At 36.0% G+C, this 69944-nt stretch overlaps 8 protein-coding genes and 1 pseudogene across 24 annotated transcripts; 5 read left to right on the forward strand and 4 right to left on the reverse strand.

The window, feature by feature from the left end:
- Positions 1-10156: 10156 nt before the first annotated feature.
- LOC103956429 lies at positions 10157-11680 on the forward strand. The gene has a single exon (XM_009368410.3). It carries the CDS (start codon positions 10284-10286, stop codon positions 11472-11474), a length of 1191 nt encoding a protein of 396 aa, XP_009366685.1. The 5' UTR covers positions 10157-10283; the 3' UTR covers positions 11475-11680.
- A 2024-nt stretch (positions 11681-13704) lies between these two features.
- Positions 13705-16692, forward strand: LOC103929575 (F-box/kelch-repeat protein At1g57790-like). Its single transcript, XM_009338797.3, has 2 exons — positions 13705-13835; positions 15381-16692. Exons 1-2 carry the CDS (start codon positions 13807-13809, stop codon positions 16480-16482), a joined length of 1131 nt encoding a protein of 376 aa, XP_009337072.1. The 5' UTR covers positions 13705-13806; the 3' UTR covers positions 16483-16692.
- Positions 16693-16886: 194 nt separating this feature from the next.
- On the reverse strand, positions 16887-21375 carry LOC103956431 (heterogeneous nuclear ribonucleoprotein Q-like). 2 transcript variants are annotated; one of them, XM_009368413.3, is made up of 9 exons: positions 21225-21375; positions 19689-20157; positions 19498-19614; positions 19144-19284; positions 18877-19050; positions 18174-18381; positions 17904-18085; positions 17504-17589; positions 16887-17303 (listed from the first exon to the last, which is right to left on the reverse strand). In XM_009368413.3, the coding sequence occupies exons 2-9, from the start codon at positions 20121-20123 to the stop codon at positions 17168-17170; spliced, it is 1479 nt and encodes a 492-aa protein (XP_009366688.1). In that variant the 5' UTR covers positions 20124-20157; positions 21225-21375; the 3' UTR covers positions 16887-17167. The 2 variants fall into 2 exon arrangements, with proteins under 2 accessions (XP_009366688.1, XP_009366689.1); XM_009368414.3 differs by having other exon boundaries at positions 19689-20503; positions 21225-21366.
- A 907-nt stretch (positions 21376-22282) lies between these two features.
- On the reverse strand, positions 22283-24665 carry LOC103956432 (replication protein A 14 kDa subunit B). Of its 3 annotated transcripts, none has more exons than XM_048576683.1 (4): positions 24300-24665; positions 23833-23898; positions 23153-23411; positions 22283-22572 (listed from the first exon to the last, which is right to left on the reverse strand). In XM_048576683.1, exons 2-4 carry the CDS (start codon positions 23866-23868, stop codon positions 22508-22510), a joined length of 360 nt encoding a protein of 119 aa, XP_048432640.1. In that variant the 5' UTR covers positions 23869-23898; positions 24300-24665; the 3' UTR covers positions 22283-22507. The 3 variants fall into 3 exon arrangements, with proteins under 3 accessions (XP_048432640.1, XP_048432641.1, XP_009366691.1); XM_048576684.1 differs by having other exon boundaries at positions 23833-23930; XM_009368416.3 differs by lacking the exon at positions 23833-23898 and having other exon boundaries at positions 24300-24638.
- A 3824-nt stretch (positions 24666-28489) lies between these two features.
- On the forward strand, positions 28490-31096 carry LOC103956485. Its single transcript, XM_009368483.2, has 3 exons — positions 28490-29527; positions 29610-29633; positions 30875-31096. Exons 1-3 carry the CDS (start codon positions 28490-28492, stop codon positions 31094-31096), a joined length of 1284 nt encoding a protein of 427 aa, XP_009366758.2.
- Positions 31097-32787: 1691 nt separating this feature from the next.
- On the forward strand, positions 32788-35896 carry LOC103956433 (putative F-box/LRR-repeat protein At3g59170). 2 transcript variants are annotated; one of them, XM_048576635.1, is made up of 5 exons: positions 32796-32943; positions 33309-33380; positions 33633-34693; positions 35072-35251; positions 35490-35896. In XM_048576635.1, exons 3-5 carry the CDS (start codon positions 33674-33676, stop codon positions 35784-35786), a joined length of 1497 nt encoding a protein of 498 aa, XP_048432592.1. In that variant the 5' UTR covers positions 32796-32943; positions 33309-33380; positions 33633-33673; the 3' UTR covers positions 35787-35896. The 2 variants fall into 2 exon arrangements, with proteins under 2 accessions (XP_009366692.1, XP_048432592.1); XM_009368417.3 differs by lacking the exon at positions 33309-33380 and having other exon boundaries at positions 32788-32943.
- A 5965-nt stretch (positions 35897-41861) lies between these two features.
- On the forward strand, positions 41862-49744 carry LOC103956434 (E3 ubiquitin-protein ligase RGLG1). 13 transcript variants are annotated; one of them, XM_048576333.1, is made up of 16 exons: positions 41862-41979; positions 42569-42690; positions 42801-42896; positions 43006-43082; positions 46499-46694; positions 46814-46898; positions 46982-47122; positions 47214-47327; positions 47427-47524; positions 47678-47724; positions 47805-47910; positions 48014-48141; positions 48357-48411; positions 49006-49080; positions 49160-49269; positions 49445-49744. In XM_048576333.1, exons 4-15 carry the CDS (start codon positions 43045-43047, stop codon positions 49250-49252), a joined length of 1176 nt encoding a protein of 391 aa, XP_048432290.1. In that variant the 5' UTR covers positions 41862-41979; positions 42569-42690; positions 42801-42896; positions 43006-43044; the 3' UTR covers positions 49253-49269; positions 49445-49744. The 13 variants fall into 13 exon arrangements, 11 of the variants coding, with proteins under 11 accessions (XP_048432290.1, XP_048432287.1, XP_048432285.1 ...); XM_048576330.1 differs by having other exon boundaries at positions 43006-43078; XM_048576328.1 differs by having other exon boundaries at positions 42806-42896; positions 43006-43078.
- Positions 49745-52506: 2762 nt separating this feature from the next.
- LOC103956486 (UPF0481 protein At3g47200-like) lies at positions 52507-53964 on the reverse strand. Its single transcript, XM_009368485.1, has one exon. It carries the CDS (start codon positions 53962-53964, stop codon positions 52507-52509), a length of 1458 nt encoding a protein of 485 aa, XP_009366760.1.
- Positions 53965-55513: 1549 nt separating this feature from the next.
- Positions 55514-57527, reverse strand: LOC103956487 (annotated as a pseudogene).
- Positions 57528-69944: the final 12417 nt, after the last annotated feature.

Raw genomic sequence — 69944 nt, forward strand, 5'->3', positions numbered from 1 at the left:
GTTACAGACAATGACTTTCTTATAACTGTGTTGTCTAGATTACCACCTGAGTTTGAAATGATAAAGACTATGATATTGGCTCGGGACTCTCCTATTTCATATAAAGATCTAAGGGGCTCAACTCCTTGGTGCAGAAGCAAGTATTGAGTCAAGAGTGAAATCATTAAGTGCATCCATGTTAGCAATGTATGTTCAAGGACAAGATATGGTTTTAATGGGTTCGCAAGTGCTTATAATGGTTTTGAGGTTGGTGAAAGTTCAAACTTTCAGAGATATCAAAGAGGATATGAAGGAGAACAGTCTAATGATGCTCAATCTGGTATCTCACCTGAGTGTCAAATATGTTCTAGGAGGGGACACGCTGCAGCTAATTGCTATCATAGGGCTGATACTGGTAATCCAGGTTTCATTGTTTGTCAGATTTGTGGAAAGAGATGACACATTGCACTGGAGTGTTATCATCGAAACAATTTTGCCTATCAAGGTAATCCACCACCCTCTTCACTAACTGCAATGACTGCACAAGCCAATATTGGACAGAATGCACCACATAACAATGGACATGGGTTTTCAAATGAAGATAATTGGATCATTGACACATGGGCTACTTATCATATGACTGCTAATCTAGACCAAGGGGCTGCGTAGTCCTTCGTTTCTCAAGCATTGTTACAATCTAAAGCTTGGAAACCCCAGCTTAGATTGAGGGGGGATGTTGAATGAAATGCCATGTCAGCATAAGTAGATAGTGACTGGAGTGCCATGTCAGCAAGGTTGTTAGACTGATTTGTTAGAAGTTAGTTATATGGTTAGATTAGGAGCTTAGCTGCTAAGTCTTGAGAGAGTATATATAACAATCTTAGCTATGCAATTGTATTCATTCAGAATCATCAATACAAAAGATTTCATTTCTCTCTCTTGTTTTCTCTCAATTGTTTCTTAGCTTTTCTCTGTTCTTCTGGGTTCTTCTGCATTCTTGCAGAACTGTTATCAATTTTTACTCAATTATAGATGAATATGTGTTCAATTTGTTTTTATAATTTTAATTATTTAAACATGTATTCATCTATCGTTAAATAAAAGCAGGATTTACTATTGAAATTGCAAAAGTCACGTAGTGTTCTTTATAAATGAAGACGAATGGTGGATTAATTATTACATATTATATATATATATATATGTATGTATAGCTCCCCATCCAAATTCCAAAGTAATTAAGCAAAGAAGCCGCCAAAAAGGACCTAATAAGTTATATGCGTGAGCCACGATGAACCTTCATCTTTAGTACACTTCTCAAAGACAAAGCTTTCTAACACTGATCGACTAGTAATACCTTTCTTTTCTCTGCTTACCATATAATATTCTTCACGCGTTAGAAGTAGGAATACATGGACCACAAGTTTTAATTGTCTCATGTGGCATTATAAAACATTAAAATTATATTGTGTATACAATCTAAGTGACTGTATGATAATTTACTAAATTGATGATTGTAAATATTTGTACCGTATTGATAAAAAAACTCTTGAATCCAATGGATTAATAGACATTTAAAGAGACAAAAAATTGTATATTAATACAATTTCAAGACCTGAAAATTAAAATGTTGCTAGCCCAAAATTTTTTTACCCTAATACACAAGAAAGTGTCCAACATCTTTTTGTTTGTTTTGTTTTTCTTTAAGAATCGACATTGTTGGGTCGCGTTCATTTTGTCAACCCTTGGGAAAGTAACTTAATGCATTGAAAAACCACAATATTTAGACCCTAGAAAGTATCAAACTATGACCCTATGATTTGACTATGCCTAAGATTTGGTAGATTTTTTTTACTTTTTCCTTTTAATGAGAAAATAGAGCATTTTCAAAATAGATGTCAATTTTTAAACATTAAATTTCAATTTAATGGTTGATTTTGGCAATTTGACATATTATCAAAGTTGACATGGAAACGAAAGCAAAATTGACATGGACAAAGAGATATCAAAATTGACGTTGCCTTCAAATATGATTTTTGATATTTCCAAGGACATTCCACTTGCCTTATCTTAAATGGTAGCATTTTAAGTATTGTTTTCTTATTTTTAAACCAACGAAACTGCAACTTTTATTATTTTTGTTTAAAAAAAAATGAAGCAACAAATTTTCGAATGTCAAGTGGAAGGAAAATATTGACAAATTTATTAAAATGTCAAGTCAGCCATCAAATTAAAATTTAATGTTTTGAATTTGACGCCTCTTCTATAGATGCTCTAAGAGGGAAAGGGATCATCTTCGGATAATTTTCTTGTAGATCCTAGAGATCCTGCAATCGTGTCCGTTCATCGTTCATCGTGCGGTCAAAAATCATTTAAAATTCAAATATAAATAGTATCTAACGAAAATTGATCGCACGATGTATGATGAACAAACACAATTACGGGATCCCTAGGAAATGGATCCTCGCCGGATCATATTCCCTCTAAGAGCATCTTCAAAAGAGATGTCAAAATCCTAGGTGGAATGTCAATGTGCATATTTGACATAAAAAATCTCTCCAACTGAAGTGTTATTTGTTATCTGGATTTGAAAACTTTGTGATTTGGGGTCAAATTTAACATTAATGTCAAATTAATTTTAATAGTAGGTCCCTTATTCCACTAAAATTTTGTTTTAACATTTTTTTTAATAACTACAAGCATTTAAAGCTCTTTTTAAATAATAATAAAACAACATTTGATATTTGGGTTGGAGAAGTACAAAATTTGAGACAAGATTTCAAATTATCATATCAATCATCAATTGTATTTTAACTCTTATAATTTGACATATCTTTCGATGATGATCTAATGTCTCATTTAAAAAAAATAAAAAATAAAAATCTTAGGCATAGTCAAAACTCAAAAGTAAAGCACTAAACTGCAGTTTTAAGGTAGTGGCCATAAAAAGGCTTCTGAATGATCACATTGAAATTTGAAGATATGAATGTCATACTTTTCAAAAAGGACGGGAGAAAGAAGAAATAGAGAGCTTTAACGAAAAGCTTTCAGTACTGTTTATTTTAAAGAAAAGTTACATTTTTATACTAAAAAATCAATCTTGGTACTATTCATTTTACCCTTTATTTTGTCCTTATCGTTAAAACTCAAAGTTTTCAAATCATTTTCATTAGTTTTCCTAAAGAATTAAGGAAAGGAACATGCAAGCGAGCTGGAGCCTGGGACCTGCATGCAGTGGGAAAAACGATTGTGACCTCGATTGCTCAAATTCAATCATGCATGTTTCAAATTCCCACCTTGATTATGGTTGATGCACAAATGTGAACAAACTTAGATCTGATAGTAAAATCACACAAACGTACAAAAACAAATATACATTGTGGGTCGCTCAAAGGTGCCTACGTCCACATTGGTCCAGTTTCCGTTTCCACTACATAATTGGGTTCATTGCAGAAATGGTACATGGAGGCTTGAGCCTTTGAGAGGGTAAAATAGCTGGAATTTAGGCTACAATGAGAGGATCTCCCAAAATTGACGGTAAGGGAATCCTTTTCTAGGACAATGGTTTCATGCTATTTTACATAGTTGATGGGCTAAATAAATAGTGAGAGCCTATTATATGGCACAACAATTATTAAAGTTTTTTATTTTGATTTTTGGGACATCTCCAATACGCACCAAAAAAATTTGGATCAAGTCTTAAAAATTAAAACATTCTAATTGTCTAAAATTTTGAGTCTTTGCATTGGTGAAGAAATCCAAACACCTTAATATTCCGACCTGACTTGTTTAATAGTTTGAGTTCGATAATTTTTACATGGTATTAAGATTTAAGAGTGCAGGGAATCCATCCATTTGTTAGGCAACACCTGAAACTGCATTTGCATTATGCTCAACATCTCTGAATTCTGGTGATTAATGAAGTTTAATTAATGGATAAACTTGGTTGAAAATTTTCACTTCTACACAAATTCCCTTTTTGTTTGGTGAACTGGAAGTGCATTACCAGGGAAAACGGCAAGGGTTAGAAACTTGTTAAATACTTAGCTAACTAAACACACACTACATGCTTGTTTCCTATTTTTTCATTATATTTCAATACTTTATAATCTATACGTCATTATGTTTTGCAGTTTATATATCTCATTGAAATTATGTATTTTTCAAGTATATGCAGACACACTTATTTATATAATACATAATAAATTTACTTAAATCAACATAGTTCGCCTAGGCCCTTGCCTATGACCTGTCTAGCCCGTCACTCAACTAGCCCCTAACGTCTGTTTAAACCATGACCGTATTGACAAAGAAACTCTTTAATCTAATGGGTTAGTAGACATTTAAAGAGACAAAAAGTTGTAAATTGATATAATTCTAAAACCTCATTGTGTGTTATTTGAGAAAATTGAAACCTCATAATGTGTTCCGAAAATTACTTTTATAACCTGAGTGTAAAATGTAGTTAGCCCTATAAATTTATACCGTAATACATAAGAGAGTGGATATTGTCCAACATTTTGTTTTGTTATGAGTTTTTTTAAGCATTGACTGTATTCATTTTGTCAACCATAGAGAAAGTAACTTAATACATAGAAAACCAAAAGTAAAGCACTGGACAGCACTTTTAAGGGCAATGGTTATACAATCGCATCAAGCTTTATTTTAGTTGCCTTACCATAAAAAGGTTTCTAGATGATCAATTTGGAATTTGAAGATGTATATTTCATACCTTTTCAAAAAGGAGGGGAGAAAGAATTAAGGAAATGAACAAGAAGCTAGCAGCTGGAGCCTGGGACCAGCATGCAGTGAGAAACTTAAGCTAAGACTCGTGTGACATTTCGTTTCTCCTTTGCCCTCTTTAAACAATTAAAGTTAAAGTGTACTTAATCAACACAAGAAAATATATCATATAGCATCATTCTGCCTTAAACAAAATAATGGACAAACCAAAAGGGAAAACGATTGATTGTGACCTCGATTGCTCAAATTCAATCATGCATGTTTCAAATTCACCACCTTGACTATGGTTGATGCACAAATGTGAACTCCCTTAGAACTTATCGTAAAATTACACAAGCGTACAAAAACACAATATACATCGTGGTTCACTCGAAGTTGGGCTACGTCTATATTAGTTTAGTTATCATTTCCACTACATAATCGGGTTCATTACATACGGTACATGGAGGCTAGAGCATTTGACAGGGTAATAGTTACGGTTTAGGCTACAATGAGAGGATCTCCCTAAATTGGGGATAAGGGCCTCCACTCACCCTTTGTTTTTGCGCCTCCTTAAGGATTTAGAAACGAGTTGTATGATTCCGGCATTGAGGCATTCCTGTATCGGTAGCTTTGAGTCTTCTCTCTTATATAGGATCTCTTCCTTTGTAATTGCACTTTTAAATAATATTCGTTCCGCCGTATTCTTGATTAGTGGTATGTCTGAACATGTCCCTGCATTCTCATATTTTTAATGTTTAAAGTTACGTATTTTATTTAGGTTTGATCTTTTCGGCATAAATTTGCATGCATGTTTTCAGTGACGAAGCAAGGAATTGTCAGGGGGAGCGAGGGGCGAAATTTAAAAGGTTTAAAGTCCCGAAAATATGTGGACATCCATTCAAGGTCTAAGTCCAAGGTTTGCAAGGAAATTATGTGAACTACCCAGAATATTTGTAGGAGAATTTGCATTAACTGAAATACTCGAAGGAGGATTTGGACATGGCCTAACGCTTAGGCGAGGACTTAGGCGGACTAGGTGGATTTGAATAAATTTATTATGTATCGTATAAATAAATGTCTATTTATTAGATAACATATAATATCTAAAAACATTGACTATAAAACATATAATATATAAAAATATTGACAAATTTTCTTTATTACTTTGTTCTATTTGATGATTGGAGATAAAAATTCAAAATGATTACAAGTTCATAATACTTTACAAAATATTCTTAAGTTTGTATGAATTTGTAGTGAATTTGAAGATAAATAATAGTGTCAATAAAGTGGCTACAAAAATATTGAAAAAGTGGACAAATTAATCAAACAATAATTAAAAAACAAAACAAATCTCAAATATAAACCAGCACATTAAATAGCTAGCTATGTGGACCATACTGATTGGTTACAATAGTTTAAAAAACAAATCAAAGTAGGTAATTTTGAAAGGAAAACTAATGAAAATGACTTGAAAACTTTGAGTTTTAATCAAAATGACAAAAAGGTGTTGTAAGTGAATAGTACTTGTGACATCCCATATCGCCTAGGGGAGTGATCCTTATATGTATATTCTCATCCCTACCTAGGACAAGGCCTTTTGGGAGCTTACTGGTTTCGGGTTCCATAGGAACTCCGAAGTTAAGCGAGAAGGGGGCTAGAGCAATCTCATGATGGGTGTCCCACTGGGAAGTTGCTCGTGAGTTCCCAAAAACAAAACCATGAGGGAATGGTAAGCCCAAAGCGGACAATATCGTGCTACAGTGGTGGAGAGCCCGGGAAGTGATCCGCCCCGGGTCAGGATGTGACAATTTGGTATCAAAGCCTAACCCTGGTCGCGTGTGTGCCAACGAGGACGTCAGGCCCTTAAGGGGGGGTGGATTGTGACATCCCACATCGCCCAGGGAAGTGATCCTTATATGTATATTCTCATCCCTACCTAGCACGAGGCCTTTTGGGAGCTCACTGGCTTCGAGTTCCGTAGGAACTTCGAAGTTAAGCAAGAAGGGAGGCTAGAGCAATCCCATGATGGGTGACCCACTGGGAAGTTGCTCATGAGTTCCCAAAAATAAAACTGTGAGGGAATGGTAAGCCCAAAGTGGACAATATCGTGCTATGGTGGTGGAGCGGGCCCGGGAAGTGATCCGCCCTAGGCCGGGATGTGACAGTACTAGGAGTGACTTTTTAGAGTAAAAGTGTCATTAACGTTAAAAGTGAATAGTACCAGGAATGTTTCATTAAAGCTTCCGATTTTGAAATGGCACGTGGGGTGAGGTGGGGTGAGATGGGTGAGAGAGAAAGTCTCTCTTCTTCCTCTCTCTTCTTCTTCGTTACTTTTCAGAAGTTGCAAAATGCAAGGCCTGGGTATTTTGAAAAAAAAAAGTGTCTGCATGCACGGAAACCTAGAACACCAGAAAATCATAGGGGCGGAACCACGGTGCTGGTCTTGATTTCCGGCGAGGGTAGGGGTGGCCGTCCCTCCTTGCCCCTACGTAGCTTCGCCCATGCATGTTTTGCATGCTGTTTGCATATGCATGTTAGGATGGCTTTCGTCACCCTCAGGTGTCGGCTAGCAAGTGCCAATTCTGATGTCCAGATGACATTAGGACCGGGACGTGTTATCCTTTTAAGACAATGGTTTTATGCTATTTTACATCGTTGATGGGCTAAAGAGTGAGACCCATTTATATGGTACAACAATTATTAAAGTTTTAATTTTTAATTTTTAGGACATCTTCAATATGCACAAAAAGACTTTAGACTCAAGTCTTAAAAATTAAAATACTATAATTGTTTAAGATTGTAAGTCTTTGCATTGGTGAAGAAATCCTAAAAAAAAAAAAAAACTCAACCTCACCACCATAACTTTTTAAACTTAAGCACAAGAATATAAGTCCTGCATTAACTGGAGCTGGACCTTACTTTTTTTTTCTTAGCTATTTTGTTAGTATAGATAGTATAGAATTCCAGATAGAGAATTTCTAAGCGTTACATTGCAGTACATAATATTCCGAATTTGTTTAATAGTTTGTGTTCGAGAATTTTGACCTGGTGTTAAGAGAGCAGACAATCCATCCATGTGTTAGGCAACACCTTGCATGATGCTCAAACTCTATGAATTCTGGTGATTTATGACATTTAATTAATGGCTAAAACTGGTTGAAAATTTAAACGAACTCCACACAGATTCTCCCCTTTTTTATTTTTTATTTTATTTTAGTGAGCTGGATGTGCAATACCGGGACAAACGCCAAAGGTTACAAAGAAAGTCCGTACAAAGGAGTAACCAATGAGAAAAACCGACAATTCCTACAAAGAAAAAACTGTAAAGGGAATACCAGGCTCGTCTCTGAGATTTTAGGGGTTCTGTGCGAAATTTGTAAAAGGGGTCCTTCTTAAGATAGTTTTAAGTTTCAAAAAAGTATAACAATATATTGATACTAGAAAACATTCAGTTGAATTAAAACAAAGTCACTTAGTACTATGGTCTAGTGATATTATTCTTCACTTGTAAATGAGACGCCTTATGTTAAATTCTCTCCAAAGGCGAATTTGAACCACATTATTGTTAGCTCATTATCAAGCTTAGCCCACTTCATCACTCTCTTAGCGTAGATAATATCGTTTGTTCAAAAAAAAAAAAAAATCAAAACAAACTTTAGCACTCATTGATTGCATATTTACAAATGTCTTTAATGATAAGTAAAAAGAGCTACAAACATAACATTCACTAAATTAGCAAAAGCAGTTTTATCTTAAACAGCCAAACATGAAAAAAGAAAACATCAAACCTCTAACTTTAAAGTTTCACTTGAATGTATAACGTTGTTATATAATAAAATTAAGAAACTGCCGCTTTTCACGGTGTTATTATTGACACTCAAAATATCTCATTGTACTCCAAGTTTTTATATTTAGAAAGGAAAAAAAAAAACTTTTATAAGGAGTGCACAATGCAATTTAAAGTGCTAATAAAAACAATTTTTTTAAACATAAAACATTATTACATGATGCTAGATGGCAAAAATTTAAAGGTCCCTTCAAATTTAAGGCCCTGTGCGACCGCACATTTCGCTCTCCCTCAACACCCCCTCTGAGGTATACAAGGAGATAGACGCCGCAGCTGCAACGTAGGTTGTCTCCCTCATAGATACCCTAAAAAACCTTAAATAATAAGAAAGCAAAGCAAGCCGTCCTTGTTGACGAGAGATTTTTCAGTGTAACCGGTACAAGGGGTGGTACACTACGTGTTATTATACAAATGGTGGGATATGTGTGCTAAAAAGTTAATAACTTAAAAAGTAAAATTTCTCATCACTCCTATTAAAACACGTGGTGTACCACTTGTGTTCTCGTCATAACTAAAAATTATATGCATAAGCAAAGATGGGGTCTGTTCACCAAGATATTTTTGTAAAATCTACTTTACACTCCACTCCAGCTCCTAACTATGAATTCACCTCAGTAGCATTTTATCCAAATCTTTCAATTCCTAGACAATCTTACTAACTCTTTTTTTTTCTTTTGGTAGGAAATCAATGCAACAACCCTCTAGGGAACAGTTTTGGCTCATCACTCGTGTTAGTGGCTGTTTTTAATACAAACGATATGTGGGAAGGGAAATCGAACACAACATGTTGATTCGCAAGTTATGCTACTTTTCTAGGGTAATATATGTTTGTCTTCTTTGTATTCAAGTTCAAATCACTCCCTTGTTTATTTCTAAAAAATTACTTTCTCGTTAAATTAGTATATTTCTAAAGAAAATATTATATTTCAAAGTAAAAAACTATGAAAATGTTGTGAAACTAATTTTAAAAGTGGGTAAGAGAGGGAGGAGACAACAGAGCTAAAGAAGGACTTAGGTGTATGAAGATAAACTTTCAAGGGCAAAATTAAGCGAAGCACACCCCACTAAATTTGAACTTTTTCTATTTACTCTCTAAACTTTCAATTTGGTTTTGAGGATAAACATTTTGTTAGTTCCAATATTTAATCACAACTGTTGATTTTTTGTGACAATATTTTCGTTAATTCCATCACATGTAATGCATATGGTTAACTTTTAGGGTGTATATGTGAACATAATGTTAGTACATACTTGAACTTCTTAAGACGAATCGAAACTTAACATGCATGCAACAAATTTAAGGGTTTTACGTGTACAAAATGAAGAAAAATAACTTTTAATTTGACAAAATATTTGATAAAGCTAACATGCGGTGAGACATTGGCATGAAATTAAAAGTTTAGAAGAAAAAGGTGCAGCAAACAAAAACGTTGTGGGTCAAAGACATAATTACATGAAATATAAGATAAAAATTAGCGAATAACAAAAGATGACAAGGACTTACCTACAAAATTTCTCGATATCATTCGAATTTTCGGACCGTTGTGGCCCGTTGGCCGACAAGGTAACCGTTGAGATTCAAAAACAACATCAAAAGAAAAACTCCCACTTCGCCTTGCCCAATCCTCAATCCAATACCCCACAAACATCTTTTGCTTCAAATCAGAAAACAGAGAGACAGAGAAATTGCAGAGAGAGAGAGAGAGGGGGAGAGAGAGAGCCCCACTCGTCAATGGGCTGCGCTTCATCGAAACTGTTCAAGAAAGAAGATAACAATGGCGGCGGTGAATACGTCATCAACCACGTCGTCTCTCTCACTTCCAGCACTTACGGCGTTCTGAACCTCGAAAACGGCCAACAACCCATCAAAGACGGCGTTGCGGAGAGCAAGAGGGCCGCGATGAAATCTTCGCCGCCCCGGGAAGATCCGGAGGTTATCAACGCCTGGGAACTCATGGAGGGGCTCGAAGAAGGAATACCCATCTCGAATCCGACGAAGAAGAGCCCGAAATCGGGTGCGCTACTTCGGGGGTTTGCAGATTTCGGTTCGAGGACCCCGTTCAAGTTGTTGAGTCAGATCGGGTCGCCGATGAAATCGAAGCGATTTGGAGGGAAGGAGAATAATAAAGAGAGAGTGGTGAATGTTAATGTGTTGGGTTATAGCCCGAAACAGGTTCTGAAACCGAACAATGGCGGCGAAAATTCGTGTAAGAAGATGTTGAATTGGAGCCCTGGAGTAAAAGGGTCGCCCGTTGCGGCGAAAAGGCAGAGCTTTGGCAGTGATTTATCGCGACGGAGGAGTTTAAGTCCCCTGTTTGATCCGGAACTCGTTGCATCTTACGAGAAGGAAATGTCTGAGGAGGAAGAGCACATCAAGAGGATGGTTCCACCGTCACCAAGGCCCCGTAAATTAAGAAATTCTTCGAAGGATTCGGAGTCTATGCTGCAATTATTTGAGAAAAAATGCCCACCGGGCGGCGAGAATGCAGTTGTTGTGTACACCACTACACTGAGAGGAATTAGGAAGACTTTTGAGGATTGCAACAATTTGAGGTCCATCGTGGAGTCACACCTAGTTCATGTTCTCGAGCGTGATATATCGATGGATTCTGGTTTTAAGGAGGAGATAAGGAGGCTAATGGGGACCAAGGAGGTTAAAGTTCCACTTGTATTTGTGAAGGGGAGGCTGATTGGCGGCGCCGACGAGGTGGTGAAGTTGGAGGAGGAAGGTAAGCTTGGGATTCTGTTTGATGGGATTCCGAGGGCGGTCATCGGATGCCAAGGCTGTGCCGGAATGAGATTTGTGATGTGCATGGTTTGCAATGGGAGCTGCAAAGTTTTGGATAAGGTGCAAAAGAAGATGGTGAAATGCGGCGAGTGCAATGAGAACGGTTTGATTCACTGTCCACTTTGTTGCAGCTAATTGTAATTCCACTGACAGATTTTGGTTTTTGGGTTTTCGGGTTTATGAAATCTTTGGTATTCTGCCGGCAGAACGAAGATTTTTGTTTTGAGTAGTGGGATTCTAAAGTGTGTTTTAGGCCCCTTTTGCTGCTGGGTTTGTACTTAAAGATTTTTTTTAACTTAAAAGACTGATGTGATTTTTCACACGCTCGTTTTAGAAGTTGATATCCTGCTTTGTAAGTTTACTTCTTCTTTTTGTTAATTTATGATAAATTGCATGAATTATGTATAGCTTCCAGTTTTGCAAGTTGAAATCCTGCGGTGTTGGATTTTTCGGGTTGAAATCCTGCGGTCTTGGAGTGATGAATTCAGTCGTCATGGAGTCCAATTCTCCTAAAAAATATATGAATTCGTTAATCCTTATTCCATAACAAGGTTTAGGAGAATTGGACTCTTGACATGATTGAATCCATCCTTCAAGTTATGCTGCCATAGACGAGAACCGAAAATCTACTTGGATAGAAATTAACCCTGTAACTTGCCTTTTTTCACACCACTAGAAAAATCCGACACCTCAGGCTCCTCTACTACATCAACATTCGGAGGAGAATCCACGGAAACTTTGAATATCTGTAGGTCCTTTCGTCTGCCCTTGAAGGTCACCGTTAGATAAAATGACAAATGTCCGCTCATAGCTCCAATGCCGATGAACGGGTAGTTAAGAAAGTATGGAGGAACAGGTACATGACTGCAAGGTATAGGCTTCCCAGTAAGTGCTTCGAGTTGGGGCTTAGAATGGTAATGGGAGCACAAAAAATGCACGCAGCTAGGTCGTCCAGGTCAAAATCGTACACTAAGCCGGGATTGAATGCGTGATCAGGATTTCAAGTGCTCAATCCCATGTCATAGGGTGCTGATTCAGTTTTACCAGACCGAACGCGAATGGTATTTCCGTTGTTGTCCTTGGTGTTTGCTGCATAAGAATCGAAAATTGATAACTTGTTAGACAACCGCTAGACAAGTAGACCGCAAACGTTTGATTTGTTTGGAAATTGGCCAATAACTTTATCAAGGGAACGAACTTAAACTGTTTGTCATTAAGACCGACATTATTTCTGCAGGACTCGAATGCACACGCCATTGAAGCTCCTGTTGAGCTTTGAGAACTGCTGCAACCCCCGCGACATGAGAAAATGCCATTGAAGCACCTGTTGAGCTTTTAGAACTGCTGCAACCCCCGCGACATGAGAACACGCCATTGAAGTACCCGAGTGCACAATGTACGAAAGGTGCATCGACCGCTTGATTTTTACATATGAACCTAAGAAACGTGAAAAATAATTAAATTGCGGACCTTATGATTAAATTCAGATCCATGAACTGCATGTGACCCTTTACCACAACAGTAGTGGAAATGTGTTGAGCCCTTGCATGACGACGTGGGTTCAAACTCCGTCAGTAGTTAATTTAACAAAATCTATCGTTTGACTCAAAAAAAAGAAAAAAAAAATTCAGATCCATGAACTGAAGAAGCTAAGTGGTAGATCCATTAGGCAGCGGTACTACGTGATAAAAAAAAAATGATTTTTGACTTTCATGAATTATGATTTTATAGTGTGGAGTGAGAAAAATAAAACAAGCGGCATTCAACGTCATTAATCACACGTCATTATCAGTCTAGTGACGTAAATTAGAAGTGATTTATTATCTAGCTTAATTAAAATTTTCGAAGTACGATTTTCTTCCTTCCAAATCCTCTCGCTTTCCTTCCCCTTCTCTTTCACTTTTCTCTTCGTCTTTCTCTCTATAAACAACAGTTAACATAAAATATCGACATAATTTAATCATGACTGTTCAAATAGAAGTTAAAAATTTAGGAAAAGAATCCTGCTCCCAAATTTTTACTTCCCATCGGTTATATTTCTGCATGAAAAACGGTTGTAGTCAGTTTGTTGTGTAGTAAACTAATTCTGACAGTCAACAGCACCCGGACAAAAATGAACCGCACACGCACGCAAACAGTAACACGGCGTCCGGTTCCAGTGATTACACTGCAGTTTCATTCACCTACAAACCCCTCCAAGTTAACTCACGAGCTATAACCATTAGAAAACTGCCACATAATATATTTTTTAAAAAAATTTCATCTTTTCACCTGCTTATTCGCTGTATTCTCTGTAAAGTTGTGGAGACGCATGCACTTGATTTGGTTTGACCGACCAGCTCACACGTGTTGTTTTCTTTGCAAGTAGTGACGGGAGTGATAATATAACACCTCCGTCTCTCCTCCCTCAAACTCTCTCTCTCTCTCTCTCTCTCTCTCTCTAAACAGCAGTGCAATTGGGTTCGCCATGGCCGGAAGAAAGAGGAAGCTGAAATCGTAAGATTTGTTTTCTCAATTCTCTTTTACTCACTGAAAGCATTTCGTAATTTGCATGTTTCATTTCATTGTTTTTTCACCCTGGATTTGGGGAATGGGTGTGAGGACTTTAGGAATTTGGATCAATTTAGGGGTTATGATTGAAAAGCAATTATTTTTAAGTCAAGGATTAGGTTTAATTGTCGAGAATTGAAGTCAATTGTGAGAATTTTGATGGGGTTTTGGGGGAAGGGTTTTTGTGTGTGGCTAAAGTTTGTGAATTTAGGGTTTTGGAGAAATTTGGGTTTTATAGTAGAAAGTCAATAAGCTCTTTGGATAGGAATTGGTTTGAATTTGTTTAAAATTGGATTCAAGCATCAAAATTGAAAATTTCGACCGGGTTGTTAAATGGGTTAAAAGTTAGAACCCTAGCCATTGCTAGATCATAGTGTCTTTTAGGAATGTAGTACTATCAAGAAATAAAGGGTAGGCTTTAGTTGTGGAAAAATGTTAAATTGGATGAATTCGGAGCAATCTCATGGTTTTCGGTTTCATGTTGTGCTCATTTTAAATTTTTGATAACTTTGGGCATCCAAGGTAAGGGTTTTTAATGGTTCTTGTGTGATCATAGTTTCCTTTCTATATGAGCACATTATGTCTTAGGTTCATTAATTGCTTGTTTGCCTATCTTGCTTAAGCAAAAGTACCAGTACGATCTTGTACGTTACCCAAAAAGAATAGGGTAAAGAATATGATAGTTGATTAGTTACAACCAGGTTTATCTCTTGTTCGGTTGTGGTTATTGTGTGTTTAATTGTTGGATTTGCACGATCCGTACATACCTGGGAAAAAAAGTGATGGTTAGTTACAACCAGGTTGTTTCTCTTTGTTGGGTGTGGTGATTGTGTGTTTAATTGTCGAATTCACACGATCCGTACGTTATCCGAAAACAATGTGATCGTTGATTAGTTACGACCAGGTTTTTGTCTTGTATGATGTGGGGATTGTGTTTAGTTGTCGGATTCGTATGTTACCAGTAAATGAATATGGTAGTTGATTAGTTACAACCAGGTTTTTCTCTTGTCGTTTGTGGGGATTTGTTTTATTTGTTGGATTCGTATGTTACCTGGAAATGAATATGATAGTTTTGACAAGAATCGATACCGGTGGGAATGAATATGATAGTTGATTAGTTACAATCACATTTTTCTCTTGTTGGTTGTGGGGGCCTGTACAACTATTGATTTCTTTTGTGTTTCTTGGTAGTAGTTTTAACCATAATCATATGTTATCGAAACGGTCCGATTTTTAGTATATCCGAAATGGCTTATACTCTTTTGTTTTGGGGTGGGTGTGAATGTGGTGTGTGGCTGTTTGGACGAGTTAGGGGGAAGGGTTCTGTTTCGCATTTGGTTTGGCGGTTATATGCCAAAGAATTTGGATTAATAATAGAATGTTGATTTATTGCTAGCTGTGTCTTACTTTTATGGAAGTAATTATTTTTCCTTATAGCGTCTTAGCTCATATCTGTGTTTCGTATAACTTATATGAATTTATGATGTATAGGTTAGCTGAAACAATTACAAATAGTAATAGAAAAGCAAGCAAGACAAAAAAGGAGAAACTGGACCTGCAAACTTGGTCTGACCTTCCTGCCGAACTTTTGGAACTCATTGTGTCTACTTTAACTCTGCGGGATAACATTCGTGTATCTGTTGTATGCAAGAGATGGCACTCAGCTGCCATTTCTGTGCGGGTGGTCAACCAATCACCACTGCTTATGTACTTTCCCAGATTTGGTGACCTATATGAATTCTATGATCCATCGCAGCGCAAAATCTACTCCTTGGAGTTACCTGAGCTGACTGGGTCTAGGATTTGCTACACTAAAGACGGTTGGCTACTGTTATACAGACCCAGATCTCACCGCGTGTTCTTCTTTAATCCCTTCACTCGCAAGATAATAAAGGTACCAAGATTTGAGTTGACTTATCAGATAGTTGCATTCTCTTGTGCCCCAACTTCTGCCAGTTGCATACTCTTTACGGTGAAACACATCAGCCCTACAGTTGTTGCTATTAGCACTTGTCGTCCTGGGGAAAGAGAGTGGACTACTGTTAATTTCCAAAACCGGTTGCCCTTTGTGAGTAGCATTTGGAACAAGCTTGTTTTCTGCAACGGACTCTTTTATTGTCTGAGCCTCACCGGTTGGCTAGGAGTATTCAACCCTGAAGAACGCACTTGGAGTGTTCTTGCCGTTCCTCCACCCAAGTGCCCGGAGAACTTTTTTGCCAAAAATTGGTGGAAAGGTAAGTTTATGGCTGAGCATGAGGGAAACATATTAGTTATATATACATGTTCAAGTGAAAACCCGATTATATTTAAGCTGGATCAGACAAACATGGTTTGGGAAGAAATGATGACCCTCGACGGTCTGACACTGTTTGCGAGTTTCTTGTCATCTCATTCAAGAATTGACCTCCCTGGAATAATGAGAAACAGTGTCTACTTCTCAAAAGTTCGTTTCTACGGAAGATGTTGCATATCCTACTCTCTCGACTCTTGTAGATACCATCCTCGCAAGGAGTGTCATGACTGGGGAGAGCAAGATCCTTTTAAGAAGATTTGGATTGAAGCGCCTCAAGACTTCTCAACCTTAAATTGGTGAAAGTTGTAGCAAGTAATTCGCGTCTGCGCGATCAATTGGATGTTGTGCTATAGATAGTTTATGTGTAACAAGTTGCTCAAGGGGTCAATTATACTCCTTTAAGAACTCATTCAAATCTGAACTGTTTCTTTCTTTCGGTGCAAGTTACATGAACATTTTCAGACAATATGTACAAATGCTTCATTTTCTAGGTTCTTAAACTTTAGCTTACCTCTTATGTTTGAAGACACCAAAGTCGAGTAGGGAAACTGAGTTGCACAAGGCTGAGTTCAGCAGGTGTGGCGCTCTTTTACCACCCTGAAGTTTTGTTCGATGTGGTTTTCTTAAGGTAAGCATCTAATCCAACCGGAAATTCGACAAGATGAAGAGCTAGAATCTTAAAGCGGAAAGCAATCAAACAGAGGTTGTCTTTGAAACCGCAGTTCTTTTACGCGAAAGTGCAACGAAATTCAACAGCACAAATTTCATAGTTTAACTAAACATAGTTTAAGCATACTACACGGACAACGGTTCTAAGCAAGTCTTTCTTTAACATGAATCAACTACATTTGATTTTGTTTTACAACTTATAACGAATTGCACAACCCAAATGTGTACATTCCTTCACACGCCGAAAGTTCTGATTGTCAATCCGATATGCTGTCTTCTTTTCCCATTCTGGAAACAAGAGGCAGATCTCACTAATTTAATACGGGTTGTAGCGATGGCGGCCACGGCTGTTCTCACCGCTTCGCCTTCCACCACTTGAGCTGCCACCGCCACCGCTTCTTCCACCTCGGGACTGCAGTGGAGGCGTCTGTGGTTGTACTCCGGGCTGTTGCCTAGAAAAAGAAATGCAGAAGTTCAACTTCGGATGCAAAATATGAACTTGAAACAAACAGATTACATTTCATATGCAAGAGACGCTGGATTGAAATGCAAGATCAACAGGCAAACACTACAAGACTGATTTGTACAAGCCCGCAAATCGACTATGAGACAGTACATGCAGCGAACAAGTACCAAAAGAAACGATACTTACAGGACATATCCAATCCTTCCATCAGGCAAAAGCATAGGCATCATTGCCATGCCAGCAGGAGTTGGTCCCCTACCATATATCAGTGGCTGCAAGAAATTGAGACCTATATCAGCAAACATATCCAGAGAAAGTTTGCTCTAGACCAAGTATTGGCATAGGAAGTATCGTAGAAAGTTAAATGAGCAATTTTTAACTTTTTGAAGTTTGTCTCATGGGAGAGAGAGACGTGTAGTTTCTGTTGTCAAAATTGTTACATAAACAAAGATACTTTAAACTTGTGACTAACTTTATTACAAGACAAATGCAATATCCCTGTATGTTCAATATGTCATCAAGTTAACAGACAGACAGCCCTATTTGTTTATTTTAGGCCATGATAACACTATAATTTAAATCTTACTTGTCCAAATCCCGGACCGCTGTATCCAGCACCTAAGCCACCACCGTATGGACTACCCCCTACCATGCCATACCCCAGACGTGGTGGGTAGGTTGGAAGTAAGGCCGACTTCTGATGATTTGATGATCCAGAAGACTTCTGATCTGATTGTGGCTTTGCAAGAGAACACTCCAAAACTTGACCTATGAAACAAAAGATTATGAATTAAGATTCTCTCCCGAAAATTTTGGTCTAACTATTGAGAATAGTAAAAGAGCATAAGAAAGCTACCATCAATTTCATATTTTTCAGTGTTCTTCAATGCCTTCATGGCACATGCCCTTTCCGCAAAGTGCACAAAACCAAATCTGCTCTTTTCCTGTCCCGCTTTGGCAGGCGGGAGAACCACTTTTGTTATCTTTCCATGATGTTCAAACAGATCCTTCAGCTGATCCTGAGTAATGTCTTTTGGTAAATTTTTGACATACACAGCCTTAACCTGTATCAATCAAAACAAAGAAGTCATGACTTGAGCAACATCCACAAGTGCATGTAATAATACAAAGGGAAAAGAACTCTACACGTGTAATGTTGCACATAGAAGTAAGAGGTCTAGTGCAGTGGAGATCATGGAACGGAGTATTCAGATAAAAAAGGCAAAAGGAAACCGAAAGGCGAGCATTATCAATTCAAAATTGTTTTCAATTTCAAACTATAAAGGAGAACATGTAAGAGTAATCTGAAGCCAATTAATCCCCATATACATCTAACTAAATATACTTTATTCTTTTTCAAATAAAATTTAAAGGGGTCAACCCTAGGCATCCATGTATAAGGACCGAGCGAGCATAGATACATCCAAGAAGCAACCTCCCACAACCAGGAAAGATAATTAGGAACCGTGATAAAATGTTGTGGGAAGAAATATAAGAGAGCCAAAAACAGAACTATACAATAGCAGACTTGTGTGTGAAAAAAGGCAGCGACAGCTAACCTGAGAAGCAGCAGAGGATTCTGCATTTTTAGGATCAGCCCAGCTCACAGTTGGAGCATTTGTGTCAAGCTTAAACTTTGGGGTGGACATCTTTTGTCTTGAGTATTCTGCACAGGCATGATTATAATACTCAATAAACGCGAATCCACGATTTCGGCTGGAATTCTGTGGGTCCTGTATAAAGAAGATTCAATGGAAAACTGAATTAGATCAAGAAACAAGGAAAATCATCAAGAAGACAGTTAGGATCTGGAAATGATAGGAAACCTTCAACAATTCCACAGAAATGACTCCTGGTCCAATATCTGTTACAGCCTTCTTCATATCTTCCTCTCCCCAACTTCTTGGAACATTTCCAATGAACAACCTATGCTTTGCTTGAGATGTTGAACATTTAATCCTTTTTCCCTAGAAAAGGAAGCCAGCAGAAAAGTTAGTGTTGCAAGAAACGTAAACCTTAGTTCCACTTTCCATTATAGATAAGGAAACCAAGTACTTATCTCAAAAGGAAAAGTGCGAAAGAAAGTGGATGCAGAAATTAGTAGCGCCACAAAACTGAGTTGATAATTTACAAAAGCAATGCTTGGGGAAAATAAGTGACCAAAAGTGAGTTCAGATTACCTTTAACTCCGAATTATTCAGCTCCTCAATGGCCTTAGAAGCCAATTCCTTGTTTCTGAAGGTTACAAAAGCATAACCTTTGGCCTCACCTGAATCTTTTCCCTTCATTATTCTAACCTGTGAACATATATAGATTTCTATGAGCCTAAATGTAAAAGATGCTGCACAGCTTTACAATCAACATGTCTTACCTCAGTCACTTCCCCAATAGATTCACAAAATCCCCTCAAATCCTCTTCGGATGCATCATGAGGAATGCCACCAAGATACACCTCTGACCCATGCGGAGGACGTGCAAGAAGCTCAGCATGCTTCTTTTTCTCCTCCTCATCCTCTGCACCAGCAACTGTCATCTCTTCATCACCATCTGAGCTTTTCTGTCCATCAGATTTTGTAGCAGGTTGCTTATTTTCTTCCTCTTCCTCACCCTCCTCGTCTGGATCTTCTTCTTCCTCTTCCTCCTCTTCTTCCACCTCAACTTCCTCCTCCTCCTCCACTTCTTCATACTCAACCTCCTCTTCTATTGTTTCCTCAGGATCATTGTCTCCATCCAGGTCCACCCGCTCATCAGATTCTACATGCCTTTCAGATGCTTCCCCAGAAATATTTGTCCTTGTTTTCGGCATCTTATATATCTAGAATGCCAAGCTTGCAAGGCAACTGTGAAGAAAGCACAGTAGCCAGAAGCATTCACAGAAGAAAGAATACAGATATGGAAAGGTGGAAACAACATGAGAGGCCAAACGAAGTTGCAGAGAAAGAATTTCGAAAGAATCTGTGCCATGAGGTATGGGTTCAAGGACTTGCAAAGTCAATGATTTTCAATTAAGGGGTCATTATATAGTAACAATAGTAATAGAGACAGGCAACAGAAGAATTCTGCATGATTTATCAAGGGGATGATGATGCTCAGCAGGCGAAATAAACAATGAAGCAGTGAATTTCTCGAATATTTAGATATCGACATTCGACAGTAAATGGATGGTGTAATTGTTTAAATATCTATCTGGAGAGTTTCATGCCCAAAGAGACAAAAAATAAAAAGGAAAAAATATGAATAAGAAATCAAACAACATATAGCAGAAATCATAGATATGATAACATATTGAACATCACAGCTGAAACAGTATGGGGCTGACATGTTACAAAGAATTGAAAATTTTCGAGCATTCGCTTTGATTAAAACCCGCATTTAGATATTAATAAAGCAAGATTACACTAAACTGAAGCTTGAGAAAAGGATGAAAGCAAATCCCATCCCTTTTTTGATTCTATACAAGCGACCTTAGGCGACTGGGGAATTCAACTCGGGACCTCAGGCTCAAGGGCGAAGGCTATTAACCGACTGAGCTACAGAGCCCCTTGCTCAATCCCATCCAATTAAAAGCCAACTAAATGCCTCAAATTCTCCAACTTTTAAACAATAACAACCACCCCAAAAGTGACCCCAATTTCCCCAAACCTAGCCAACCAACCAAACATTTGATTCGTTTCGATTCCAATCCTTTCTCGGAATTTTTTTTGCTTTCGGATTCCCCCTTTACATTTCTACACAAAATAACACTACCCAAGTGAACAAAAACCATTAATTTGCATTTCAGAGATCCATATTATGAAACTAGAACAGAAAATTGAATATTTCAACGAAAATAATCCCCAAAAATATATAAAAATTGGTGAAAAAAATCCAATGAAAAACAATGTAAAATTGGAAAGAGAGCAAGTACCTGACTGTGGGACCAATTTGTTCAATCTCGGAAACCCTAATTCGGTGCTCTGAGCTTTTTTTACTTTAGCTCGAACCCAACGAACGAAAACGATAAGGGAATAGCTTTTGAGATTTGTGTGTCGTCTTGCGAACTTCCGACGTAGATATTCAAAAGTTATTGGACCATGTGATCTATTGATATTGGGCCGCACTTTTGGGTTTCGGCCCGTAAATTTTGTGACATGGCCAACTTATGGGCTTCCAGCCCATTATTTCACACCGGAGCCTTCTCACTTTTCCCTTGTAAAAACGAATCATTACATTTAGATGACTATACGATTTCTGATTGGAATGATTATATGTTTTTTAAGGAATGAAATTTAAATGAAGATAAAGAAATTGAACAATGCCAATTGTAAAATTTATGCAGTAAAAATATGTATACGCAAGAGGTGGGATAACACACTGTTCCATAGGAATGCAAATATTATCCATTTATTATTTGTTTTGCAGTTTTGCTTGGAACAAATTAATAACACCGTACTACATTCACAACAGCACAAGGATGTAGTTTAAGAGCTCGTTTAGAAGTGTTTTTAAAATAGTTGAAGGAAGTATTTTTGATACTAATCATTGATAAGAATGCAATTGAATCTTGAAAAAAAACACTTGATGTGCTTCTTGCATGAAACACATAACTATTACTTCTTGCAGAAAGCAATTCAAGTTTTCTAATATCCAAAAATATTTTCACTAAAAACGCTTTCAATCATTTTAAAAGCACTTTCAAACGAGCCCTATCATGGTGTTAGATTTACGGGCATAAAATCCCCTCAACACGAATGGATCAGCCTAAATCATTTTCCATCAGAAATGATCACGGATTTACAACTGAAATGAATAACACAGACACTACCAAGTCCTCGATCAATTAGACAACCCAGCTCCCATTTTTCTGGCACAGATCAGGCAAATTTGCCGCTCAAGACATCGAAAAATATGAAGTCGAAGTGAAAAATGAAGGGTAAAAGCATTGGATCTGCAAAACATAAAATAAAAAACTCAAACACAGCAATCTCGCGGATAATGAGTCGCATGAACTTTGAAGGTTTAGCAAAATAGATTGCAGGTACATTCAATAAGGTTTGAATATTTGAGACTTCTGCAAATGTCGAATAGCCAAGATCTTAATCACTTCACTGCCATAAAATTCAAAAAACTGCCAAAGATAGTACTAAAACTACGTGATCAACTACATTAAAAGGAAGCCCTTTCCCGCTTACAACGCAATCTTGTTGTAACTCAGATGAACAACTGTTTATATTCTCCATTTGCAAGCTGACAGAGCTGATTGTAAGAAGATGTGTCTGCCAGTAGGATAAGAAAAAATTGAATTACATCAGAACCAGCAAAAGAACATGGACTACTACCCAAACGATTAAGCACTATATAGACCAATAAGATGAACACTGATATGAAAACCGAAGAAGGGTTACAGTTTGGGTTTCTTATTGATATAACCAATTCTGAAGAATCTGAACGTAGTTCTCATTGCTTCCAAAAGATTAAACACCAGTTTGACAACACACAGCATTTGGGACGCTCAAGTAATGCAAGCATTCTATAGAAGTGTCAAGCAAAATAACGAGTTTGAAGATTTAACATAACCCGTGATTAAATTGGGAACTCACTTTTTATGGTTGACACACAAGTTTAATCGCTTAAACACTTAGGCAGGAACTATATATTTCGGGTTCCTAAAAGTGTCAATAAAATGAACTGTTTTCTGGCGATTTTAAGCTGAAACCCCTTCCTACAGATTCAACTTCACCCAATCCCAAATCCAAGCACAATAAACTTCCGACAGTAACAATTACAAAAGAGGTGCCATTACAAAATAGTGTGAACCATACTTAGAAATTGAAGAACATAGGGAAAAAGGCATACCAATTGTCTCTCCAAAGTTGTTCCATATCTCAGCATGGATGGACTTATCACTGTCAGCAATGCCTATGACCTCAACAAATTTTGTAAGAGGAACCGGCGGGGTGCCCTTAACAACTAGCTCCTTTCCATCAGTAGAATTTCCAATAACAGTTCCACCCTCAGTTCGCACCACCTGAATCAGTGCCCGAACCCGCCTTCCAACATACAGTCGCAACAACTCTGCATTGACAAAAACTACAGGATTTGATGTATCCATATCCTGCAAATCAAATCAAAGGTCTCAGAAGACATGATGCAAAATCATCTCCAATTTTACAAAAAGCAAAAACCCTATCCTTGCAATTAGATGGTGCAGACTGCAGAGAAAACCCCTAAGCTGCTATAAAGTAGTTAAAGGGCTCGTTTGAGGTGGGTTCGGTTCCGTTCGGTTCAGTTTTTGGCCGAAACCGGAAACCAAACCGAAGTTACTGTTCGGTTCGGTTTTTCTTCCCTTTTTTTCGGTTTGGTTCAATTTTTTTCAGTCTCAGTTTTTTTTCGGTTCCATTTCAGTTCTGTTCGGTTTTTTCCATGAAAAATTATATTTTTTTTAATTCAGAACATGAATCTTTTATCCAACACAATAAATAAAAAAATAAAAAAAAAAAACTTGAATTGAATCAGATGGAAAGAAACAGACACACATTTTCCAGTGATAGACTTTCTTTGCATCTCCACATATAATGTGCAACCCATACTTTCTTTGGTCTCTGTCCAATTTATGTTCCTTCCGATTATCATTCTTCCAACATAGATTCACGCATACATAATCACATAAACGAATCAAACCCACGAAAACTTATACAAATACATTCAGCCGCGATGGCTAACATGCTTGAAATCTATAAATTACATGATGCTATGAATCCAACACACAATTGACGCAAAATCAAAAAAGCGGATTCAACTTAATTGCTCTCTGAAGCACTCCAACCGATTTTGATCTTTGAGAAAAATACCAATGTGTGAATGAATGAAAACTCTATCACATCTTCACGAATAGCACAAAATCTAAATATTGAAACTCATACACTAGCAGCAAATCAACAACCCAAAATCCCTAAATCTAGAAAACCCTAAGTTACTCTTCCTAAATCCCTAAATTGAATACCTTTTGATTGAAGATGTGGCTTCGACAAGAACCGTTAGGTGGTGTCGGAGTTTAGAGAAGCTGATGGTCGTGGTCGGAGTCGACTTCACATGAGCTGAAGGAGGAAGCTCAGCTATCGAGATTCGATCTGAGTTGTGGTCGCGACGGCTGTAATGGGGGTGACGATGGTGGTGAATCGATGATAGTCTCGCCTGGATTTGGCTATGTCGTCGAGGAAGGATAGGAAATTGGGGGAATAGATGAGTTAAGTGGGATATATGAGGTTAGGTAAATACGGGAAGCAAATCCCTAGATGGTAAGGTGCGGCACATTTGGGCTTAAAAGTATAGTTGTTAAACAGTTAAAGGCTTTTTTTAATATTTTGGGCTTAAAAGTTTGGCAACACATTGGACTTTAGCACATTTGGGTTTAGAAAACAATACCCAAAACAGATAATTAAATAAATAAAATAAAATAATATTAATTTAATTAATTCGGTTCGGTTAGGTTAGATTTTTTCAAATCGATTTAATTTTTTCGTTTGGTTCGGTTTTTTCAGTCTCGGTTCGATGTTCGGTTCGGTTTTTTGAACCCACCCCTATTTGAGAACACTTCTTCTCGACGCTTCTGTTAGAAGTGCTTTTATTATAAACATATAAAAACAAATTATTAAAAAACTAAGCACTTGGAAGTGCTTCCTCAAGAGCAGGTGATTCTTCAAAAACCACTAAAGAGTCGGAAGGCGATTTTCCATCCAAAACGAAGTTAGAAGTGCTTTTGGATTCATAAAACATTTTTAGCCCTTCCATACCAAAATCCCAAACAAGCCCAAAATCTTGTTGGAAAAATGCATGTTGTACATACATTTCAAAAGAAAATTCATTCTAATTTGCTTTTTTGGCATTCTTCTTACTTCATCACTCTCATGTGGATGTTAAACTGAAATCATTTGAATATTTTCTTTTATGGGTAAAATTTGCTTTTGATTTCAAAAAACAAAAAATCCTAAGTAAGCCCTAATATAAACAGAGTCAACATGAAATTATTTTAAACGAATTACTTAGATGAAGAACATCAACACCATGCTCAATTGAATTTCATAAAAAAAAATAAAAAAAATAAAAAAAAGCAAACTCAACGCAGCAAATCAGCACTTGAAACAACAATCAGAATCAAAATTGACAACAAAACAAAATTTACACTGAAAATTAATAGAAAATCGAACAAAATAAAAGCACATTTAAGCATTACGTTTGGTTACTGAGAAACCAAATTGAAAGATAAATTAACTTTCCCTTTTTGGCAATTTCTCTGTAAAAGCAAAACAGTGCACTTTGCATATGAGAGAAAGCTAGGGATTCGAGATCTTACTTGACAGCAGGAATGAATTGCTGGAGAATGGCGTTGAAAGAAAGAAGTAGGTTTGGAAGGTTAATGATAGGAGCATATTTATGCTACTTAGTTATGTTGTTTCCTTGCATTTAGTTAGTTAATTACTATCCATTTTAGTCTTTTAAGCTATTTTCGTATGTTTTTAGGTCCTAATGGCAAAAGGAGCAAGAAAGTAGATTTTGAGGCTATTTGGAGCAATTTTGGGCATGGATTGAATAACTTAACTATGGAGCAATGTGGATGGACAAAATTGAAGTCAAGAGAAGCTAGGAAAGGCTAAAAATCTGGAGCAAGAAGTCCAAATGCAAAGAAGATAAGGAAAAAGCAAGAAATAAGGAACCTTATCCAAATTTCCTTATCTTATCCAAACCTTATCCAACCTTATCTTATCTTATTCTATCCTAATCTTTTCCTACCTTAATTCCAACTTTAGAGAGGACTCCTTTTCACATTAAATAACATAAATATCAAGTTCTAAAAGCCCTATTTTCGTGCGTTAAGTTTATGCCACATGTAACCCTTCTAGAAGTTCTAGAATATGCCACAAGGACCATTCCTTGTCCTCCTTGGAATCTGATTGAAAGTATCCTTGTTCTTTGGTGATTTGGAGTCCTAATTCCTCCCCTTTTCAGCCCAATTTCGTGCCTCCCCTTCACCCTATAAATACATGATGCCACAACACTCAAAAACCACCACCCTCTACCACAAATTCACACCACACCATTCACCACACCTCAAGAGCCTAAATTCACACAAATCCCTATTGTTGGCAGCAAGGAAGGAAGGAGAAGCCACCTGGAGTGTTTCTAGATGTATTCTATCTTTGTTTTTAATGTTTAAGTTTAATTATCTTTGTTTTGCGGACATGTGGAACTAATTTCTTTTTAGTTGGAGGTGAATTCGAAGCCATGATTATATGTTTTATATGAATTGATTATATCCAGTTATTGTTTCTTGAGTCTTGAATGTGATTTGCTTATCTAAGTTATTAAAACTTGTTTATGTATGTGGGTTGGGGGTCGACACTTAATTTGCATGCATGAATTTGATGCTAGAGTATAAGGGGGTCTCACGTAATAGTTATTCACTTATATTCACAAGTAGTGGAGGTTGCTAGTCACAATCGCGTTAAGTAAATCCTTGGTATAAGTCTCATGTGTTTCTAGTGATGAATGTCTTGTCAATGCTTATGATTTTCATAGAACTTAATGACTTTTGATATGTATTTCTATCATGCGTTTCATATAGGGAACTTGAGAAGGATAATTTGGTTTAGATGCGTATTCCATCTATTTCAATGAAATAAGGAAAATATGATGGTTAGTTGTGCGATGCAACTAACTTGGGGCGTTGTCATTCATAGTCTAAAGGAAAAATCCCTACATTTGCAATTCAATCTTATCTATTTTTATCGGTTTCTGTAGGTTTAAATCCCTACATTTGGAAATCGACATGATTAGATCAGATGATTGATTTCTTGTGAAGATCTAATCAAATCTTTCCTTGTTCGTTTTAGGAAATGTGTTTTTGCTCTTATAAGTCTTTTTTTTTTTTTTTTTTTTTTTTTTTTTATAAGTCTTTGAAATATTTTCTTAGTATAGCGATAGCGACCAGGTTTGGTGAGTTAGATGGTTATTTGTTAAGAGAGGGGAAATCAGTGAGGATCGAACCTGCACTACGGTACTTAGGCATGATTGTTTTTCCATCATTGCAATAAAACGTCATCTGCAATCTTTGAAATTGAATAAACTTGAATTATTAAGTCTTTGTGTGATTATGGTATGTTTACTTAACATGAATGACAAAAAGTAAAAAATCGGGGAACTTAAGAATATGGGAAGTAAGTAAAAGGGAAGTAAGAAACCTACGCTTATCAATGATGGTCTATGATTCTAGCATTTGTAGCCTATGCCCATGCTCATGACATTTCGTTTTACCTTATTATCATTTTTGTTGATCTTCTGTCTTTGTGGGTTTTAGTTTCGTCCCCCGCGTGTATTTATTTTTTTATATTTTGTTGTGCTATTATTATTAATAAAAAAGGGTGGGGGAGGGACATACATGGGGTTTCTAGGTGATGGCCCTTACCCCTTCGAGAAAAGATAAGTGCCTCACACACAACCATTGCCAAAAAGCTAACATCGCCTTATCTTTCTCCATTTCACTTAAAAAAAGATCAAATAATCTAGAGATGTTTAGCCAACAAGAACGATGAGAGAAGAATTAGGAAACTTAGGATTTAGGAATATAGGAAGTAAGGAAAGGGAGTCGGATCAACTAGTTTCCCTATTTTTTAACATACGATACAATCTACACCAAGGGGTAGGGGAGTGGACAAAGCCTCAAAATGAACTAGTCATAATAATGTGTTGGACTTTACATTTGGCGAGAATTGAATTTAGGAGTTGGTTGAGTTCATTTTAGTTTCGTTTTTAGCCAAAACCAAACACGAAACTGAAATTACTATCGAGTTTGGTTCAGTTTGATAAAAGGGAAAACCGAACACTTTCAATTCCGTTTTTTTCGATTCTGTCCACTTCAGTTTCGGTTTTTCCAATTTTTTTTTTTTTTAAAATTAAAAGTTGGAGAGAAAATGAAGAGAAAAAAAATCTAAGGAATTAAGAATTGGCCTTGGATTGAAATCAGGCCGACAGCTAGCTAACTTCGAATTGGGCTTGAGAAATGAATACTCTACACAAATAAATATGCAAAATATAAAACAACTAAAATTTTCTAAATGCTAGCTAACTTCGAATTGTTTCATGTATTGCTTCTTGTGGGTAAGGTTACTGTTACACAAACAAAGGAACCAAAGTATCATGGAACTCATCACTAAGTCATCGGCAACTGCAAGTACTAGTTCTCCAGCTCAAGGAGCTTTTAATACTGGGAGATTAATGGACAGATTCAGTAATCTTCAAGAGGAAATGGTTCATCATATTCTATCCTTCCTCGCTCAAAGAGACCTCGCTCGAGTGGGCTGTGTGTCCAATAGATGTAGACAGTTTCAGCTGTCAACTCCATCATCGAATTTCGACGCAATGCCTTGTGCTCATTTTACATGGGGTAGATTGAGGTTGTTGAATTATTTTGACAGGTTCTTGATCCAACGCGGGAATAATCATAAACAACGCTTTCGTATTTGTTGGGTCTTTACAGGCCACTTGGTAGGCAACTGTGATGATTATTTTCGAGTCATCACTTGGATCCATAATGCTGCAAGGTGTAACGTTGAAGTGCTTGATCTTGACTTCCATAGCCATGATGACAGGATAATAGAAGTAGAATTGCCAATCTGCCTCTTTCGTTGCCAATCTTTGAAGTCACTAATGGTGGACTTGAAGTTTAGCATTCTTAAAACCCCATCCCTGGCTTGTTCCACCACTCTCCGAAGCTTGAAGTTGAAAAATCTTACGATCAACGAGGAGTTTTGCAAATGGATCTCATGTTCCTGTAAATGCCTCAAGGAATTATGGCTTGAACTTGTTCATGGGTCACATATTATCACCATCGAAAGCTCGTCTTTGGAATCGTTGCATTTTTCATCCTGCTATTTTTACTATGGTTCTCAATATGTTGGCTGTGACATCTTATATCTTAGCATCTCAGGTGAAAAGCTCGAAGACATGCATTTGGAGTGGAAAGCTGTGTCCAGCAACCATTTGATAAATATAGACGCTCCGAAACTTAAACATTTTAAATGGTTTGCAAGAATCCAAAATATGAGGAACTCTTTGTGTTTAGAAGAAGCTGTGTTTTGTCTCCGTGCTAGGGTTCATGATATTGACAAAGTAATGGGGATCCTTTCCAGTATTCGCAGAGTTAAAGCTCTTGTTCTAAATGATGATACCTCAATGGTACATAAAATATAAGGGATTTTGAGGCCCTTCTCCTTTATCTGTCTCATATACATGTTGCCTTATGAATTATAATTTGCAGGCTCGACTATTCAGGAGGGAGCAGGCAGGGCCGGCCCTAAGAATTTAGGGGCCCTAGGCAAGTCTTCGAAGTGGGGCTCTAAAATTTTTTGATCTCCGGCTCTTTGTATATTGATTTGTATAACAAAGAATTCGCTAAATGCATAAAAAGTTCTATTTTCACATCAAAAATCATTAAAAATTAATATCAAAAAAAGATAAATATACAAATATTACTTAAACATTACACGATTCACGTTTTTAGACACAAATATACTAAATGTTTGTAGTCAAGAGTCTAAGATTGAGAGTGAAGAACAATAAAATTTGATGATCAAGAGAGTAAATAACAATAAAACTTGATTGATGAGTATAATAAATTCAACACCAATTGTTTCTCTTGTGTTTTTTTTCTTCTTCTAAAATCAACATCACACTAACAAATTGAATATTAAAATAATCCATTGAATAAAAAGTTATTGAAAAGAAAAATAGAAATTCAAAATTTTGATTACCTTAAAGTACAATCTTTAAGACCATATAACAGTTGGTTTAAACATTCAATAGAAATAGAGAGAATGAGAAGTTGGTTTAAACATTTGATAGAAATGGAGAGAATGAGAAGTTGAAAGAAAAAAAAATTGCAAAGAGACTTGAGTTTTATGAGTTTATATGCATTTGGACAGATAGATTGTCACTAAATTTGAAAAACAAGAAAACTCTAGAGACTGAAAGGCACCTTCATGTTTCGAACTCAACCACCCCAAAGAAAAATGAAGCCAACATTTCCACTACACTAACAAATGAATTATGATATTTCTTACTTATTTATTTATATGTTAATTTCAAGATATATAATATTTTTGAAGGTCCTTCCAAAATGGGGGCCCTAGGCGGGCGCCTACTTGGGCTACTCTCAGGCCGGCCCTGGGAGCAGGATTTAGTGTCAGAACTATTTCATCACCTTTCTCACTTCCGTACATATACACGTCTGAGTAATTTCTTAGTCCGCAGAATGGCTTCTCTTCTTAGAGGAATGCCTAATCTGAAAACTTTGGACTTAAAGCATGTGGCAACTTTCCGACCCTTGCTTCTTAGGATAGTGGAAGTTACCATGGTAAGTAAAACTAAGTTTACTCACATTTACATTTACCTCTCTCTCTCTCTCTCTCTCTCTCTCTCTCTAAGAAATTCTCATTTGGTTTGCATGCATGTTAACTTTCTTCAGCAAGCGGGTTTAGTAGGAGATTCTGGAAATCCTAAAACCTGGCTTGTATTAATTATCAGCTTGAAGAGGTAACAACTGAGCTTTCTTATGGGGGCAATGAATTGGAGTTTGCAAGGTATATCTTTGAGGAAGCCAAGAATTTGAAGAAAATAGTCATACTTTATTTACCCAATCAATCAACTCGTACGAGGACGGTAAATGAAAGGGAGATGAATTCTGCAACAGTTGTCTTTGAGGAAAAGCAGGGAATGCCTGAACTCCACCGTTTCGTTCTGCGTTAGCAGGGTTGAGTAAAGTGATCGGTAGAGATGCTTGGTTTAAATCTCATTTGAGAAGGATTTATTTATGAGTTAATGTTGAAACCTAAGTCTTGATGTTGATATGTTGAATGACATTTTCTGTTCGTTGAAATTACTCAACTCTTGATGTATATTGGTCTTTGGGCTTCAACCCTCCTTGTCACTTAAGAAAAAGAAAAATTAATAAAAAGAGTTTAAAAACTTTGAGTTTTAACGAAAATGACAAAATGATACAGTAAGTAAATAGTTACATGATTGACTTTTTAGAGTAAAAATATGATTTTTCGTTAAAATAAATAGTACCGGTAACTTTTCGTTAAAGCTCTCTTAAGAAAAAAAGTTTTCATAGGCCATTACTTTGGAACGGAAGCAGAGCACCAAAGGAATTGCAAGACCCAATTACATAATGAAAAGTGGATAGTTTAGGAATTTTACTTTTATCTGAGCTTTTGGTGCTTGTTTTTATGTTTTATTTATTTATACTACGTATTAATAAAACACCCTTCATTGATAAAAAAACTAATGAAAATATCATAAACAAAATGTCATGGATATTAAAGTAATTTTGTACAAAAATTTACTTTTTTTTTTCTTCCTTCACCCATATATCATCAAAGCATGCCTCTTACTTTAAACAAAATAAAATTTTAGACTTGGTAACAAAACTTTTTTGTTTTGTTTTTTTTTTTTTTAACGAGGAAACTTTTTGGTTTCGCAGCACTCAGTTTTTAGATTGTAGTTCATTTTTATATATGTTGACCTGTTCAAATTTTCAACAATAGAACCATTATCAGAGAGTGGGCTAGCTTCTAGGAAAGTTGAAGCAACCCAAAAGTAGTATTCATGATGTGTAATGCCAAGTGTAATGTTAGGAAGACTAAATTTTGGAAACTAAATGATATGAAAGTTGACGATTGAATTATTACATAAGTGTTGATTAACGTGCTTATTTCTTATTGGTGACACATTATTTAGTTTGCAAATTTAATATATCTAGCATTGCTCTAATGCAAAACCAATTATGCTATGCATTTCTAGATCCTTTTTGCTACAAAGTGATGGATTTTCAATTTTTTTTTCCGTTAATGATGAATTCTCAAATGTAAATCTTCATTATTTGAAAGGTAGGAGAAACAATAGAAAAGTCACATTTGAAGAAACAAATAAGATTTTTGGTTGACCTTATGTATTAGCACTTGAGAGTGTAAGGTATGAGAATATTATGAAAAAAGTATATAACGTATATTAAGATAAATTTTTAATTAAAAAAATAAATGTGAGGCCTATTATGTAAAAGGATGTAGTCAATTTGAATTTCAGATAATTTTAATAGATTTTTTTAAGTCCCAAGTTCTCTTATGTCTAAAGCCTATAGGGTGTGGAAAAAGAAAAAATCAGAGGGGAACTGTTGGATTCTTGATGACATTTAGCACACGCAATCAAATCTATCAATCCCTCACTTATTAGTGTTCTAGCAAGTTTTTGTTGTCCTCGCCACACGTAGACATGTGTAGATTTTATTTTAAATTTTAATTAACTACAGCTGAATTTATAATAATTTAAAATCCTTTAAAATTCTAATTTAACTACAATTTTCAAGTCTTTTTAATTCTTATTTTAAAATTCTAATTTTAAAGTCTATTAATAAATTCTATCAAATTCTAATTTTACCGAAAATGTTAAGTGTATTCGACAATACGCGAACATTTTAAGGTTTTACTTTCGAGCAAAACACCAAAATCAGATCGGCTGGCGGGCCGCTGAGAGAGACGCCATTCTCCGCCGTCTGGACACCAATCTTCGCCGTCTGGACGCCACCGGATGTGTAGGTACGAATTGATTTCCGATCCTTCAACCCCCAAAATTGCATGCCATTTCTGATTCCATTTATCCGTTTTCCCTTTCGAAATTCTTCATCTTTACTCATCCGAAGCTATTAAGTACTTCGATCAGGTTTTTTATTCTTTTAATGTCTTTTTTTTTTTTTAACAAATTTTTGTTGGTAATTGTTAATATTGGGAGATTTTGAATTCGAATGGGGAAAAGATGCGGTCTTTTGCTGAGAATTTTCTGGGTTCGTTAACCTACACCAAACCCATGAGGGTTAGTTGCAGATAATTCATATTTTGATAAAATATACGTATATATAAATTTTTATATATAAAGTTTAACTCTTTAATATTGAATGTAACAGATGGTATGTAGGTCGTTTCCTAATGTATTGCAGTTTAGTTGTCGTCGCGGGTCTCATATTTACCACTCAAATGTACAATTTGAAAATTGATAAAATTATGTTCATGTTAGAAATAAATGTAGAGTTTAAATTAGCAGACGGAGTGGTGAAAATAAATGATGCCTATGCACCTTGGTGCGAGTTTGATTCCCACTTATCCTCTCCCCTAACAACTAACTATTTAACCCACTAACGCTATTGTTCGTAAAATAAAATGGTCTTAGTTTTGTACTGTTGATGTCGTATATTTACGTAGTTGTGTTCTCATGTTCTTAATCCTTGCAGGTCTAAGTTATTATTAGAAAAGCGAGAGGAAAACAAGTGTCATGGAACATAAGAGTAAGTTATTGGCAACTACAAGTTCAGAGGCTCAAGTAGCTTGTCCTGAGCGCACGAACGATAGATTTAGTAGTATGCCAGATGAAGTTGCACATCGAATTCTTTCATTACTCTCTATATTGGATCTCATTCGGTTTGGCACTGTATCCAAAAGATGTAGAGAACTTCATCTGTCAACACCCTCTTTGAACTTTGATGAATTTAACAACTGGAATAAATCATCTTACAGTAAGCAATTTAAGCTGTTGAATTCTTTGGATAGGTTCTTGGTTCTTCGTAGGGACAGTAAAATACAACAGTTTCGTATTTGTTGGAGTCTCGCTTATGGAAAAGGTGCAAGTCTCTACAACGAGCTTTACCGAGTGGTCACATGGATTCATATGGCAGTAAGGTGCAATGTTGAAGTACTTGACCTTGAGTTGGGGATACCTGAGACGACTGAACTAGAGTTACCATCTTGCATCTTTCTTTGTGGATCTTTGAGGTCTCTATCGGTGCACTGCAATAAAATTCTTACAGTGCCCTCCTCGGTTCACTCCACCAATCTCCAATACTTAAAGTTGAGAAATGTTACAATAGATGAGGGGTTTTGCAAATGGATCTCGTGTTCTTGCAAATCGATTAAGGAATTACACCTTGAACATGTCCGAGTAGAAAATATCACCATTGAAAGCTCGTCCTTGGAATCATTTAGTTTTGTGTTTTCCTCTCACAGTGACCTCTGTCATCTTAGTATCTCATGTGAAAAACTTGAAGCTATGCGTATAAACTGGAGATTTGATTCGCCTAGCAACAGATCCTTCAAAGTTTTTGCTCCAAATCTTAAGTATTTGAAATGGACTGGGAGTTTGTTGAATAACCAAAATCTTGGGAATTTTATGTGCTTAGAAACAGCTGAAATTTTTCTGAACCATGAGGCAGATAACAATGACTTTGGCAATGTACTTGAGCTTCTTTGCAGTATCCGCAGGGTTAAAGTCCTTATTCTTAGCGGAGAGACAGCCAAGGTAAAACTTTAGAGAGATTCTTTTTTAGCTAAAACATGATGGTTTGCACTATGAATTTGTGTAGATTATGTCATTTTTGGATCTTTGAAAGGATTTTGCAAGGAATGTATCTTCACTATGATTCTATACCATGGAAATAGTAGGGATGTTTAGTTTATGTTCCTGAAACTTAAGAAACCAAAACCAAGTGTGGCATAGTGGAATGAAAATTTCTACTGGTGCGGAAAGTTTTATTTTTGAAATCAATGCATGAGTTCTGGAAATGGGTTGCCCTTTGCTCAAGCCGCTCAACTTTGTTTGTCTTTTTTACTTATAGTGTTCTGGATGCTCTGCATCTTCTATTTCAAGACTCTGCCTCTCATCTTTATAATATTGCAGGCTCTGTTGAGGGAAGGTTCTATGCCTGCACCGTTTGATGATATATCGTACCTGGGTGTGCATATTGAGAGCTTGGTTGATGACATAGTCCCAACAATGGTCTCTCTTCTGAGAGGAATGCCCAATTTGAAAACTTTGTATGTAAAGTGTGACCCACCCTTACTCATCCAGAAACCTAAAGTAAGTTCAACTCTCTCTCCCTCTCCCTCTCCCTCTCCTCCACACCCCACCACCCCCCCACAAAAACGTAGTTTACTATGTGATGTGTCTCAGCAATGGTAACTAAAAATTAGTTGTTCCAAGGGTTTAGGAAAGGGAATGTCAAGTTATTTACTCAATATCTTTGTCACGCCTCATCTCGGTTGGGGATGTAACAATCTATAATAAATTTTAATTTATTTGCTCGTTTCCTTTCCAGGCATGTGGATTTAATAGGGAATTCTGGAAATCTCAAAACTTGGCTTTTATCGATCAGCTTAAGGAGGCAACAATAGAGCTTTCTAGCGGGAACAATGGAATGGAGTTGGTGAGGTATATGCTCGAGGATGGTAAGAATTTGAAGGAAATGGTCATACTTCATTCACCCGAGCAGTCAACTCTTTTTCAGGTGGTAAATGAAAGTAAGCGGAAATCTGCTGCCAGAGTTGTCTTTCAGGAATACAAAGCAAATGAAAGGAGGGAATTAGGCAGGTTTAATATTTATGTAAAGAAATAATGTGTTGCGACTTCAAAACCGTAGTCCGGATGTTGATGGATGCAGTTCGGTTGTCGTACTGCTGCCTTGTGCTTGTTAAGCTTAATAAGTACTATGATTTTTTGTTACTAGTCCATGTATGTTATTGTATAATATTGCGATTATCTTTTACTAGGTTAACAATAGTTTTTTGGTTTCAACGGAGACCTATTGGTTGGCGATTAGGGGCGGAAACTCTCATACAGGCGATTGAGGAGAGAAAAGCCTTGGCCTTTTGTTTTGGGATCTGTTAAAAAGGATCGATATTACACGAAACGTATCTTTGCTTTGGGATTGTAACATGCCGATAACAGGAATAGCTAATTTGGTATTCTTGAAGTACGAAGTTGTTTTAAAATCGGTTGAAAATAGGGAGGTTTGACAAAACATTTTTGGTACTGTTTATTTTTAATGACAAATCATATTTATACATTTTTCTGGTACTATTCATTCTACCTTTAAAAATAATTTTTTATTACAAGGGTAGTTTTTAAACTTTTCGTTAGTTTTCCTTCCAAAATATAGGAAGTAATGCCCGTATGCAGGGCCGATTGTAGATGGGTGGAGAAGAGGGACGAAGAATAGATTGCATTGTTATCTATTGTTCCGCTTATCTTCCTCATGTCTCTCATGTCTCTCATGTCTCTGTTCAAGGAAGTTCCCATGCCTGCGTGGGTCGATAACATTTCTTACTTGGGTTTGCACGTAACAAGCTTGAGTGATGATCTAGTCCTAGTCAATGGCGGAGTCAGAATTATTCGGTGAGTGAGCTAAGTTCAAATTATTTTTACAAAATCAAATGCTTAATTTTTTTTTTTTTTTTGTTCACCACAAAGTTATGTAATAAACCTGAAATTAATATTTTAAAGTAAGAACTTTTATAGTTTTTATTCTAGACTTCTAGTCTTTAAAATTTCAAATGAATAAAGTAAAAAAGGTACAAAAGTTTTAATATTTACTATTAAATTTAGTTTTGGTTAAATTGATAAGTTTATTTTATACTTATTAACTCTTATTTCCCTAAAAACAGATTTAAGATTTAGACTTTTTATCTGACAGGTGGGATGCGACAATTAAAAATCATGATTTATTGAAGGGTAAATTGTCGTTTGACCCTCTGAACTCTTACTCCAGTTGAAATTAACCCGCTAAACTATTTGAAATAAGCTAATTAACCCCTTATCATTAGATTATGTCTATTATTCTGTCAAATTCAAGGGCAAATTAATCCTTTTATCATCGATCTTTACATGTCACTTATAACCACCAATAAAATTATGATATGTGGATGTGTAATGATAATATGAAAGGGTCCTTATGTAAATGTTTCGTTTCTTTAAGTTTCTTATTATGCTATTAGTTTTTGAATTATTTCATGTCCATGTATCATTATTTTATCGGTGGTTATAACAGATAAGTAAGAATTGATGATGAAAAGATACATTTGTTCTTGAATTTGACGGAATAGTGGATGGAGTCTACGGCAAAAGATTAATTGGCTGATTTTAAATAGTTTAAGGAGTTAATTTACCAAAAAAATAATTCACACGATCAATTTCAACTGAGATAATTGTTTAGGACGTCAAACCACAGTTTACTTTTTATAACTGCACATAGCAGTTGAGAAAAAGGGTGTGCAATCTAGTTCCAGAAACCAGGTAAGGATGAGCTATTGTAGCTGATGTGCTCTCTTTTATTGGACGGAGGCTTAACAGGTAACAGGGAAGACATGTTTGGGTATTTATTTTTGTGCCTTTTGGTGACAAGTCGCAAAAAGAATTTGAATGCTGAAGTTTAAGACAACTGTTATCGACAATAAAATAAAATAAAAAAAAGTCGTTATGTGTAAAAGCAGAAAGAAAATTTGTATGGAGATTAGTGTAACTGTGCAAGATGACATTTGAAATGCAAATAAAATGTTAATAAAGTTGCCTTGATTTTTAACCAAAAAAAAAAAAAATTGTTGAAAAAGAAGAGTATTTTACATTTATTAAAGAAAGGTTGGCTTTGTTCAAAGTGATTTTTTTTTTTTTTTCAGAAAATAAAAAGTTCATGAAAGTGGTGGCATCACTGCCATGCTTGCCAACATCTACAATCCTACCACTAAAAATGAAAAAACGAGGCAAATGAAAATTTGTTTAGCATGTCTATTTGGTGGAAGAACTCTCTTCTGATGCATTTGGATCAACTCACAAGAACCCAAAATGTTTCGTGGTTCGCTTGAAATTGGACTATGTTGACGTTTGATGTCGTTTTTGTTTTACTATGATGGTGTGGGTTACATTTATATAGAGTTTGAGAGTATATCTATCATGCCCCAAACTTGAGATTAGTAAAAAAAGTAGCCGTGTGCCCAATGTGCAAATAAACAAAAAAATAACGAAAATAAAACTTGTATATTAATAACTCCAAAACTTTTTATAGGGTTTACAAAAAAATAAAAAATAAAACCCTTAAATTCCTGGTCAAGCATTTGTCTTGCCAAACAACTCATTAGATGAGGACTGGGTAACAACCATCGTTGCCCAGTGAGAGCTTATATCAAATCATTCATTTACGTGTTAATTATATCCTTAATCAAATGCAACTCATCACGTGACCCCTAATAACATTTCCACCCTAATCCCTGTGTGCTGTTTGCATTTATCAATTGGAATAACGCAACAATAAAGTTCTCATGCTCCATAAACATTTTCAAATAATCCACATTTCACCATATATAACAAGTCTAAAAGCATTTCAACAAATCTAACATGCTTGACTTGGAAATAGATAAAGATCTGAAATAGAGAAACCCCACGATAGTTCGTGATTTTCATTTATCATAAATAAGAAATTTTACAACACATTATATAAACCACTCACCTCGATCAATAGCAAGAATCTCGACAAAACAAACCCCACTAAAAATCTCCAATTAACATCAAACTCTCTAACCCTAAACTCTCTTTCTTATTCTCCCCATCTTTTCGCTACGTAATGCATGCATTGCATGCTATCTTCATTGATAACCTAAAATAAATCATGATGATCCAATACAAAGTCGTGCAAATCCCTTTTATAGTAGGAGAATGGCGGCAACAGCATAATTCCTACTGAATGAATGTGGCGGCTCCAATCTCAACCAAGTTGCTCATCAAATTCTTTATTTATCTTTCTTTCTATAGGATCACACTCTTGCCGTCTTGCCGCTCCTAACCGCAATGGCGTAGCCAGGTTAAGGGCTTTCCGTAAAACATTAAAATTTTACATATAATTTTTATTGGTTTTCGAATGTAACCTATTATATATTTAATTATTAACCTTAATTTATATAAAATTATATAATACAGTTTACAAATAATTTCTTTTTGTTACATCCTTTTTTCTCATCGCTTGTTGTACATGTACAAGTTTGGACTTGTTTGAATTTTAACACATATTTGTTTAATAACGAAAATTTCCCGCTCACCTTGTGAAATTTTCTTAAGCTAGAGCATACTCTAAAAAATATAGTATCAAGTTTCTGTGTTTATAAAGATTAAATCTTTAAGGTAGCCCATCCGGTGAAAATTTCCTAGCTCCGCTATTGCCTAACCGGACCGTGTTTTGCTATTATTTTTATGAGTGATGATAGACCCACCTTTTTAAAATTACCTGAGCTTGAATTTCTTTTTCCCCAATAAAAATGAAATGAAGGCCCATAATTGCTAGAGATATAATGGCTGACATAAGGATTCCTATTGCTAAAATGATCAAAATCAAATAACGACGACATCACACATCGATCAATTTCTCAAAATCAAATAACGACGACATCACACATTGATCAATCCATCTAATATTCACGAAATGTCAACAAAATCTCGAAAAGTAATTATTTCGACCATTTGAATTTGTATTTTCATCATTTTTTCAATTTCTCAAAAATATAACCTTAGGAAATAGAGAGCCCAAAACCGGAAAGAGATCATCTCTGAATCTCTTCTTCCAAAGTCCAATAATCAAGTGATCCAGGCCTTTGAAATTTGATCAAATGGCCAAAAATTATTATAGCTTTTAATTTTTTTTACTAACTTATCTGTTTTTTGCCGTTAGATTAAATTTCAAAGGTCAGGATCACTTGATCCCTGAATTTTGGAGAGAGATCCGGAGAGGATCTCTTTCCCCCAAAACCCACCCCAAACACACAAGCTGTAGGCCCACCCAACCAATTTCTCCATCTATGTTTGATGGGTGGGACTCACATTGTTTTTATAAAAAAAGTTTAAATTATTTTACTCTTAAAGGAATTTTAGTTTTGTCACTTAAACTACGGTGAAGTGGTATTCCTCTTCACTTGTAAGTGAGATATTTTAGATTCGATTCTAGTCAAATGTGAATTTGAACCATATTATTGCTAGCTCATTGTGAGACAAAACTCACCTCTCTCCATTACTGTAGATAATATTAATTGTTAATAAAAAACACAATTTTATTTTATAAAAAAAAATTCTTAACAAAAAAAAAAAAAATTTTTTTTTAATTTTTTTTTCTTTTTGCCTATGTGACGTATTTGTGACATACATTTCAACATAAATGTAGGTTTTAAGTTTGCCACATCACTATTTAAGGTCAAGTTAACGAATCCATTAACAGGTATATGACTAGGGGTGGGCAAACGGGCCTTGACCTGCGGTCTGGGGCAGGTTCGGGGCTGGGCGGGTTTAAGTATATGGCAGCGTGGGATGGGTCCAATTTCTAAGTATACACGGGCCCCCCGCCCATACCATATACACATGCATTCATTCATTCTTTCTCACACACACACACACAAAGGTCTCTGCAATTCCTCTTTTGGTTTCTCCGGTCCTCCTCAGTCCTCAATCGTCTTCGTCGATTCTTAAACTCAGAGACTTTCCTCCTTCTTGATCTTTCTCTCCCAGATCGTCTTTGTTGATACTTAAACTTGGAGACTCTCCTCATCTCAATCTCCCTCTCCCATATCATCTTAATCGATTCTTAAACTCAGAGACTTTCCTCCCTCTCGATCTCTTTCTCATAGACTGACCAACTTTCGGTTTCCCAGACTAACCGAATTCTCGATAGTTGAGCTCCCTCCTTAGCCCCTCTCAACTTCGACCACCATAATGATCCATCTCAAAGCCACATCTTCAAACAAAAAGTATTCAAATATGACGATCCATCTTGAAATTTCCAATGTGTAATACCTGCTGTTGTATGAAGCTTACTCAGATCAAAATTGAATTATTATTATTATTTTTTTATCTAGGTTGAAGATTGCATTATTATATATGTGTTTTTTTGGGTTCTTGCTAATTTTGTAGTTGATTGGATATATGGGTTGTTGTTATTTGCAAGAATTTGAGTTGAAACATGCATGTAAGGCCCTAGGAACTTGAAATTTCTTGAAGCTTCATAGATCTGTTCGCCGCTTGTTGTAGGTCAAGAGAAAGCACAATAGGGAGAAGGACCCGTGGACCCGTAAGAACCAGCCTGTTTTAAACGGGCCAAGTTAGGTCCAGGTTCCAACTTTTATTTTTTTGTTACTTGGCTCGGCCCACCCCGTTTCATTTTCCAATGGGTCCAGTCTGGTTCCTTCAATTTTCGGCCCGACTTGGCCTGTGCCCACCCCTATATATGACATTGAAATGAAATAATAAATAAATATATGAGATTGAAATGTTTCAAAATATTGTATAAAGTGCTGTTGAACACAAATATAAAGAAGTAGAATGCAATTTACCTTATCTTTTTACTTATTTAATATAAGGAAAATTAATGAAAAAGGCTTGAAAACTTTGAGTTTTAACGATAAGAACAAAATAAAGAGCAGGCCCCGCCAAGGCCCAATGCCACCAGGACAACTGTCCAGGGCCCAAACTTGAAGGGGCACCAAAAAAAATCCAAATAATTAGGTGATAGGTATAAAAATATCCAGAGCCCAAAATAACATAGAACGGCCCAGGTTTTTCCGTCCACTTCACCCCCCCCCCCACTGGGCGGGAAACACACAGTTATAAAGTTTTAAGACACAAATACCCCTAATCTTTTTTAATTTACACCGTCTAAATTATAAAACAAACCCTAAAATTCTCTCTCTCTCTCTCTTCTCTTCTCTCTTTCGTAACCTGTAAGATTCGCAGCTTGTTTTTGATTGCCACCTCGATCCCTTCCCAGATTTTTCTCTTACTCGGTATGCATTATCTCTCCCTCTCACTCTCTCTTAATTCTCTTTTTCATATTATTTGTTTCTGGACTTTGTCTGTGAAATTTCTTGAATTTGTTGGTTTTATTTGATGGGTTTCTCTTTAATTTTGATTTCACGTTTAGAACAATGATGGATTGGTTCCTTTTCTCATCCTTATTTTCTGTGTTGGGGTTTCAATTGCCATATTTTAATGTGATTTTATTATGTCTGTGATTTCTAATCCCTTGAAAATATAACTGTTTCCTGTATTCCTGGTAATTAGGAGTTTTTCCCCCATCTTCTGAGTTCTATTTGCTTGGAAAAAGTTGTTTCTGGAACCTAAAGTGTATATCTTTGAATGTGATTTTCTATAGAGAAATTTATTAATGGAATTGATTGGTGGTGGCCATTTGTGCCATTTGTGCCATTTGTGCCATTGGTGGTGGCCATTTGTGCCATTTGTAATTCTCCCACTGGCGATTTGTCGGTTTCAACTGATATACATCCTATACAAAAACATGTTTCAATTACGAAACATTAGCTGTTAGTGGCTTGTTTGATCAATATTACAAAGAACTGGGAATTTTCCTTGTAGGAATATGTACATGGCTTGTTAGGCAGGCTTTAGCTGCCCAGAATCCGAAAAATTGAGCATCTTACACTATAGTTCTTATGAAGGCCATTGATCATCTTCACAAATGATTAGGCATCCTCATGGTACTAATTTGTTCTCTTGAAATTAAGTTGTCCTCTAGAATTTCCTTTGAATCTCTATAAACCTGTTCTGTTTTGGAGACTAAGCTTTTGAGTTTTGCTATCCTTGCAAGCTTAGAGGCCTTCACCTTGCACCCAAGGTCCCGACTTCAATTCCCCCCTCCCTGGTATCGTTTGTAGAAAAAAGAAAGCCATTTGCAGGTTTATGGGTAAATTGATGAATACCTCTATTTTATATGATTGGATGAATATCTGATTGGATTGGGATGTATTGGATGTGTGTTTAATACGTTATGTGATTGGTTTTTTTTCTTGCAGCTGCTACACCAAAACAAATTAGAGAGTTAATGAAGGTTGATGGGATTACTAATGATGAAGTCAAAAGCCATTTGTAGGTTTGTATATGTGATTATCCATCTGTTTTGGATCATAATTTGGTTGATGTGAATAAAATTTTACACATACATGACAGAAGTTGGAAGCCATTTTGCATGCTATTAGAGCAACTCCACTATAGGAGTCCTTCCCCCAGGCTATTCACTATTCAATCCACCTAGTAAACAGTAACTGCCCTTAATGAACAGTAACTGTTTTTTGCATCTCTACCGTTGCACTTGAACAGCCCTAGCAATAGACAATAAAATAATAATAATTTTTTTATTTAAATTGCCTCTGGTGGGGTACATCCTTTGCTGATAAGCTTGAATTCTCACAACAAACACAACCCTCCAAAAAGCAAACGCTTTGAAGAAACTGCTTTTGCTGCTGCTGCTTGCTTTTGCTTTTTCTTGGCGTTTTTCTGCTCAAAACCCAACTCCAGCACACATCGAATTCCCTAGATTTTGATTTGGATTTGGCTTTTGGTGTTTTTGCTCCTTTGAATTCCTAGAAATGAGAGCGGGGCTGAGTAGGATCCAGCAAACGTTAACCCCAGAGGCGGCGAGCGTCTTGAACCACTCGATTGTCGAAGCGGGTCAACGGAACCACGACTAGACGACGCCGCTACATGTGGCAGCAACCCTTTTGTCCTCCCCCATTGACTTCCTCCGCCAAGCATGCATCAAATCTCACCCCAATTCCTCCCACCCTCTGCAATGCTGAGCTCAGGCTTACTAGCGCCGTGGCTGCCCTGAACAGCAGAAGCAACCTCTATTAGCTGTCAAATTCGGTTTCGTCGGAACCCATGTCTCCGTGGTCCTCAAAAAGCGTGGAGACGTCATCCTGACGTCAGCCCACGTCAGATTGCCTTCGGGCTCTTGGGCCGGCATGAATCGACAGGCCTGGCGCTCGAGCTTGCTCGGGCTCCCTCTCTAGCCAACACTGGACTTCCTCCCTCGAGCAATCCAGCCTTGTTCCGGAGCTCGTCCCTCGAGTAGGAGCTCCCGTTGGAGTTGCTCTTAGTGATGACTTGTTTTACACATACATGTGATTATCCTTGTTAAATATATTTTTTAAACATATGTTTCCGTATAAAAAAAGGATACATTTTGAGCTTTTGCACTGGGCACCAAAAGACTTAGGACCAGCTCTGATAAAGTGTAAATTGAGTAGTACCAGGATTGACTTTTTAGTATAAAAATATGATTTTTCATTAAAGTGAACGATACCGGATTTTGTTAAAGTTGCTTTTAATATATCTATATCCTAGATATTTTTTTGTCGTTAATTACCTATATAAAAAATGCATCAGTTTTAACTACCTATATTATAAATATCATTTGCTTTTGATATACTCTTCAAAGCCTTTCACAAAAAACCAAACCAGCCTTTCTGTGCCGCCTTTCACAAAAAACAAAACAAACCATTCTGTACCGCTTTTTACCCGATAAGTAATGAACTTCCCTTTTTACCCCTCAAGACCAGAAACAGAAACGGCAGCCGCCGGCACGGACAACCCGATTACTCCCCCTCTACTGATATGAATTCTCTCTCTCTCTCGCTTCCCTCTATCTCAGTTTCTCTCTCTATCTTCCAGGGCCGAAAGCACTTTAAGGAAAAATGAATCCCAGTTTATACTGAATCTGCCGCTTAATTACCCGGTTGCCGAAGTATTTCTCTCTCCACTAATGCCTTATCCTAGGAAGATAGAGAGAGAAACCGATCCGGAGGGGAGAAAGAGAGAGAAAAAGAGGGAGAAAGATTCCAGATCTGGGAATGTGGAGTGTGTTGCCGGAATCGGAGCTCACGCCGCCAAACCCCTCCCCCCGCCCTCCTGACCGCCACTCAATGCTGACAACAGAGCGAGAGTCCCCTTCCTCTCTCTCTTTCGTTGGCGGAGGACATGAACGGCAGCGCCGCGGGAAGGGAGGTGGGCTACTGCCGACGGTGAACTTCTTCGCAAAGGTTTTTCTTGTACGTGCCCTATATATTGGAATGCGTAATTTACGAAGACAGGAATTTACACGTGTCATCATTTAAAAGGAAGGATAGCGGGCCTGAAGATCTTTCCCCTGCTTTTGCAGCACCGTGAAAGCATGCATATTGTCCACATTGCCCCGACGGACAAAAATTCGAAACCACGAAAGAGGACATAACAGGGTTTTGGGCCGTGTTCGGTGTTCCATCACACTCGATCATTAACTGCTGTTTTTGGCTGATTAGTCCAAGTGAAAAAGGTATATATTTATCGCTTCAAATTTTTCTACTTATAGAAATTAAGATTGAGCAAATCACAGATCGAAGATCGAAGTGATGAATTCTGTGTTTTGATTTACTCGGGATACTGAAAGATCGATGTTCTTATATGATATGTGATTGAATGATATGCTGTATATTCTGCTGTGGTTTTGTTTTTTGGGAAGCTAAAGCTTACACTTAAGCCGTTTTTATATGATTTGTAATAAAAATTCAACCTTTTAAACTTTGATGAGGTTCTGTTGAAATTCGGATAGATCTTGACTTTGGTTCGGAGCTGTAGGCCACCCAGAAAACCGTCCTGGCTCCGACTTTGGCCACCCGGAAAAGCATCCTAACTGGCTTTATGATAAAGCCGCATCCTGACTGCCCTTAATTATGTACAGGCCACGTAGTTCTTAGTCATCTCATCGGTTAAGTCGCTAATTGGAGATTACGTAACTGTGAATGAAGGCAAATGTTATGTCGCTGAATAGAAAAAAACATGAATCAATCATATCCAACACTACCTTTGGTGTTTGGTTTGCAAGAAAATTACAAATTTTCAAGGAGATTTCGTAAGCTTCCCTTATCTGGAATTCTATGTGACCAGTCTGTATGTGTGTTACTTGCAGTTTGGATTCAGGGTTTTCTTTTTCTGGGTTTGGTGGTGGGATCTGCATTGTGAAGTGATGGGAAGGGTTCTTCGTCTGAAATTGGAGCGTGTGTGTTTTTGTGAATTCTTGTTTGGATACAAGGTTTTCCTTTTCTTGGTTTTGTGTGGGTTCTGCATTGAAAAGTGACAGGAAGAGTGTTTTCTCCAAAATTGGGGAATTTCTGTGGACAGTTGAGTTGATGGGGGGATGCATTTTGAGGCCACCGTTACAGGGGCAAAATTCATTTCGTTCAGAGGGTGGGTTGACAGAGTTAATCCTATCCCCGAGTCGGATTATGGTACTTGGATGTCTACTATGTTGCTAATTGGAGATTACTTAACCGAGAAGGCATATGTCTGTCAATGAATAGAATCTGTAATTCAATATCTTTAGGAGTCTGTCAATTTTTTGAAAATTTTGGGGGTCCAATCTTGAACATGTTTTAGCCTAAAATTAGTCAAATGTTCGTAAATGCTTGTGTTTGTGTCTATTGGAGCTTTGAATTCAAGTTTTTCATCTTTCTGGGTTTTGATTTGTGGTAGGTTCCTCCTGCATTGTGATTGCCAGTCTAGAATTGGAGAATTTCTGTTAAGAGTTGAGGTAATGGGTGGGTGCATTTTAACAATGCGGGGGAGGGCGAAGTTGTCTCAATCAAGGCCTTCTTCAAAGAGTGGATATCCTCAAGCCCATTTGCCAGCTTCTGAAGAAACTCAGAGCTATTACAATTCCCTGATTGAGGTAAGACTGGCACTGTAATGCAGTATTTTCTGCAAGCTTCTCTTTGTTGTTGAGATTTCCTTACCTGCCACAAGTGTTCAATTTTGCTGACTCAAATTTGTTTATTTTTCTGATTGCAGGTGATTCAGGCTCTTGAACATGCTCGTTTTGAGTCTTCCAATCTTATTGTGGGTATAGATTTCACAAAGAGCAATGAGTGGACAGGTTAAGCCTTCAATCTCTTGAAACATATGTACTATGCTGTGTGTTGCAGCAGTGAAACAAGCTGAAATTTGTTCTGTAAATAGGTGGAAGGTCATTTAACAAAAGAAGCTTGCACCACATTGGGGATTGTCCAAATCCCTATGAACAGGCGATATCCATTATTGGAAAAACCTTGGCTCGTTTCGATGAGGATAACTTAATTCCATGTTTTGGCTTTGGAGATGGTAATTATTAAATGATTACTTACCTTTCGTTTCTCTACGATTTTATTCTTTGGAACATTGGGTCGAGAAACACTGTTTTTCTAACTTTCAGCGACAACCCATGATGAAGATGTCTTCAGTTTTTATCCGGATGACAGACTTTGCAATGGATTTGAGGAAGTATTGACAACCTACAGGGAAATTGTTCCTTTTCTAAAACTTGCAGGTTTTACTGTTGCATTGCATCCTAGGTATTTATTCTTCTTGTTCGAGAAGTCTTCATATTCTCTAACTAGTCATTCTTCGTAATTCTTATTTCTGGCAGGTCCAACTTCATTTGCACCTATAATTCAAATGGCCATGTCTATAGTTGAGAAGAGTGGTGGCCAATTCCATGTCCTGTTGATAATTACGAGCGGTCAGGTATTTTACCTAAATATCGTTTCCTTTAGTTGAACATGCAACAAGAGGGCCAGTCATGCTATAAATCAACTTGTTTTTAGCTCAAAACACATGCTTGCTTTCTGCATTTTATGATTTGTGACTAACTAGAAGTGTTGATAATATGTGACAAAGCTTGGTGTGCAGAAGCAGAAGACAATTGATGCCATTGTTGAAGCAAGGTGAGTAGTAAACTTTGTCTTAATAATAAATGTTTGCTCGCCCAAGCATTTTTTGATCTGGTACGCTTCTTTTATTGCAGCAATCTCCCTCTATCAATTATATTAGTTGGTGTTGGTGATGGACCCTGGGACATCATGAAGAGACTTGGTGACTCTACTTGTAGTCGGGCATTTGATAATCTCCATGTAAGATCTCGGACTTTCATTCATTCTTGTTTCTTACTCATGATTTTGGCTTATTGATTATTGGAAAATACTGAATAGGAAAGAACATCTCTTTTGTTTGTAGTTTGTGAATTTTACGGACATTGTGACAAAGAATGTGCCCCCTTCACAAAAGAAGGCCGAATTTACACGAGCAACTCTGATGAAAATTCCTTCTCAGTATATCGTAACAAAAAACTTATCTATGGCAGGGTACTAGTGTTCTCGATATTTCTCATCTGTTAAAGCATTTGATTACCTGTTGACACCATTCTTCATGTTTAATTTCTTCCTTTAAAATTGGCAGTGGTTGGACTGGCAATTTACCAAATGGTTGCCCTCGCAATGTCCTCTATATTTCTTATCGGGAAAAGCTGTTGATTACCTGTTGACATCATTTTCATATATATTTTCTTTTAAATGAACAGTGGTCAGACTTTTAAGAGGGCTTCACCTGCTGTCAATTCTGCCAATGAGAATGAGGTATACAGAATTTTAAGCTGACACATCTAAATTTTGTTCACACAGTTCTTCTAAAGAAACTGGTACTTGTATTATCAAGGGAATTTTAGATTCGGAGGTGAAAAACCTCATATTGCACATTAGAAGTTCATTTTAATATATGCAGATATATTTTGATGTGTTTATGAAAGGGGTACTCATGAACAATAAAGTAATAACCTAAACTTAAATGTGGTAACTGCGAGTATTTACTACGTAGATGTTTATAGTTTTGTAGTAGCTACTTTTGTGTTGAATTCAAAACCGTGTAAGACAGGCGTCACATGAGATTAAGCTTAGGTCTATTGTTGCTGCCGGTCTTTTGTGTACGGCATAGTTTGACTGCATTTTTTATTGTTCTGTTCTGTACAGTCCTTGTATTGTAACCAAAATGTGAAAGTAGTAACTACGAGTATTTAGTGCTTTGATGATTGTAATTTTGTAGTTGTGACTCTTGTGTTGAATTTGAAACCCTTGAAGCTTTTATGTGCATTTTTATGGGTAATTTAATGTGTTTGCAACTTTATGTTACGATGATTCTACGATTTATTACTAGGATGACATGGTCTTGTACAGGATTTGGACGGTCTTGTACAGGATTGTCTGTGTGCAAGTAATTCAGTGAACATGGTCTTGTATTGCGGGCATCAGGTGCTTTTTTAGTTGAGTTTTCAGTACAGATATGTTGTGATTGCTGAGAAGACATTGATTTTTCTTCCCCTCGGTGCAGATATGTAGCAACTGCAAACCAAAGATTTATCATTGTCCATATTGTCGGATTCCTGTGGGCACCAAAGATTACAAATTGATGATTACAAATTGATATAGGGATCTGAAAAGGTTTAATTGTCGACCATCTATTGTTATATGCATATGCAATTGCTTGCTTCTTTCTTTTACTTACTGTGTTTTCAAGTGTTCATTTACATGCTGTTGAACAGTTTTATTGGTCATGCTAATCGGAGAGAACATTTTCGCTATAATTTTCCTTAATACAAATCATCTGTTGGTGCAGACATGATTCGGATGCAGGCGAGCCCTTCAGTTATTGCCAATGTGCAGAAGCAGCCATTTACACGATCATGTTTTGTAATTGAATTGTTGCAGAAACTACACGAAAGTCAAATAGTACGTAGTTGGAGACCGATGAAAGAGGAATATTTGTGTCAATAATAGACAACGCTTTGTAACCTCCAAGATCGGATGTAATTTGGGTGTATAGAATCAAGTACATGGCTAATGATTTTACATAGAGATACAAAGCAGGGTTGGTTGCTATAAGGTATCATCAATATGATTGCTTATTGCTATTTGATTGCTTCTGTCATTTCCTACCCAATTTGGCTGGTTTATTAACCAAATTTGAAATTGAAGAGGTTGATCCTACAAGAAACTGAAGAAGTTGAGGTTTAGCCATAAAACTAAATTTGAAACATAGTGTGTAGATCAACTTCTTATAAGCACGTGTAAGGTTCCTTTCTTGATTTCGGACTCACCTCTCAATATGCCTCGTCACGTGTGGAAGCCTAACATGTATACTGTGGTCGAGAAATGTGTAACCCGCTAGGATATTATGGAGGAAGTTAAGATTCCACTATAAAACAATCGACAATATAAAAAGTAGTCCAACTCAGTATGACACGAAAGATCTTTTACTTTCCTTGTATAGAATTCACTCTCAACATTACTCGTTTTGTAAGTAAGCTCAACATATATCTCTTTATCCATTTAGGCAAAAGCCCCAGTGGGCTTGGTTTGATGAAATTGTGCCCGGCTTTATTCTGTCTTGGCCTTGATGCCTATATTGCACACTTTATTGATTAAACATTAAACATGATTAGTTACCTTAGTCTTGCTCCATGTAGATTATATTCTTTGTCACTGGAAACTTTACAGCCTCTTGTCCAAATATTCTTCCAAAGTTTAGGGCCGTTTGGTACCCTATTTTACAAACAAAACTCAAAAACATTTAAGGATCCATACGGTATTGTTTTACAAAATAATTTTTGGACAACTATTTTATAAAACAAAACGACAAATAAGATTTTGCATTTTTATGATCTGAGAACAATCTGGTAGTTTAACCCAAGAATGATCTTTTGATCGCATCTGGTAGTTTAATCCAAGAATGATTTTTTGAAATGAAAAATTAAAAACGTGTCTAGTACCAATATCTAAAATGTCAAAGAAAAAAAGTAATAAATTTGTATTTGATAGTAATGTTTTTGTAAAACTATTAAAATGGCAGCGGTGGTGGTAAAGATGATGGTTGCAATGATAGTGGTGTTGGTAACAATGGTGATTGAAGTGCTGGTAGTAATGGTGACAATAGAGATGTTAGTAATGGTGGAATATTGGTGGTGGCAATAATGAGGTAGGGGTAGTGGTGGTGGTTGCGGCAACTATGGCAGAGGCTGATGTGTTAACAATGGTCGTAAGGGATGGTTTCAGAAATGGTGGTTGAGAGGTGGCGAGGATTGTGGAAGTGGTAGTGGAATAAGGGTGATGGCGGTGGTGGTGATGGAGGTTGTAGCATTGAGACAATGAGAGGGTGGAGGTAGGTGGCGGTGATAGTGAGATGGTGGAGGATGCGGTGATAATGATAGTGAGAGGGTGGCGAGAATGATGACGGTGAATAATATGGTAGTAGTGGTGGAGGTGGCGGTGATAGTGAGATGGTGGAGGATGCCGTGGCGATCAGGGGCAATGGTGGTGACAATGGTGAAATGGTGAAGGTGGGTGGTGGTGGTCATGGAGTTAGAAATGTGCTAATCATGAGATGATATTTTACGACATTTCAAATATTAAATTGATTTAGTTTAATCCAAAGGCAAAAATTATTGTTTATAGCTCTCTCATTAAATGTTATACACTTAAACAATAAGCCCAAGAAATAAGCAATGGAGGGAATGTAAAATTAGTACATACTAATCCGATAAAATTAGTACATATTAGAAATGTACTAATCCAATAAAATTAGTACATACTATATATTATGTCTTCTCTTTAGAGAGTGATTAATAGAAGGTGAGTTCACTAAATGCAATTAAACATGAGTTCTCGTACTCATGTCACATGACAACTCACTCGTTCAGATAATGTAAAATAGTCATTTGATCTGAGACACCATAGTTGCCTTATAGATATGTCTTTGACTATTTTGACAATATGTCATAACCACATGGTTTCTTATGCGCATTATTGAAGTCCTAGACTTATTTAAGAAACCATGTGAGTGTAAAATAAGAGATTTCTAACCTTCAACTTAGAAGGAGAGTACTATATGATATGATTCAAGAGTCTTTGATCATAGCACATAATGTGATTTAGGAAGCACGTTTAGAATAGAGATTTACATTAGATAGTAGACATGAATAAATTACCAACCAAACAATGTGATTAAAAATATTAATTTTATTGATGTACAAATTTGAGTTAATCTTGAGTCAACGTAAAATGTGATGAAGTGCCATTCGCAAAGGCGGTTTGATCGAGAGTAGGCGGGCAGAAATGAAGAACAAAACGAGCATTTCCTGCCATCCTTATGACAAAAGATTAAAGAATGCATTCCTTATCACAACACACAAATGACAAAAGGGTCTAGGGCGTATCACACTCACAAGGTAACCACCGAAATAATCCAAAGATAAGAACAAAACGAGCAATTCCTGCCACCCTTTGACAGTCTTATCCTACTGAAAAACTCAAATTTTCACTTTAATTTCCGAAAACTTAATAAGCACATATACAACAGATACAAGTGGTGTCACAATGCCATATACATGTGAAGATATTTTTTAAATCACACTAATTCATGATTTCTTTTTTTATAGGAGTAATGTAAATTTCATTAATAACATAAAAACATACATAAAGCTGACAACTAAAACATAATTGACTATGAAAAAAATTACCCAAATAAAACCACGTGAGAAAATTCCTGTGAAGGAAAAAGAGTCACACATACCACCACAACGCACAAATAACAAACAAATAACCAAAGGCTCTAGGCCGTTTCACACACACCCACAAGGTTCCCAGGCGGATAATCCAAAGACAAGAACAAAACGAGCGACTTTACCCACATGCATTCGTGCAATTCTTACTACGGTCGTTTATGTAGCTCAAGATAGACATGGCAGTTTGGCCCCCAGTTAAAACAAGAAGGACGATGGCGTAGAGAACTGAGATGAAGGACCATGGCTTGCTAAAATAAGTTCGGATGAAAGTAGCCCAATGGCTGCTGTAATATGCCTCCACATCTCTGAATTGCTTGGTGAGGTAGCATTCCCTTATGTTGAAGACAGCCTTTTCCCCCAACTTTTTGAACAGCTCCGCTACGTTGTGGTCATTGTATGAGAAGCCACTAGTGATGATCCCATCAGAACAAAGGAGTGTGACGTCTCTAGGTGAAGTGATGAGGCTGCTCATGAAAGCAATATAGGTGGTGAACCACGTAGGACTGTTTTGGTAGCATTGTTCCCAGGCCATGCAGTTAATGAAGAGGGTAGTGGTGAAGTCGTTAATTGCTATAGGTGGGATTTGTAGTACCTTACATATGCTACCGTGGAAATTGATGTTCAAGAAGCTGTCCGCTCTTTGTGGCTTGAAGTTGATCCCGGAGGATCTTAGTTGTACGGTGCACTGGATTGATTCGCAGGATGGACGGTATTTTGGAGAAGGGTCATTTGGATTTTTTTGTTTTTTGGTTTTATTGGTTGATGGATCATTTGGATTAGTACTTTGTTTTTGGGGACGGAAGCTCGAGTAAACCAAGTCAAGTAAGTGCTTGGGGTCCTCTGAGGGTTGTGACTTTTTAAGGACGTCAATAGGTCGATGCAACAAATTATTGAACAAATTCAGCGCAAGAAGGACTAGAGAATAGCCCTTTTCTTCCTCTTGAAGTTGATTCGTGGAGACAAAGTGTAATTTTTGGAGGACGGAGAAAGGGATTTGATTTTCAAGTTTGAGGAGGTCCCTAGTAACAATTGGAATCAACCATGGCCTGCTTAAGATGGGATCGTTTTTCTCCATGGGATCTTCCGTATTCATACGATGAAAAAGCTCAATGATAAAGCACCCATCAAGCACCATCATTTCAACAAATTCATCTCCCTTCAACTCGGAGAAGAACTCACAATGATGATCTTTGGAGTAGCAACTTCTTGTGCTTTCGTTGATAGTTCTCATGGCTTCCAAGTAGTCTTTTTTGTTACGCTTTGTTCGATCAAGGAAGGCAGCTTGATACAAATGCTTGGTGCTCTCAAATTCCGATTGGCTTCTCTTGTCGCAGTGCCATGGCCCAACGAAGACCATTTCAGGCTCAGTGGCTTTGCGACTGATTTCAGCGAGGCTGGCAGGAACTTTGTATATGGACACCGAGTTCCCATCCCTTGTTCTTGGAATTTCTTCTTTTTCATTCTCCTGGTGCCCTTCTGTATTGCTACCCTCGGGAATTATTTCTTCCCCTCGGTGCCCTCGTGCGGTAGCTGCAGGGCTAGGCTCGGAAGGTCCGGTTTCAATATCGCCCGGCATACTGTCACACGCACTGAACAAGGAATGGCCAGCTAATTTGGTCAAAATATGAAAGAGATGTTCACCGAGTATCAATCCCTCTCTTTCTTCTTTTTTCTAATGCTGTGAACAAGAAATCTTGGGTGGTACGTTATTCAGGCTAAGCTATGACGCTTTATACATAATTAGATAAAAATTGTATAGTTGTATAATGGATATCAATTTCCATTGAGCTTCCATTTCTCTTGTAGCAAGTCAATTTCTCCTCCATATAATATTTGCGAGGGCCAGGAGGAAAGTGTTCCGTAAGTAAACTGATGGAATCATTTAGATTAAGTAATACAATGCTCTTTCATTGTGCTTGAAGAACTTGAGGTTTAACCGCAAAACTAATTGGCAATTATTCTGAGGGTCACATGTAAAAGTTCAGAAACATTTCTTAGACATATATAATTACCTTACAAATTAAACCATATTGTTATCATTTATAATTTATAGAACAAATAACAATACAAGTTACACTTGTCCACGACATGTTTTCATATTTCGAAAATGCTGCATTATATATAGTTTTATTATCAATGGAAAAAAAACATTGCTTTTAATATAAAAAACCATGCTATCACTCAACCACTGATCTCCCATTCGCTTATGCAATGGGCTTTTCACAATATTCATAGTGGAAAAGGCTATCTCCAGTGAAGCAGTAGCAACCGATAATATCAAAGTCAACGTAATTAGCAAATACACATGATTATCTTCCCGTCTTAACCAATTTTTATTGCAAGACTAGTAATTCCTTTCAATTGAGAAAATTCATTACTTGAATGCATAATAGAAATAATGCCCAAATTGATATTTAAAAAAATGAGCACTGCGCACAATAAATTATATGTGCCCTTTGAGGTCAAAAAGCACCAACAATTGTGCTCATAGACCAATAGCAACACTGCAGCTACCATCTTTGTGTCTGTGCCCTCTATGGGCGTCACCATTACTAAAAGGGCACAATAGACTGTTTGGTGCTCAAAGAGGCAGGCACAAATAAAGGCCTTTTTGTGTCCTTGTTCTGACAACTTGTCAGATGACCTTCTCCATCCACGTTTGCACTATTTTGTTATTGTGCCCAGTAGGTTCTATTAAAAAAAAAAAATAGAAATGTAAAATTTTGAAATAAAACCAAAAATTTAAAATTTTCATAAAATCAAAGATGGCAGTCTCGACTGTAAAAAGCAATCCAATAGTAGAAATGGAATGTCTATAATGAAACTACATAAATATTCCTCATAAATAACATTTTACAAGTGTTCAAGATAAAAGACCAACAAATAATTAGATTTTCCTATCAATGTATCCATGCATTCCTACATATAGCCACCCATAACTGATTTTACCCTTTTTCCCAGCTCGATGGATTATGCAATCACCTTCCTGAAATCCAAACCAAAGGAAAAATGAAAAAGGGAAAGGATCACATATTTCCAGTGATGTTACCCAGACATCCAATCAACATTGAGAATTCATTAGCTCTACACATATATGATAACAATAAGAGTTTCATTTTCTCCAACAAAAAAGAGAACATTTTACCATTGGTACAACTAAATGTCCAATGTACCTTAACAAGACAAGGAAGCAAATCCATATCGACACTGTGAACCATAATTGTAGAAGGAAGTTCATCCTCTTCCTGGAAAAGAAAGAAATTTAGTAAATATAAGTTTCATAAAAAATAAAAAAATAGTTATTTTATACATAATAAGAGCAAAACATTAATAGGACCTCCAATAATGTTGTATATATTTCAAGCAAATAAAAACCAAACTTATTAATGTATGGTACATTAACCACTTACAAAGATGAGAAATAGCACGAAGGTAAAGTACACCTCTACAACACAATATATTCCCGTCAATCCTGTAAAAATATGTATAATCCAAAATCAAACATTATATACAAATAACAAGTCATAAAAAAATAATAAATTGAAAAAACTTCTGTAATAACAGAAGCAAAATTTTCATCAAATGGATTAAGGCAAAGGCCATATCTTTCTGATCCAACGGACAAAGTTGAGCAAACTAGAAAACAAGAAGCAAAATGTGTGATGCTTAGGGGAACTAATGAACAAACATTGATATTTGAATCTACAAATGCCTCTGCTAAACTGCGATTTACCACTTCTAAATCTACTACAAATTTGTACTCCTAAATCACAATCAATTAGTAAGGCACATGAAAATTCAGGGCATACAGATAATCAAGTTTGGGAGTAATCACGTGAGTCACAAAATTGAAATACACTGAGGTTTTTTTTTAATTATTCAGTGCAGGGAGCTGGTTTTATACCTTCACAACCTCGTGTTCAACATACATAGTCAAAATCTTTCATAAGAACGCGAAATCAAGAAACGGGTAGGAGTTTTACTTTACTCACTTTATAGCTTAAACAGAATCCTAATGGTGATGGTGTAGATTATTACAGTCACCTGAAAGTCAACTAAAGCCTAAAGATTCCCGTACACAAATACAGCTCATAACTATATTCAGATTGCGTGTGCATGTCAAATCGTAAAATCCTCATAGCAAAATCACAAAGAAATGGTATTATAGCAAGAACTGTTTTTCAGTCTCCAGATATTTTAATAGGTCACAGAGCGATGAACTGATGTCTCATGCAAATAACTTCTAAAGTCAACAGGTCACAAGTCCACCAAACCACATTATACGCAAGATACACATACCATCTTAAGGCAAAAACGCTTACTGCTTTTTAATCACTTTTATGCAGATTAAGTAAAACAAAAAATCAGATACTGCACATATAGTAGTAAAAAACAGTCTTTTAACATTACTGGGTAAAAATTAGCATACCATCCAATGATGGGCACGGTGCCAACATGAAAAAGAACTGGCTTCCATTTGTATTCGGACCAGCATTCGCCATCGATAAGATGCTAGCTCCAATATGCTTCAACTCTTGTTTTATCTCGTCCTCTTAACTTTTCCCTGAAACTCATTATACAAAACAAGTTCTTCACTATGGTTCTCAAATCTAATTAAAATCGGGGGTAAAAAAAAAATAAAGCAAATTTCAATACATTATGGGTAAATTCAAGGGAATTGTTTTTTTACCCATAAATGGATTCGCCACCCTTTCCTGCCCCGGTGGGATCACCACCTTGCCCTATGAAATCCTACCCCAATTCCAATTTAACCGTCAGTAAAATATATATATATATATATATCTAATATTTATATACACTACAAAAGCAGAAAATATGAAACCTGGATGATTCTGTGAAATTACACTGTCATAATATCCTCTGCAAGCGAGCCCGATGAAGTTCCTGCAAGTCCTCGGCGAGTGTTTGTAATAAAGCTGCTATTGTTAACGATTTGAAAACACAAATAATGTCAAAGATACAAACTTTATGGATTGAATTGTCCGTTTGGTTACTGAGAAAGTGAAAGAAAATTGAAGGGAAAGTTTGGGAAGAAGGAGAATTTACCTCGATGGTGAAGATGGCAACGGTGGTTTCTAGGGCGGCCTCCAGCGACCCTTCTTTTTTGCTTGCCCACATCTTTCTGACACGAAGATTCTCCTTCATCAAATCCAGATCAATGTAGCTTGAAGAAGACAATAGTAGGAAAGAAAAATCAAATAGATCTATATATTTTTTGAAAATCAAATCAAATAAGAGAGAACTAGAGAGAGACCGAATCTAGGAGTTATGCTTTGGTTGGTTCATCAAAAACCACCAGATCGGGAAAAGGAAAAGAGATGGACCGAATCTAGGAAGGTAGAGAGAGAAAGGGAGTCGGAGACAGAGATAGAGGCGAGAGAAAGAGAGTCTGAGGGAGGCAGAACAGAAGATGAAAGTAGGGAGAAGGATAGATGAGAAAGAAGGAAGAGGAAAGAGAGATCATTTTTACCTCTTGCATCGAGGTCCAATTCCGGCAGCCTTTGCCGGAAATTGGCAGGAAAGCCCACGATCACCGTTGCTTAGATGTGAAATTGAGGAAATTTGGCTAAGAATTTGGAGAAACAAATTTGGGAGTTGGAAAGAGGACGACAAGAAGATTCTAGAGGTATAATTAGACGGTCGTTGGTGACGGGTGAACAGCGGCTTTGTTGCGTGAAAGAGGAGGGACAGGGGGAGGGAGGAAGAATGGAAGACTGCTGCGGAGGACAAGGAGTAGAGTTTAAGAGGGGGGAGAGAGAGGAAAGGCATGAACTAATGTAAAAGAACTGAAAATGGGAAAAAGTAAAAGCAATGGACACAAAAACCTACTTTTAATTTAAATATATTACATTGGAGAGCATGAAAACTCTTATTGTGCTTCCGTAAATTAATAAACAAATCTCATTTCTGACATTTAAAGGTGACATCGCAAGTAGGCACAAATACACTTCATTTTCGGCACAAACCAGTGTTCCTTTTGCTTAGAGAGCACATATAAAATAGTTTTGTGTTCAATGATACTCAAAACGCACAGATATGTATTTGTGCTCAATGAAATTGAAAAGGACACAAATCAATTGTGTTCTTAGCCCACTTTTCTTGTAGTGTTAATGGATCCACCTGTGAATGTGAGGAGCAACCCAGTTACTTATAAGCATATACAAAGTCCCTTCTTTCCCCATATGAGATTGCTACTCAACAATACTTCCTTGAGTTTTCAAAATTAACTACAAGAGAATCATGCATACTTTCAATTAACGTATGGAAACTTCACAATCAAATCACCTTGAATGATATTAGGGAAATACTATGGCGGCCTTTGTTTTAATAAAATTACATTATAATAATTAAAGTTTATTATGTACGTCACATACTAATGGTAAGGTTATGGAATGGTATTGTTTATTACACTGCACTAATGATGATTGTTACACCATGAACATTTTGTTACATTATATGTGCAAATAATTATTAGTAGATGTCATAGAATTATCCGGCCTTGACCTGTAAATCTGCTAACGTAAAACGAGGAGTTAAAGCTTGAAACAAGGAGTAAAGAATAATGACACATTCATTCTAATTCAATCCTTTATGCCAAATGAGGCCGTCTATATGTCTGAATTTTTTCTTTTCTTGTCATTCTTACTTTAATTAATGTTTTGTTTATTACGCACAACGTTGTTTCATGGTTCACCCCAAAATTGTCACAACGCCCAGAAAGTGTTTTCATCTTCAGTCTTAATCGCATGATTTTATTTCTCCTGCAAAGTGCATATAACTGGTTTACAGTTAGAAAAAAAGTACGAAATGAAAAATGATATATATAAGGAAATTGTAGGAATTGTTAACTTTAATTCAATGGAATAATGGTATTTTAACTAAAAATTCACGATAATTGATCCCTTAACTCATCAATGCATGCAACTATGACCTTTTTTATCAACTCCGTTAGAATTTTCGTTAAAATGAGTTACGTTCCACACATGTGAAAGTGCATGTTTGCTCACTACCATTTATGTGGTGTATGCTCATTATCCTATTTATCACTGTTAAATGAGTTTGAATTTTGAGATTTGTGCTTATCCATTACACAAATCTCGAAATTCAAACTCATCTAACGGTGATAAATAGGGTGGTGAGCATACATCACATTAAATGGTGGTGAGCAAAAATGCTCCCACACATGTGAGGATGAAACAATGGGCAAATAAGAAAAATTGTAGCAATGGTCCCTCAACCCTAACCTAATCGGAGAAATGGTCCCTCAACTTTAACCCAATTGGAGTAATGGCAAGTTAACTTTAATCCAAATGTAGAAATGGTCATTCTCACATGACTCATTTGACAGAATTTTTGACAGAGTTGATGAAAACGACCATATCTGTACGTTTTGATGAGTTAAGGGACCAATGATCATAGATTTTTAGTTATGAGACCATTACTCTAATTGGGTTAAAATTAAAGGATCATTGCTACAATTTTCTATACATATATATACACACACACACACACACACATGTATATATACACACGCGTATATTGTTAGTGCCCGTCAACAGAATTGTTTTAGTGTGTAATTAGGATTCTTTAATTCTCTTGTACCATAAGTGTAGCCTTGTATAACATAACAGATTCAAAATCAAATTTGTCTTAGTATGAGAGCAGGTTTCGACCTGTGATCTTCTTCCAATCCCTAGCCGCGGACGTGAAGTTTTTGTTGTCTTCGAACCTTAAAATCAAAACCCTAGTCTCGAGACAGAAGACTCAACCCAGAAACTAAATTCTAAATCTCAAATCCGCTGCTACAATGGCTGAGGAAAAGGTTCTTAACCCAATCATGGGCCAGACTTCTGCTCAACCGAGTCTTCCAACATCCATGGCTTGCCTATTGGGTTCAAGTTGAATGATATAATCTACAAGGTATGGTTGAGGATGATGGAGGTCCATGTTGAAGGCTTGAACAAGGTTGAACATATGAATGGACAGACCCCGGTGATTAATGAGACGAATCCTGGCTTACTGAGGACGCAATTGTACGAGGCTGATTGATGAAGACCATAGAGTTGCATCTGCTTGGGTTCTTCATTGAATTGCCAACAACCAAGGACATTTGGGATAAGTGTTACCCAATTGTTCCATGACAGGGCTGATGAATCTCAGTACTATGAGTTGTGATGCAACGCAACGAGGACAAAGCATAATGGGCGCCTAGTAAATCTCTACTACGTAGAGTTGATAAATGTGTGGCAAGTTATGGTTAAAAGACGTCCATATAAGGCATTATGTGCGGCTGATTTGAAGACCAGGAAAGATGATCTCCAAAAAGATCGTCTGTATGATTTTCTCACAGAACTCGATGATGTGTTTGATCCAATTCGCAGCAGTCTTCTATGGATAAAGCCAGTCTTAGGGATTAAAGAGTGCTTCAATACCATTCAGTGTGAAGCACAATGACAAATTACCATGCTTGGCGACAAGAATGCTTATAGTAGTCCATCAATGGCTATGGTCATCAAGTCTCTTTCAATAGGAACTCCATGTTCCTCGGAGGATTTGGATGAAGCTAAGAAGGATAAGCTTCAGTGCAGTCATTGTCGTCACACAAAAGAAACGTGTTTCAAAATCCATGGCTACTCGGATTGGTTCCTGGAAAGAAGGAAGCAGGACAAGGGAAATGCTTACAAACGCTTAGCACAAGCCAAGCTCCCAGAAACTGAGCTATGAGTTGCATTTTTAGCTGCCAATCGTATCTGTGAACTCTTGTGGCATCAGAACTCACGGAGATATGATTCAAGCTCAAGGAGCCTATGATTTTATTTTGTGATAATCAAGTAGCACGAGAGATAACCAATAATCTGGCACTACATGATTAGACTAAACAAGTTCAAGTGGATTGACATTTTATCAAGGACAATTTGGATGTTCAACTAGAGAACATTTCATTCTTGAGGATGGACTCACTAACAGATGTTCTAACTCATGGAGTTTCTACTGGAGAGTTTCATGACTAACTTGACAAATTGGGCTTACGAAATATCTATACACCAACTTGATCGAGAGTTTTGGTGTGAGTCAACAGAAAAATTTTAGTATCTAATTAGGATTCCTTAATTGTCTTTGGTACCATAAGTGTATATATATATATATGGGTTCAGATCCGTGATACAACACTTTGCACACAACTTTTGGCACATATTTTTGTGGGTGCAATCCGTAATGTATTTCAATGATCCCAAATGTATATCTTTTAGGTATTCCTTAAAAAAAATCATGTCTATTAACTTAAAAAAAATCATGTCTATTAAAATTCACCTAGATCCGAACCATATGACCATTGGATTAAGAGTTTAGAGTTTCTTCTGTATTCGTCAATTTCATTCACTACTTAATAGTTTTGTATTTTTCTAACTTTTGCAAGGATGACCTATGAATGATGTTCTAAAGATAGACAGTTCGGATAGTTAAAATATATTAAGGAGTGGACCCCACAAAAGCTTATGTCAAAAGTTGGGTAAAAAAAATAGTGTCACGGGTCCATCCTCTGTATGTATATGGGAACCTACTTCATAATGTATTTCAATGATTTGATCCATCTATTCTTAGATCTTGCTCAAAGATCATATCTACAAAAAATACCCAAATTTGAAACGACATTTGAATTAAGGACTTAGGGTTTTTTTGTAGAACCGTATTCGTCCATTTTCTTAATTCCATTGAAAGATGAAAAACTTAACAACATTCAAAACCTATATTTTTCTTATATATATATATATATATGTCCCATTTTACTTGAGAGTTCTTGTCGTATGTATATTATTCAAACATGCAGAAAACCATATTGACGAGGCGTATTGACAAAAAAACTTAAAAATTATCTAGAATAAGCTGTTTAAGCTTAGCTGTTAAGTGACAACGATGGCAAGTGACATGAACAATGAACTGGAACTTGTGAAACCAGAAATTGTAGCCTTCTGCCTTTTCACCCAAAATCTTGTACAAAATAATTGTCATATTTTGAGGTCAAGGACTAAGAAAGATTCACACGAAATTAAAGAATTAATAACCTATTAAGTACGACACAACCAAATTCAAAATGGGGTGCTGGGATGCTTGACACCTAATTATATATCCAAGTTTTAAAATTAAACCTAAATTTAAATTACAATTAAAGACTAAATCGTGTCCAACGTTAAATCTAGCTATTTTTTTTCCATAAGCAGTTGAAATGTCCCACCATAACAAAAGAAAACAAAAGCATAGTATAGGAGTTCTCATTCCGTCAAGAGTGCCATGCATATACATGCAAGTAAAACTGTAACAAAAAACTTAAGTATCTGCTCGTATTTGCTCCCCTCTCTCGCACACGCACACGACACAAGACCTTATACCATGTTGATATTTTTTTGATTAATCTGATCCAAAACTATTAAAATATAGTATTTTCCTTGTGAGAAAATATTTGCTTTCGACTATTTTCCAAAAGTATTATACAAAGATATTACCAACTAGTTTTACGGTCTAACGGTATCCTTCTTCATTTACAAGTAAGATGTCTCAAGTTTAACTCAAATAGATAGTGACAACCTATTATATTTGTGTTGAGTTTGATATGGCTTGAGCCCAATTCTCTCCCCCTTTTAGAATATCGTTGCATACAAAAATGATATATTGAGATAGGGGATTTCGTCTAAACAACAACATTGGTTAACTATAGTTAGGTATCAAACTCATGATCTAAGTGAGTCGAACGTTAAACATTCCATTTACTAGTAAGTCAAATGTACGGTCTGTCTATAAGTTTTTGAAATAGTTAAAACCACTTTAAGATCACCAAAAGCTATTCTAACCACGTTTGGTTAAAAAGTTAAAAGTGCTTTCGGATTCAAAAAGACACTAGTTATGTGTTTCTTTTAATAAACACTTCAAGTCTTTTCCAAGAAGCACTTGCATTTTTTATTAAAAATATCTTAGGCTTCTAATGGAACCATTGTTACTAAAGAATTTTCAAACAGATCCTTAATTAATCGTTGAGCTAGTGAAAACCACTAATCGAATTTTATAAGTGGGGTAAATAAAGCGAGATGATTTCTTTTTAATTATTGAAAAAATAAAATACAAGAGTGCACCATTTGAATGCTTATTTTCATACATAAAATAATTTCAAGACCACAAAACCACATACAACAATATTAATTTGTCTCACCATATATACGTTCAAGGTTGTGAATATTAATAAAGCCTTGTAAAAGACGCCGAATATTGGCCAGCAAACATATATGATAATCTCGAAGGAGGATTAGTGTTAACCGTGGATCAAATTTATGAAAATATAAGTCACTCTCAATATATAATGACAATGAGCTTTCGTGGAAAATCAAATTTTTATTAGAGAAACAATTTAGATGTAGTCTACAAAATATGATATTCGTATCATCACCCTAATCCGAATATTACTCAAGAAGAAGAAGCAGCAACGTCTAGATCATGGGAGATGGACAATCACGACCAACTTCCATCCAGACGACAAGATCTGAACAAAAATATAAGATCATATTGGGTCGTTCATGTTTAAGTAATGTTTTATCAATGCCATGGAGTTTCAGAGAAACTGTCATTATTCGCATTATACGCGGAGTAATACTCTTTTGTAATATAGAACTGTTTGCCTGTGTGTATATATATTACCGTCCGCAATCTTCATCCCATGAGGATCCTATTTCTCCGGTACAGCGCAGAACTATAAAAATGTTAGACTAACTTAATATAAAAAAAAAATAATGCAACGGGTTTGCCTCTATCCGTGGCACTATTTTTTACATAACTTTTGACACACGTTTTTGTAAAGCCTACTTTGTAATGTATTTAAACAATTCGAATCATTTATTTGTAGTGAAGTTTATCAAAGAATATGATTTTACAAAGAAACCATGATACTTTTTTCCAGCTGTCATATGATTTCAGAGATGATTGATTTTTGTGCTAGTATATTTGCTACCGTCTCTCACACACGCACACAACACCACACCTTATACCATGATATCTCGTAACTGATCTTGATCGAAACTATAGTATTTAATTTCCATGGTTTAGGGATGCCCATACACAATTAATACTTTTAAAACCACAAAGCCAGATTCAAAGATTGCTCATCGCCTGACCTTTATTATCCAAAGAAATTCCAATTTTAACTCCATAGCTTCTGCTTAGGAAAAATGGAATGAATAAGAAAGCACGACCGACATTCGTTGTTTTGAAAACAAAATGTGAAATAAAAAGAGACAAAAGAGAAAGTAGGAAGAGAAATTAGCTAGATTGTATTCTTCTCATTAATTACAATGCATTTTTATAAGTTTACGTTTATCTGGAGACAAAGCCTTCGTTTGGATTTTTTTTTTTGTTTTGTTTGTTTGGGTTTGGGTGTTCGTGAACCTGGTGAAGTTGGGGCTGGCGTCGTGGCGCTCATAATCTCATTTCGGTGTCGAGAAGAAGTTGAGCGGAATCCTTCCTCTTTTGGCGTTTGGTTCTGACCTAAAATCTGAGCTAAGTTGCATGCTTGCTGGGTTCCGTTGAGGCACTGGAAACTCGCGATGTAATTGCTTTGCGAATTGCATGTTGATTTCGGCTTCTAATGAGCTGGGTATGTTGTAAATTTTTGCTCATTGTTCTTGCTTTGATGTGTGTCTATTGATCTTTAGTTTGGCATGAACCCTATTGGTATTGGGGTCATGGTTTGTACTAATTTCTGTAATTAGTCCATGTTTAAAGGAAAGTTCTGAAAAAAGAAAAAAATAAAAGACAAGTGTTTAAATAGATTCTTCTTTTTCCTTCCAGCAATGAGATGTGGGTTTTCTGGGAGACCTATTAGAAATTAAAGATGAATGATATTCATAATATTATGCATATCAGAAATTTAAAAAAAAAAAATAACTCCAACCAAACCAAATCGAATTAAACAGTAATTGTGATTCGATTTTCGATTTTGGTAAAAAACTGAAGCGAATAAAATCGAACCTACCCTTATTATTTGATACAGTTTTTGTTTCATTACAGTAAATTAGTCACATCTAATATTGAATTTTTTTATACAACAATAGATTTATAGCAAGTAATAGAGGAATAAATTGATATCGAACTTATGGATAATGACTAACTTGACAAATTGGACTTTGGAGATATCTATGCACCAACTCATGGAATTACATTCTTGAGGATGGAAGAGCAACTGATAGATGTTCCAACCCATGGAGTTTCTACTGGACTGTTTAATGACTAACTTGACAAATTGGGCTTTGGAGATATTTATGCACCAACTTGAGCGGGATTGTTGGTGTGAGTCAACAAAACATTTTTAGTATGTAATTTTGGATTCCTCAATTGTCTCTTGTACCATATATATATATATATATATATATGACACAACTTTTGACATAGATTTTTGTGGGCGCAATCCGTAATGTATTTTAATGTTCCCAAATGTTTATCTTTTAGATCTTCCCTAAAAAATCATGTCTACTAAAAATACTCAAATCCGAGACCATATCCAAAACCATATGATCATTGGATTAAGGGTTTCTTTGTAGAATTGTATTTGTCAATTTCCTTCACTACAAATGGATATTTTAATAGTTTTGTATTTATCTAATTTTTACAAGGATGACCTATAAATGATGTTTTAAAAGATAGATAGTTCGGATTGTCTAGTTTTTGTAAGGATGACTTATGAATGATGTTCTAAAAAGATAGACAGTTCTAATTGTTTTTTTTTTTTTTGAACAAACGATATTATCTACAATAAGAGGGAGATGGGTGGGTTTAGCTTCACAATAGGCTAGCAATAATGTGGTTCAAATTCGCCTTTAGCGAGAATTGAACTTAAGATACTTCTCACTTACAAGTGAAGATGAATACCACCATACCATAGCATTAAATGTCATATAGTTCAGATTATTAAAATATATTAAGGAGTGGGCTCCACACAAAAGCTTATGTCAAAAGTTGGGTTAAAAAATGATGTTACAGATTCACTCCTACATATATGGGGACTCACTTTGTAATGTATTTCTACAATCCAAATCTTCTATCTTTTAGGTCTTCCCTCAAATATCATGTCTATCAAAAATCACCAAAATCTGAAACCATATGACATTTGGATTAACAGTTTAGTGTTTCTTTGTAAAACCATATTCCCTTAACAACAATCAAAACTGACCTATACTTGTATATATATGTGTGTGTGTGTATATATATATATATATATAGGGAATTGTTATTGGCATTCCAAAAATCTCATTCTTACTCCAAACTTTCTATATTTAGAAAAAAAAATACGCTTGTGAAGAGTGTAAAATGAGATTTTTTGAGTGCCAATAACACTTATATATATATATATATATATCCCATTTTACTTTAGAGTTCTTGTCGTTGATTATGTATATTATACATGGGAGAGAAAACCATAAGCATTGACAAAATAATAAGTTGTGACCGAAAAAATATAAAATAACTTATAGTAGAATAAGCTGTTTAAGGTTAGCTGTTAAGTGACTAAGGACGGCAAGTGACATGAACAATGCACCGGACCACGTGAAACCAGAAATTGTAGCATTCTGCCTTTTCACCCAAAATCTTGTACAACATAATTGGTCATATTTTAAGGCCAAGGACTAAGAATGATTCACACGAAATTAAAGAATTAATAACTTATTAACTACGACACAAACAAATTCAAAAATGGGTGCTGGGATGCTTGACACCTAAATACATATATCAGTTTTGAAATTATATCTAAATTTAAATTATATTTAAAGACTTAATTGTGTCCAAAGTTAAATCTAGCTATTTTTTCCATAAGCAGTTGAAAAGTCCCACTATAACAAAAAAAAAAAGAAAAAAAAAAGAACATAGTGTAGGAGTTCTCGTTCTGTCAAGAGTGCCATACATGTATAATTATATATGCAAGTTAAACTGTAACAAAAAACTTAAATATCTGCTAGTATTTGCTCCCCTCTCTCGCGCACACCACACAACACCTTATATCATGTTGATATTTTTTTTAATCTGATCCAAAACTATTAAACTAGAGTATTTTTCATGTGAGAAAATATATACTTTCGAGTATTTTCCAAAACCATTATAAACGTTATTACCAACTAATTTTACGATTTAGTATGCATCTTCAATTATAAGTGAGAGGTTTCGAGTTAAACTCAAATAAAGGGCAACAACCTATTATGTTTATGTTGAGTTTGATATGGCCTAAGCCCAATTCTCTTCCCTTTTTAGAATATCGTTGTATACAAAAAACGACATGGAGATAGGGGACTTTGTCTAAACCACAAAATGGGTTAGCTATAGTTAGGTATCAAACCCATGATCTAAGCGAGTCGAACCTTAAATATTCCACTTACTAATAAGTGTAATACATGGTCTGTCTATAAGTGTTTTTGAAATAATTAAAACCGCTTTTAGCTAGATCACCAAATGCTAGTCTAACCATGTTTGGTTAAAAAGTTAAAAGTGGTTTTGGGGTCAAAAGGCGCTAGTTATGTGTTTCTTTCAAGAAGCACTTCAAGTCTTTTTCAAGAAGCACTTGCAATTTTTATTAAAAATATCTTGGTGCTTCTAATGGAAGCATTGTTACTTAAGAAGTGATTCTTAAAGAAGTATTTTCAAAGGGAACCTTAATTGTTTAGCTAGTGACAACCATTAATCAAATTTTATAAGTAGGGTAAATAAAGCGAGATGATTTCTTTTTAATTTTTGAAAAAATAAAACACAAGAGTGCACCATTTGAAAGCTTATTATTATAACATAATTTCAAGACCACAAAACCACATACAACAATATTTGTCTCACCATATATATGTTGAAGGTTGTGAATAATGAATTTTAATAAAGCCTTGTAAAAGACGTCGAATATTGGCCAGCAAACATATATGATAATCTCGAAGGAGGATTAGTGTTAACCGTGGATCAAATTTATGAAAATCCAAGAGTCACTTGGAATATATAAAGACAATAAGCTTTCGTGGAAAATCAATTTTTATTAAAAAGATAATTTAGACGTAGTCTACAAATGTGTTCTCCCAATCATATACCTAACGAGAATATTACTCAAGAAGAAGCAGCAGCAACGTCTAGATCATAGGAGACGGACAATCACGACCAACTTCCATCCAGACGATAAGATCTAAACAAAAATATAGGATCGCATAGGATCATTCATGTTTAAGTAATGTTTTATCAATGCCATGGAGTTTCAAAGAAACTGGTATTGCTCGCATTATACGCGGAGTAATACTCTTTTATAATATAAAACTGTTTGTGTGTATACATTAGCGTCTGCAATCTTCATCCCATGAGGATCCTATTTCTCCGATACAGCGCAGAAATATAAAATATGTTAGACTAAGTTAATATAAAATAAAATATAAAAAAAACAGTGCAACGAGTCTGTCCTTATTCTTGGCACCACTTTTTTACAAAACTTTGGACACACGTTTTTATTTAAACGATTCGAATAATTTATTTGTGGTGAAGAAAATCGATAAATTTGATCTTACAAAGAAACATTAAAACCTTAATCCAGCGGTCATATGGTTTCAGAGATAAGTGATTTTTGTTAGACATGATCTGTAAGAGAAAACCTAAAATATAGATGGTTTGGATCGTTGGAATATATTACAAAGTGGGCCTTACAAAAATGTGTATCAAAAGTTTATATATATATATATATATTTGAAACACTTAATTTGAATATATATACTTTGTACATGTTTTCTTATTCTTATCTTTCTTTTCTTATACAACGTTATATTTACAAAAGTTAATAAAATAAAGGGTTTTTGAACTTTAATCTTTCAAGAAGATTAAAATTTAATAAAAACTTGGTGTTAGATTGGATATTGATTTTAATCCCTTAATTCATATTCATATTATATTTTTGTTTTAATATTTAATAGATATCTTATTTAATTAATGTCATTACATTAAATTTTAAATTCATTATTATACACATTTTAATTCATTAATTTTATTTAACTTCCTATAATTAGTGTACCAAAATGTCCGTATCATAATATATTTTACTAAATTAGTGTATTGAAATGTGTGTACCTAAATATATTGTAGTGAATTGGTGGCACATAAGAAAATATGCAAAAACATAATTGTACCAAAAATTTCATACATAACTATATATATGATACTAAACTAGCGTACCAAAATGTCGGTACCTAAATATATTATACTAAACTAGTGTACCAAAATGTCTATACCTAAACATATTATACTAATCTAGTGTACCAAAATGTTCGTACCGAAATATATTGTAATGAAATTAGTGACACATAAAAAAATATGCAAAAACATAAGTGTATTGATAAATCTCTACAAAATATTTTCTTATATAAGATATTCACCATAATGAGAATTAAAATATATAATATGTTCATAAAATTTAATTTATGAACACCATAAAATTATAAATAAAAAAGAGAGAGTGCATACATATGCTGGCATTAAAATATAGTCTAG

This window comes from the organism of the source record quoted next, unplaced genomic scaffold (assembly GCF_019419815.1).
Source record: "Pyrus x bretschneideri cultivar Hongxiangsu unplaced genomic scaffold, Pyrus_bretschneideri_v1 Contig9, whole genome shotgun sequence".
Classification (NCBI taxonomy): Eukaryota; Viridiplantae; Streptophyta; class Magnoliopsida; order Rosales; family Rosaceae; genus Pyrus; species Pyrus x bretschneideri.

Coding starts and splice junctions, on each gene's coding strand:
- LOC103956429 (XM_009368410.3), top strand. CDS start 10,284: ATGGGCTGCGCTTCATCGAAACTGTTCAAGAAAGAAGATAACAATGGC.
- LOC103956486 (XM_009368485.1), bottom strand. CDS start 53,964: ATGCCGGGCGATATTGAAACCGGACCTTCCGAGCCTAGCCCTGCAGCT.
- LOC103956433 (XM_009368417.3), top strand. CDS start 33,674: ATGGAACATAAGAGTAAGTTATTGGCAACTACAAGTTCAGAGGCTCAA. Junction 34,694..35,071: donor TTAGCGGAGAGACAGCCAAG/GTAAAACTTTAG, acceptor ATAATATTGCAG/GCTCTGTTGAGGGAAGGTTC. Junction 35,252..35,489: donor TACTCATCCAGAAACCTAAA/GTAAGTTCAACT, acceptor TTTCCTTTCCAG/GCATGTGGATTTAATAGGGA.
- LOC103956434 (XM_048576328.1), top strand. Junction 43,079..46,498: donor GATGAAGTCAAAAGCCATTT/GTAGGTTTGTAT, acceptor GATTTGTGGTAG/GTTCCTCCTGCATTGTGATT. Junction 47,911..48,013: donor GGGCATTTGATAATCTCCAT/GTAAGATCTCGG, acceptor TTTTGTTTGTAG/TTTGTGAATTTTACGGACAT.
- LOC103956485 (XM_009368483.2), top strand. CDS start 28,490: ATGGAACTCATCACTAAGTCATCGGCAACTGCAAGTACTAGTTCTCCA. Junction 29,528..29,609: donor TAAATGATGATACCTCAATG/GTACATAAAATA, acceptor TATAATTTGCAG/GCTCGACTATTCAGGAGGGA. Junction 29,634..30,874: donor GACTATTCAGGAGGGAGCAG/GCAGGGCCGGCC, acceptor ATTAATTATCAG/CTTGAAGAGGTAACAACTGA.
- LOC103956432 (XM_048576683.1), bottom strand. CDS start 23,868: ATGTGGAGATGCAAAGAAAGTCTATCACTGGAAAAT. Junction 23,412..23,832: donor AAAGTCTATCACTGGAAAAT/GTGTGTCTGTTT, acceptor TTTGATTTGCAG/GATATGGATACATCAAATCC. Junction 22,573..23,152: donor CAACTTTGGAGAGACAATTG/GTATGCCTTTTT, acceptor TCCTACTGGCAG/ACACATCTTCTTACAATCAG.
- LOC103929575 (XM_009338797.3), top strand. CDS start 13,807: ATGGCCGGAAGAAAGAGGAAGCTGAAATC. Junction 13,836..15,380: donor AGAAAGAGGAAGCTGAAATC/GTAAGATTTGTT, acceptor TATGATGTATAG/GTTAGCTGAAACAATTACAA.
- LOC103956431 (XM_009368413.3), bottom strand. CDS start 20,123: ATGCCGAAAACAAGGACAAATATTTCTGGGGAAGCATCTGAAAGGCAT. Junction 19,285..19,497: donor TGAATAATTCGGAGTTAAAG/GTAATCTGAACT, acceptor TTCCTTTTCTAG/GGAAAAAGGATTAAATGTTC. Junction 18,382..18,876: donor AATCCTCTGCTGCTTCTCAG/GTTAGCTGTCGC, acceptor TGATTGATACAG/GTTAAGGCTGTGTATGTCAA.